We start from the raw sequence: 69,479 nt of genomic DNA, 5'->3' as shown, positions 1-69,479 counted from the left end.
TTGCACTCACTCCTCAGTAAGATCTTGCCTCTAATGCTTTAGGCGCGCCTTCGCTTCGCGCGCGCGCATTCTCGGACCTCCCGCTCACGCGCGCATCTCGCGCGCGTTATCTTCTCGCGCCTATTAGCGCCCGCCTAGCTCACAGAGTTTCCCTCCACTTTATTTCGAGGAACTTCTCTCAGTGGTTGTCCTTTGGGTCGAGTCGTTGTCTCGTATCCCGGTCTTGCTGTTGAGCACCCCTTTTGTTTTAAGTGTTTTCACGTATAGTCAAGATTCCTCATCTACAACTGGAGCCCACCGCGAGGGACACTTCTGAGATAGAAGGTCGGCGCCTCAGACCCAACAGTCGCCGCATAGCCAGAGAAGAAGCCATCGCCGCATTCGACAGAGCGGTAGAATCCATTATACCAGGACCCTTATTCATTCAACACACGCGCGGTCGTTCGCGCAATATATCAGAACCTCCGCGACCAGATCCAGCACTCTTCGCGCGCGTGCCTAGACAACTGATATCGCCAGTCACGCCCTCGCCTGAAGAATCCGTCAAGGAAGAGTCATCCGACGGCTTCGAAGCAATAGATAACCCAAGGAGCCAACTTCCCGGAGCATTCCTCCACACGCCCAATCAACCTCCTTTTAATACTTCTAACCTGTCAGCGCTAAGCGCGCTAACCGAGCTTGACGACTCTAGCGACACTCCACTTAACGCGCCAGTAGTTCCTGCGCGCGAGAACGCGCTTCCTACAACGGGAATACCTAAGATCAAGCAAGAAGCTTTAGACACCCCGCGCACGCCATTTTCAATCCCAGGCGGTACTGTTATATCAAACCTTCCTTTCGCGTACGCGCGCCAAGCACCTGTCAGTCACAAGATCCCCGCGCCTGCAATTTCCCAACCGCCCGTCATGTCCACAGTAAGAACCAGAATGCCTGTCCGTGGAACAACGGACGCGCTCAAATTTGATGGCACAACCGACAACCTCGCCGACTTTATCGACCTATACGAGCAGCTCGCTGACGACGTAGGTCTACAAGGTCTCGATCGCATTAAGGGTATCATCCGCTACCTTGAGCGCGATGACCGAGAATTATGGGGCGGAATGCCGGAGGCGCAAGTAAGCGATTACAATGCATTCATGAAAGAAGTCAAGGTAATGTATCCCGGATGGGATGGCAAAAGGCGCTATGCGCTTTCGGACCTACAAGCCATCGCGCACGAATACACGAACAAGACAATGCCCTTGTACCAGGAGTTAAGCAACTACCTTCGCGCGTTCAAGAAAGTCATGCAACCGCTATTGGCAGAAGATCGCATTGGTAAAGCCGAGCACGATCGCATATTCATGGAAGGGATTCCCAAGGATACTCAGGCGCTAATACGCACGCGCCTCATGATCAAATTTCCTGATCACTACCCGCAGGATCCATACCCGTTCATGGACGTCTTTACAGCTGGACCTTTCGTTCTGCCCGCGAATGCGCCTGCAGCAAGCGCGACGCCTAGCGCGCCTATGGCAGCGTCGTTCACTAACCTAGTCACAGCTACCACGTCAGCGCAATCGCCCGCGCAAGGCACAGTAACCAAGCGCGAATATAAGCGCGACGCGCCTACGTTCAATGACTGCGCCTTTTGCAGCAGTCTCGAACATTACTACCCTCGTTGCGCAGAGAAACAAAGGTATATTGACGCGGGTAAATGTAAGGTTAGCGAAGAGACGCGCAAGCTTGTCTTGCCAAATGGCGACTGGATTCCAGGTTGAGGATTACTCAAGGATCGTCTAGATCGACATCACGCAAGTCGCGCGACACCGGATACGACCACCAGTACAGGCGCGACAGCGGGACTATTGTATCGCGCGTCCGACGAGATCGACGCGGTAATTGAAGTAGGCTCATCTGCGTTCGTGCACACAGTCACGCAAACGGAACTCGATGAGGACAACGAGACGGTGGATCTCATGACAGAAGCGATAGCCTATGTAGCTGCAAGGCGCGACCAGAAGCGCAATGCCAAAGGTAAAAGTGTGCGCTTCGATGGTGTAGAAATACACAGCGAAACGCGCGCGCGTCCGAGACCTGCATCTAGGCAAGCCACGGTAGAGGAGGAGATAATCTCTCCCGAAATACAGGCTTCGTCTGACAAAGGTAAAGGAAAAGAGGTAGCGAAAGTAGCGCCATTAAGCGCGCCAATAAGCGCGCCAACAAGCGCCAAGGCGCCTCCTAAGGGCGCCTCGCCCGCATCGTCAACACCATCATCGTCCGCGCCAGTATCGTCATCGTCGACATCCCCATCTCAATCTTCAGTATTGCCACCATCGTCGTCATCAACACCAACCCAAGCACCAGCACAGTCATCATCATATCGTTATGCATTCGCGCTCGAAGACAAGGAGGCCGACAAACGGTTGTCGAGCGCCTTCTCGATTCCAATCTCAATATCCCAGTAAGGGAATTATTAGCTGTATCTCCCGACGTTCGCCAACATTTCCGCGAACTTACGACCAAGAAGCGCGTCACAGTAGGTGCAGTATCTGTGCACGAATTATCAGGGCACCCTGCAACCGACCAATGGCTAAAGCAATACGAGGATGTGCGCATGCGAAGCGACGACGGTAAAATCGTCGCGGATCACTTCGCGCCCCTGCGCTGTATTCGCGCCAAGACATTGGAAGGGCGCACTCTCACCTGCGTCTTAGATCATGGCGCGGAAGTAGTAGTCATGCCAAGGGAAGTATGGAAAGAGCTCGGCATACCGCTCAGGTCGGACCATAGCCTCAATATGGAATCGGTGAACACGTCACGCGATGCGACGCTAGGAGTCATAGAGAACATCCCGCTTGATTTTGGCGCAGGACCCTTATACTTCCAAGTCCAGGTTATCGAGCGCGCGACCTTTGAAGTTTTACTAGGGCGCCCATTCTTTAAGCTTACCTCGTGTCGCACATTTGATCTGCCCGACGGAGAGCAGGATCTCATACTAACTGATCCTAACGCGCGCAAAGAACTGCGCATTCCAACCCTACCTTGGGTCAAGCGACAGCTCGCAAGAGACGCGAAGTGCGCGAGTCACGCGCATTCGCACGCGCTCAAGGAGGAGGAACAGGGTTTTTAAGTATCGATGATCTGCAGCATTCGCGGGGAGAAGCCCTTAAGCATTCGCCTTCCCAAGTATTTTCCTTATCGCATCAAGTTTCGCATTCTCACATCACGCCTAACGCGCCGCGCACAGCGCGTCCCATTCTTCACTCTTAAGGAGCAACAACGCATTACCTTTAGTCTCTACGCATCAATTTCCTTCCTCTTCTATCCCGCAGTATTCGGCGCGTTACGCGCATCTAACATCCACGCAGACCGTTATAGATAAGGCGACTATCGACGCCTTCAATTCTTTTTATTATTATGATCCCGTACTTCACGCGCTGGTTTATAAACCAGTCGCGAAGAAAGTGCGTACGGTACCTACCACTATGCCCGCAGAGTATAGGGTAGTGCGCCAATTGCCAGATGACCCGTTAGCAGGATTACCTGACTTACCTACCCACCCCCCAGAATTCACGCCAGGCGCGCGCAGATAAACTAGACCTTGACCCAGCAAATTGGCTATGGCCAGAAGAACTCAAGTTAGTGCGCTGGCTTGTGCACGTACACGAACTCGCATTCGCATGGGACGCCTCAGAGCGCGGGCGCCTCAACGAGACCTACTTCCCGCCATACAAGATTCCTACGGTTCCGCACACGCCTTGGTCTCAGCGCAATATTCCAATTCCACCAGCCACTTTAGATGAAGTAGTGCGCATCATCAAGGAGAAGATCTCGTCCGGAGTATATGAACCATCAACGGCCGTGTATCGCTCGCGCTGGTTCTGCGTAGTAAAGAAAGATGGGAAATCCTTGCGCCTAGTTCACGACTTGCAGCCGCTTAATGCGGTAACAATTCGTGACGCGTCGCTTCCGCCTTTTGTTGAACTTCTCGCAGAAGTGTTTGCTGGATACGCGGTGTACGCAATATTGGACTTATATTCAGGTTATGACCAGCGCGCGCTTCACGTAGACTCGCGCGACTTGACAACCTTTGGAACGCCCTTGGGTCCTCATCGGCTAACCACTCTTCCTCAAGGACATGCTAATGCTGTACAGGTTTACCAAGGCGATACCGCGTTTATCCTGCAACACGAGATTCCAGAATTCACGTCGCCATTCGTGGATGATGTTCCGATCAAATCAGTGCGAACGCGCTATCAGCGCAAAGACGGTTCATACGAGACAATACCCGAAAACGCAGGAATCCGGCGCTTCATCTGGGAGCATTGCATCGTTGTCAATCGCATCCTACAGCGCCTAGAGAACGTAGGCGCAACCGTATCCGCATCAAAGTTTGTTCTAGCCGCGCCTAAGGCAATCATCGTTGGACACAAATGCACGTTTGAAGGGCGCATACCAGAAGAATCCAAGGTACAGAAGATTCGCGACTGGCCAGAACCCACCAATCAGTCGCAAGTGCGCGGATTTTTGGGAACTTGCGGCGTCCTGCGCATATTCATTCGCGATTTCTCGCGCATCGCGCGCCCGCTAGTTAACCTCACCAGGAAAGATGCGCCATTTATATTTGGCCCTGAACAGCGCGAAGCCATGCAGACTCTCAAGGACTCAATTCTAGAATCGCCCACACTAAGGCGCATCGACTATGATAGCGAGCGCGAAGTCATTCTAGCAGTCGATACTTCCAATATCGCTGTAGGATTTATCTTGCTGCAGATAGGCGAAGACGGAAAGCGCTATCCAAATCGATTTGGCTCAATCGCGCTAAACGACGTGGAAAGGTGCTACTCTCAAGCGAAGCTAGAACTCTTTGGACTCTTCCGCGCGGTGCGCGTATACATCTTCGGGGTAAAGAATCTGATGGTGGAGGTAGACGCGAAGTATATCAAAGGTATGATCAATAATCCGGACTTGCAGCCTAACACAACCATCAACCGATGGATCGTGGGTATCCTTTTATTTTCATTCAAACTCGTTCATGTATCTGCGCAAAAGCATAAAGGCGTTGATGGCCTCTCAAGGAGACCAGTCGCCGAGGAAGATCCCATAGAGGACGATAATCATGAGGATTGGATTGATCGCGCATACTCGTTCGCTATCGCGCTTCTGAACGATCGCACGCATTGTATAGCTGGTGGTTCGGGTGACATACGCCACGAAGCGCATCGCACATGTTTCATCTCGCAGAGCGTGCGCGTACCAGCGTTGCGCGTATATTTTGATGTTGCACAGACGGAAGAACCAGAACCAGATATTCCGCGCTCGGACGCGGCGCGCGCGCAAGACGCGCTGATGACCACTATAGAACAGTTTCTTACCACGCGCGAAAGACCCACTGACGTTTCAGATGAAGAATTCGAGAAGTTCGTGAACAACGTGGCGCGTTATTTCGTTCTGGAAGGCAACCTATGGCGCAGAGCATCGCACGGCAAACACCAACTTGTGTTACCTCCAAACAAGCGCTATCGCGTTCTCAAGGAGGCGCATGACGACTTAGGGCACAAGGGTATCTATACCGTCAGCGCGGGCCTACGGCTACGCTTTTGGTGGCCGCGCATCATCGAAGACATCAAATGGTATGGACAAACGTGTCACGAATGCCAAGTTCGCCAAACGAGGAGGCTGCATATTCCTCCAATCGTCCCCATACCAGGAGGTCTATTTCGCAAAGCGCACATCGACACGATGAAGATGCCCAGAGCGGGCAGATATGAATACCTCGTGCAAGCGCGATGCGCGCTAACGTCGTATCCGGAATGGCGCATGCTGCGCAAAGAAAATACTAACGCGCTAACCGCTTTTATTTTCGAGGAGCTCTTGTGTAGGTGGGGCCCGATCACAGAGATAGTGACGGACAATGCGCCCGCATATAGGCTCGCAGTAGACGAACTTGCGCGCAAATACGGGATTCACCCGATCCGCATCTCGCCATATAATTCTCAGGCAAACGGTATAGTCGAAAGACAACACCATGATGTCCGGGAGGCCATCATTAAAAGCTGCGACGGAGATGATTCTCGCTGGTATCAGGTAGTTCATTCAGTTTTCTGGGCCGAACACGTCACCATTCATAAAGCGACGGGTTTATCGCCCTATTTCATGATGCATGGCGTCGAGCCGATATTTCCCTTTGATCTTGCAGAAGCAATGTTCCTCGCGCCCTTACCAAGCCGAGGCACGTTCACCACTACTGATCTTATAGCATGGCGCGCACGCCAATTGCAGAAGCGCGTAGAAGATATTAACGCGATTAGGGATAAAGTTGTCGCGGCGCGCTACAAGTCCATACGCGATTTTGAGAGACGCTTCCGCGCGTCTATCAAATCGCACGACTTCGAACCCGGCGCCTTAGTATTGGTACGCAACTCGAAAGTCGAATACAAGCTGAGCAAGAAGACGAAGCCACGCTATTTGGGACCTATGATCGTAGTGCGTCGCACGAAGGGAGGCTCATATATGTTGGCCGAGTTGGACGGCGCGATCTCAAAACTTCGGTTCGCCGCATTTCGTGTCATTCCTTACTACCTGCGTAGCGAGGAGCGCGTATCGGTAACCCAAATGACTGGAGTAGACGACGAGAGCATCGACGAACTAGAAGCGTATGAAACCGTAGAACCTGACGAAGACGAGCCAGAGCGCGTGCAAGACGATTAGCGCGCGCGACCATATTCCACACGCCCGCACATCACTCAATCATATTCGCGCGAACGCGCACCCCTCAAAAACATAAAAACAAAAACACCAGATAATACGAAGAACACAAAAATATTCCATTAAGTACATACTCTCAGTGTTACCCCGGGTTTCGTCCGGTGATATCTCTCATATCATTTGTTCATATAACGCGCATTGCCTGCACATAAACCCCACAGACTCTAGAATATAACAAACGCACCAAGAAACACGCTAATACCCCGCAAGTACATACTGATCACTACCTTAATTGTATAGCGCGCGCATAATCACCTCATTAGACTTTCACTTTCTAACGCGCGCGCGGCGCCACGCACCTTTTTTTCTAACTTTCATTTAAGCGCGCGCGCGTTATCGCTTCGACGCGCGCGACGCAACACGGCAGGAATAGATGATGGAAGGCGCGCGAAGAAGACAAGACGGGCGCGCACCCCGCAGAAAATTCAGTAAAGTCCATTGCATTACCTTGATCTCGTTGCACGCTTGTCATTTACTTACATACTTATCATTCTAATTTCTTAAGCCCAGTGAATCAGATAAGGACATGGACATGGACAAGGCAACACAGGATACATTGTACAGGCGCATTGGCGCTCAAAAGGAGTACACAGGCGCATTGGCGCTTAAGAGACAAGGAAAACAAAAGAGAGGTACATCTACTTAAGAGAGTCATTGATCTGCCTCTCCAATTCAGCCCAAGCGTTGGACATGGCGAAAAACTTGTTGGAATAATTGAGGAGGTCCGCCTGTTGGGCACGCGCATACTGGCGCATCTGGAGAGTGGAAGTGCGCAAGTGTGCATTTTCCTCCTTCAAACGCGCGGCTTTGGCGCGCGCTTCCTTCAACTCCACCACTGGATCCTTGAACTTGTCCTTTCCCTTAGGCGCAGAACCAGACGCCAAAGGACCAACGGCACGCACTGGAATATCGTGCGAGGCGCGCACGACTTTCTCCTCCACAGAGCGCTCTCCAACAATCTCCACATCCATCTCAGACTCCTCAGATTCTTCTTCATCCTCAATAGCGATGGAGGAAGCGGTCTCCTTTGCAGACTCAGCAATAGGGCGCTTAGGCATCGGTTTGCGCGGGCGCGCCTTAGGCGCATCAGTAAGGTTGCGCTTAGCTAATCCACAGCAGTCAGCGGCGCGCGCCAATAAAAGACAAGAGGCGCGACTTACAGAAAGTGCAAGCGCGCTTGGACACATCACAAGGAGGGCACCGGCGACCAGGCGCACCTCCACAGTCAATGTCCTTGGCAATGCAGGCGCCACAGCGCCACGCTTTGTTCATAGACATGCGCCCGACGCGCGCCTAGCGCAACCAAACATGTTAATAGAGAGGCACGCCAACAGGAAACAGAAGGCGTACCTTCTTGCTGGCATCAGTACCAGACGCGTCAGTGGCGCGCGCCTCGAGTTCGGAGGCGCCAGTGGCGCGTGCAGCCTGCATGGGAGGCGCCTGAGGAACTGACGCAATCGCCTTCGCCTTCCAGTCCTTCACCACCACCTCAATCTCCTTACAACTCTTCCGCCCCTGCTTTAACAATTCCGTGCTCTTGTCATCCATCTCCAGCGCCACCACTAACACACCCGCGCGCGTAGAACAACCGTTCAAAGTAGCCTAGGAGTGTCAGTCCATAACCAAGTCCAATACATGTAAGCGCACTCACCAGCACAGAATACCACTCGCGCAACCACATCTCTTGATCCTCGAGGAGTTCCGCCTTGAGTTCAGGTGCGGACATCACGCATCCCTCCAGGGAGACTAAGATGGAGGCCCAAGCGGTGAAGAGGCGATCAGTATCGGATTCCGCGCTAGCGTCGCCCATAGGCGCGTCCTCAGGAAGCCCTTGCGCCACTGGAACAGGCTCAGGGGAAGGAGTGGCGTTCAGCATAGCAACATTGAAAGTAGGCATGGTGAGAGATTGATAAGAAAGAAGTTAAGAGATCGCGAGAACGCGTCCATCTTCTTATCAACATCTCCCCCGATTACATCATCGATGCTCGCGATCATCAATGGACAACCCTACTCTCGTGATCACCTGATCCCTGTCTATCACCACCTCTCTAAGTCCAAGATCCCGCGCTATAGCACTGAGTGGGGACACTCAGAATGTAAGTCCCCAGGAGATGTAGAGACTCGCGTGTCTCAATGACGAATATCCGGCCTTTAACCATACATTCCTATATGTTACAGCTCTACTCCTAAGGACCAGTCTCGCGCGAACTCGCGCGCACTTAGGCGCGCCTTACCTACGCACGTGCTATGCGCGCTTTGCGCGCGCGTTCGCGCGCCTCCTCATAGGTCTTCGCGCTATCGTCCGTCCATCCGTCCCATGTCCTTACTGATTCGCTGGTGCGTTATTTCTATCTTATCCATTGAACTAATAAAATCTTCGGTCTGACATCCGCGCTACTTATGGAAAGTTTATTTAAACTTAGTTATAATTAGAGTTGATATGGTTACTCGGTTCGGGAGCGCACTCGGAAGCGCGCCTTCTCCATTCTTAAATACAGAAGGGTTTCCTTTGGTTCTGGTATTTACTTTTCCCTTATCTTTGTGTACTGGAAAGTGAATAGATCACCTCCCCACTTGTTATCTGATCATATCCTCCTGTCAATCCTCCACCTTTGCACTCACTCCTCAGTAAGATCTTGCCTCTAATGCTTTAGGCGCGCCTTCGCTTCGCGCGCGCGCATTCTCGGACTTCCCGCTCACGCGCGCATCTCGCGCGCGTTATCTTCTCGCGCCTATTAGCGCCCGCCTAGCTCACAGAGTTTCCCTCCACTTTATTTCGAGGAACTTCTCTCAGTGGTTGTCCTTTGGGTCGAGTCGTTGTCTCGTATCCCGGTCTTGCTGTTGAGCACCCCTTTTGTTTTAAGTGTTTTCACGTATAGTCAAGATTCCTCATCTACACCGCACACTGGATTGGTATCTACTGGGCCCAAAATAACCAGTTGGCCCATCCACTAACCCTTCCCAGTATTGTGATGGGCCCAGGAATGACCAGTCGGCTCACTTGTGCCCTCTTCTGATACTGTCAATAACCAGCTGGGCTCATCCGTAAGCTATTCCGACATGAGCTGAGCCCATTCGCCAGCCATGCCTGATACTATTATGGGCTCAAAATTTTCCTGTTGGCTCTTCCGACATCAAATTTCCCCAAGAATAAGTAGCTAGGCCCATCTGTACCCCCCTTCCAAGATATATAACTGGGCCCATGTACCTTGTGGCCCATTACAATTGTCCCATTCATGCTATGACATCGACACTTGGCCCACCTGCTAGCATGGGCGCTATTCCACACTGTGGGCCCATCCGTGCATAAGTACACATGGGCCCACGTTGGATGGCCCGCCTAACTGGGTCAATTCTCAACCTTTGGCTGTCCGACTAAGTCGAAAATAAAGTACTGAATTATGTGCATGCCAGTACCTGCCCTCTACCCCAGGCTGGGGCTCTTATACTGAGCAGTATAAGAGCCCCGGCCTGGGGTAGAGGACAGGTACTGGCATGTATAAAGATGCTGGCTGGTCATGTAGAGAAGTACTGGTGCCCTATACTGCCCTATACCCCTGGCCAGGACTCTTATACTGTGCTGGCCAGTACTGTATAACAGCCCTGGCTGGGGGTATAGGGCAGGTACTGGCATGTATAAATGTGCTGGCCGGTCATGTAGTGCAAGTACTGGCCAGCACAGTATAAGAGTCCCGGCCGGGGGTATAGGGTAGGTACTGGCATGTATAAAGGTGCTGGCCGGTCATGTAGAGCAAGTACTGGCCAGTTCAGCCAGCCTCCTGCTTGTAGATGAGGTCTAAGGATCTTGAGTGGCCATGTCAACTATATACTGGCCACCTTATAATGTATATTACTTTGCCTAGTAATATCCACTAGATTTACGAATGAAAACAGCAACAATACAATGTGCTATGCTATGTCACTTGTGCATGGCCTTTTTGGACGGCTGTCTGGCTCTGCTGGATCAACGAATATTGTCAGTGGTAGCCTTTTTGGATGGTCTTCCAGATCCCCCAGACTTTCCTCTTTTCTTCCGTTTCTGCACTACCTCCTCCTCCTCCTCCTCAGCCTTCTCTGGCTCCTTACCCTCACTGTCCTTTTCGTTCACCACTTCCACCAGTTTCAACAGCTTCTGGTTCTCCTCCTCCAGCTTTCTCATGTCCTCCTGCAGCATTGCCATTTTCTTCTTCTGTTCCTCTGTCTCGCGAAGTTCCTCTTCAACCTTCCTTCTCATCTCATCTTCCTTCCTTTTTTTCTCGTCATCCACTTCCTCTTCCCTGGTCGAAATAGTCTGAGCGGCAGTATCGGTATCATGTTCTTCTCCACCAGCCTCAGTAATGGCAGCATGTTGTCCCTCCTTCGCCTTGACCATGCGGGTGACCCCACCTCTGGCTGTGTTTATTGCCTCTATAACGAGGTCGAGGGTCTTGATACCCAAAATAGAGGTGCCAAGGTAAGAGGGGGTGTTGGGAGTAGCATCGTCCGCCTCATACTCGATGACTCACTTACATTCTCTTAGCAGCATCCCGAGACCTAGGCCGACCTTCATGGCTGACGCCAAGCCAGATATCTTCGCAGACGAGACTATCTCAAAGAATGTGTCCAACTCACTAACCTCTGAGTGTACACTGTTTGGAAGGTGCGATCCCTCCCAAGACCATGTCGCCCATGCAGGCCATTCGGTTGCCTCAGAGCTTTGTTCCTGCATCGGGTGAGTGTCAAGTTTCACCAATCTAGGTAAAAATCACAAGCATACCTTTTTCAAGCCACCAATACTCGAAATGAAAAGCAGATACTCTCTGTTGCTGCTGAGGGATCATAAGAATGACATTCGATCTTTCATTGGCACAGTAGCTGGTGTGCGTATGCCTTCTTGAGCAACTGACGGTCGAGCGATGAGGCCTGCTGATGGAGCTAGATTATCATCAGAGCTGTCCTCGGAGCTGTCCTCGGCCAGCCGTCTTGTATGTTTCACAGGTGTAGGGGCAGCTGAGGCTCCTTCTTCATCGTCGACTTCTACGTACTTCTTTTTTGATTTCTTCTCGCCTACATAAACAGCATTTTTGAGCAGGGACTTGTTCATGTGGGCACTTGCAGCTCCGACAAAAATAATGAGTCTCTGCTTCGAAGCCTTCCGTGCTTCCCAATGGCCCCAAAGTTTGTTGATTTCCTTCACTCTCAAATGAGATGGGTCTTGCACGGAAAAACCATTGCAGATGGAGTCTGGATCCAGGTACAGCAAAGGCTCACCGGCGATTGAGAGCCAAGGTACTGGCTTCATGCTACCAGTGAAGACTTCTGAAAAACAGAAGGTGAGTCAAGTTAAAATCGACAAAGACGAAGTAATCAACAACTCGCTGTAAGATGCATGAAAAATTTGCTGAACCAGTTCTTGTTGCCCCTTGAGGCTCACTTCCTTATGAGAAGGGAGCTTTGTGTAACCATGGTTATCCAGGATGACTTCGGGCATTGCATCCTTTCCATCATTCATTTCTTCATTGGAGGAGTCATCATCATCATTGGTGGGGTCTGATACACGGTCATTGAGCAGTCTGAACCGATCCAAAAAAAATACAAACTCACAGAATTCAGCCTTTGACCACTTGGCATATTTTTCAAAACCTTCAGACGTCCATTCTTTGCTTCCTCGAGAACTCTGGCTAAATGATTTCTTCTGATTGACAGGCTGAGACTCATGACTGAATAACAATAACATTGTTAGTTTACACTGAGGAGAGTGTATAAATACTCACATCTTGACACTTAAAGTCTGATCGGCATTTTTCTTGTGACTGGCCAACATCATGAGTTGGTAACCCATAGTACGACGCATCTGTTCTGTAAAATCATCAAAAACTTTTTTGAGGTTTTTTATTTGATACCTGCCAATATAGTTAGAGTAGAAATTGAACAAAAAATGACAATTTACATTGCCTGTGATTCTGCTGGGGTGCCATCCCTATTCCACTTGTCCCTCGCCTCCTCAACCTCCTTCCGATGTGCAGAGCTCATGCTGTTGAACCATTCCCTCGCATGTCCAGTCCTATACTTAATAGAATGTTGTATGCCTTTCTTCTGTTGCTGCTCCTTATCGTAGTCGTCCATCTCCTGCTTAAAGAGTTTCTGTGCGACGTCCCAAGCATTAAGCTCCTTCTTGTAGAACCCTGCATCCTTAGGATGAGCCACCAACTCTCTGTCCTCAGGGGACATGCCAAGTTCTTCCTCCAGCTCTGAGTCATCTCCCAATATCTGTTGCTCATCACGCCGATCATCAGCATCTGTTAAGAACTGGAGGTAGTACCTCCGGATAGCATATATATCAAGTATGTCAGCACCATTGTATACTCAGAATGAACAGTACCTTTTTCAATTCCTTTGGTAAATCCTCGGGATCCTCTCTTGTGTGATGAATTGCGACAATTTCATTGCGGATCTGTCTCAGCAAATTGTGACGGAAATTCTTCCCATTTACAAACTGATCTTTGTGGAGAGTCAGTACTCCCTCCCAAGAAGCATACCATTCAGCCATTGATGACACATTGTATAAGTCAGGAGCTTTCGGCAAGGGTGGGTATGTGTTGCGTAAACTTAGACCAGGCCAAAAAGTTGAAATTTTGAAAGAGACGCGATCACGTGCATGCAAACCAAGACGCATCATTACCAAATCAACCGTGTGACAAAGTGATAACTCAATTCAAATTATGTACATACACTGTCAAGTAAATACCCAATTCACCTGCGCGCCTTCTTGGCAGTCCCAGTAGGCACCCCCTCATTCATGTGCTTGCCTTGGGTAGACACAGCTGAAGACTGAAGTACAAAATGAGTAGAAGGTGACTGGAACCAAGCGCAGTTCTTGGTCTTTGCGCTGTTGACAATTGACCCAGGAGGCTTGGTGACGGACAACTTGTAGGGAGGCAACTATTGCATGCTACCACAGTTGGAGTACTTGCATGTGTAGATGTATCAGCAAACAGAGACACAGTCTGGGGCGTCCTCGTCGTGACTCTTATCAGCAACCGTCACAGCGACCCTCTCGGCCCAGCTCTTGGTAGAGCCGCATTGGGGGCACTGTGCAGGAATATCCAGGCCCCAAGGTGAAGTCTCAGTGTGAGCGCGCGCAAATGTAGTCAGTTCCAGTTTGCAGCAACCTTCAATGTTGACTCGAGTCATCAGGATGATGCTGGTGTGCTGACCGAGGCAACCTGACATACTAAGGAGAGTGGGAAACACACTGCGGATGCTGAGTTGCTCAATCGTGACAAGTTCCATCATGGCAACCAAAAAATTTGTGGCAACAAGAGGTTGAAAGCGAGGTGCGGAAAGATGATTGCACCCACGAAGTCGAATTGAAGAATGGCCTCCTTGAGCTGAGTGTAGGGTGTCTCGTGCGCCACCACAGAGCCGCAGACCAGGAAGACGATGTGGGAGGACTTGAGGATCCTAGCATAGGGCTTTAACACTGTAGAGAGAACCTAGGATACATTAATTCATAACGTTAAAACGTCCAAAATTTCAAACTTACATGCTGAACTTTCATCGCAACATACTCTCCCTCACCTTGACCCTCCTTCCCTGCAAAGAGCCACCCACTGTCTTCTTCCGAATGGTTGGAGAGAAACGCAAAGACGCAACCGGTGGAATCAAGGTGACTGGTGAGCTCAGAAACTGTTCGGACCTGGTTGCAGGTGTAGTTGTCGATCTGCTGATATGAAGCAACGTCGAACAAGATCTCGATGTACAGAAACCCGCCGCTGGGGTAGAACTTGTCGAGGTAATGGGAGAGGAGTGGAACGGGTGTTGGGATTCTGTCCTTGCCACCAAGGATAAAATGGACGATGGCAAGGGGTGTGGCTGCCAAGATGGAGCTAGATGCCAGCTCGTACTTGCCCTTGAGCTGCAGGAAGCCTGGGAGTACAGGTGTTCCTCCTTGCTCTGGCAAAATGTTATGATAGAAGCCCTGAACAGTCAATCAATTTAAAATTTGAATAATAAAGAAAGACTCACAAAATATGGTGTGGGCTCCTTGATCGTCCGCAATGAGTGACAAGCAAGACATAAAAACATTATGTCCGTATGTCAGACATCATCGATATGGGCCTTGGGCACCTCAATGCATTTGCTGCACATGATGCAGGGGCACGCGTTGCATTCAAAAAGTACAATGTCACCTTCCATGCCATCGCGACAAATCAAACACCACTGACCCACAGTCAGTCAATGAAACACTTGAAGTAGGCAAAAAAACTTACTATACTGTGATCTTCAGTTGTCCTAGTGTCTTCCGGCTCCAAGGATGACATGGACGATTCAGTGTGTGATGCAGCGGGCACCAGAGGAGAGCTGACAGGTGCCAAAAGTTTCTTGGCAGAACCGCCACAGGACTTCTTTGCCGTGTTCTTCTTTCTAGGTGGCATAAAGACAACTGCAGCACAAAGGACTTTGAGAATTTTCAAATCAACCAGTCATGTGATCGTGTCCGTGGTTGCGCCAGCATTTTCCATGCCAAACAATGCAGTACAAAGGACTTTGCGAATTTTCAAACCAACCAGTCATGTGATCATGTCACACTGGCATTTTCCACGACAAACAACATCAAATATGTTGTAACATATAGCCAGGTGCAACAATTTCACACGGTTCAATTTCAAACCACATCTCTTCCATCCGCTCACCTTGTTAGCCACCTACATAGACTGCAGCTGTGTAAGTGGCTCACAACTCACTGAGCGCTCATTCTCTACCGCGCGGTATGTGTCTCTTAATTCCAATTCTATTTCTAATTTGGGTGCATAGGTTGATCTTCTTTGGTTCATCCAGTGAAAGGATACCTAAGGTATGCCTCTTTTCAACCATCTCTTCACTGAACACCTTCTTTCTAGCCAATTTCTATTCACTGAGGAGGCTATTGGTGCGCCTGCAGATCCAAGGTCTGTTTTTGTTCAACCGTCTCTTCACTAAACACCTTCTTTCTAGTCAATTTATATTCACTGGGGAGGCTATTGGGGCGCCTCCACATATAAGGTCTGTTTTTTTTTTCAACAATCTCTTCACTAAACACCTTCTTTCTAGAAAATCTATATATACTGGGGAGATCTATGTGTGCATTGGCACACTTCTCCTTTCTTTTATCATTGAGTACTGGGGGCTTGGCTTGGGGAGGAGATCTATGTGCACATTGGTGCACTTCTCCTCCCTTTGTTTACCATTGAGTACCGGGGGCTTGGCTTGGGGAGGAGATCTATGTGCGCATTGGCGCACTTCTCCTCCCTTTTTTACCATTGAGTACTGGGGGCTTGGCTTGGGGAGGATTTAGTGTCCACATTGGTGTGCCCCTCCTTTAACCATCATTGCGCTTGGGAGGTTTAAGTGTCCACATTGGTGCGCCTCCTCCCATCATTCTTGTATTGTATTTTCTCTGGAAGGATGACACCTGCTCCACCATAAGGTACTTCCCATCGCTCTCTCTTCTCAAAACAATGACCGCAGCTTACAGATATGTTTCTTTTGGCTTGCTCCGATACTCAAAGGTAACCTGTTTGATATTCTCTTTGCAAATACTGATTGCGCTGTTTGCAGATTATGTTATATAGTTAGCTATTCCTTTTTTTATCGTACTTTTTATTACTGTATTATGACAGTACTAGACTGTCGCAGAGAGGGCCCCTCTGCGGCAGCTTTGTATTGATTTTTGTGCTCTGTTATTTTTTCTTCAATTCAATGATGCCAAATGTAACTTAGTTTTTTTAATTTGCAACAAAATTGTGATGCCAGGTTCCTTGTTCATGCAAAAAGTCATGTGACCCCCAAATGCAGTAACTTAGAATGTCCACCAATTTTCACTGTGGCATATTGTTGAAATAGGGGTGAGCTTGAGAGTACCCTCAGTGCACTTGCCTTTAGTCTTGAACATGACAGAATAGATGCAGCTGTGGCTGGATTCAGTTAGCAGACAATCAGAGTAAGAGGTGAGACACAATTGATCTTCTCCTCAACTCAAGTGAAATACCTGAGATACATGCTATGGGTCTTGCCAAAGCCTCATCCGTTACTCTGATTGTCTTCTAACTGAATCCAGTCACAGCTGAAGATTTGATATTCAGTTAGAAGACAATCAGAGTAAGGGGTGAGGCACAATTGCTCTTCTCCTCAGCTCAGGTGAAATACCTAAGATACATCCATTACTCCAATTGCCTTCTAACTAAATCCAGCCTACATGCAGCTGGTATCTCAGGTATTTCACTTGAGCTGAGGAGAAGAGCAATTGTGTCTCATCTCTGACTCTGATTGTCTTTCTTTTAACTGAATCCAGCCGCAGCTGAAGATTTGGTATTCAGACAATCAGAGTAAGGGGTGACATGATTGCTCTTCTCCTCAACTCAGGTGAAATACCTGAGATACCAGCTGCATGTAGGCTGGATTCAGTTAGAAGGCAATCAGAGCAAGGGATGAGGCTTTTGGCAAGTAGCAATTGCGCCTCACCCCTTGCTCTGATTGTCTTCTAACTGAATATCAAATCTTCAGCTGTGGCTGGATTCAGTTAGAAGACAATCAGAGTAAGGGATGTATCTCAGGTATTTCACCTGAGCTGAGGAGAAGAGCAATTGTGCCTCACCCCTTACTCTGATTGTCTTCTAACTGAATCCAGTCGCAGCTGAAGATTTGATATTCAGTTAGAAGACGATGTTACGACGTGTGTCGCGTGCGGACTGGGATGATCTAACAGCGACGATCACGACAGTGATATCTCGTGCTGAGAGTCCGAGGTCGGCTTCCACAGAAGAGCAGAAGTTGCGTACGTTTGCGGAGGCGAACAATGATAGCGGTTTACAGGCAGAAGGGGTCTCAAGTCCTTCTGAAGGTACGGATCTGATGTCAAGCAGGTAGCTTTAGCAAGACAAGGAGTTCGAGGTAAAACCCAGTAGGATTAAAGTAAGGAACATCTACTTTAATCGTCGACCTTATATAAGGCTACTCTATCGTATCTAAGCTCAGCTTGAAGCTGGGTTCTAATCTGCTTATCTATCGAGTCAGAGATACCATGCATGAGGCAGGCTTCTATCTAGGATAAGGACCACGAGGCGTCCTTCTATCAGTACATGAGGCAACACGAGGCTTGCCTTCTATCTTGATAACATATATAGGTCTTCTAGACCTGTGTCGTCATATCATGTAAGCGATCCAGATCGCTTACCTAATCCGGCATCTTCCGGACTTCTCTTCTATTCGTCATTTATCATCAAGGCCTAAAGGCCTGGGTATCGTGTCGTTGCCGTGCAAGGTGGCAGAGGGCTAGTCGTGTAGCTGGGGGCTCACGTAGTGACTGTAACATTACCCCATTACTACGCACAAAGTCACCGGCTTTGTTTTTCTTTAAACGTCTTCTTCCATCGTAGCAGTAGGTGGTGCGGGAATTGCTGACGTGGAGATGGAAGGTGCTGAGGGAGGTTCAGAGGCAGGGGAAAGTTCAGTGGGATGCTGAAGTTCTAGATCCTCGAGTGCCTTGTGGTTATGCTCCCAATCTAAGAGAGCTTCGAAAAACTTCTCTTCATCGCTAAACTCTTGGAGTACAATGTGTCCGTTGAGTCGCGGGCAGTGGACCGACAGATGGTCAGGTCCTAGTTCATCGCAGATGCAACAAACATAATCTGGACATCTTCTGAACTGATGTCCATATCCTCCGCAGCGCTTGCAGAGCGTGGTGCGGGTTCGATCTATGGTAGCCGCCTTTTTTCTTCTTAGCGGGCGTACCGGGCGGGGTTCTTCTACAAGTGGTTTCACTTCAACTTTCTTTATCGCTAGGTCGGTGATATCGGAGAAGTCGAGGGGGAGTAAGTGAAGTGCGATGTTTCTGATCCGCCATTGCAGATGAAGTATAGCAAGTTTCCGAGTTGCTTCATCAAGGTCAACACGATTGGCTACATCTTCCAGCAGCTTCGTGGTTCGTATAATGCAGACGGTGAGGGAGGTGCTCGCTGCAGTTCTGGCGTCTTGTTCACCAAGGATTTCGTCGATCGCTTGGGAGTACGCGGGGGTCAGGATAGCGGCTTCATTGAACGCGCTATTTTCTGTCATTCTGAGGACGATCCCGTAGTCGGAGTCCTTCAGTGCAGTCTTGATAGAGTCGTTGTCGATGGAGTTTGTCATGATGATGATGGAGGTTTGTGGGAGAGATGTTCGAGGATCGAGAGGGTTTATAACCTTCTTCCAGATCAATCCAAGCTCCGATTCAATCTAAACTTGTTATCGTTATCGTTATCTCTTATCGTCTTATCTAGCCATGAGGCTAACTCGTGTTCGAGATTCTTCTTCGCTATCAGAGGGAGGGTGCCGTGATAGGTACTATCATCCTTTATCTTTGTTTGAAAGATCAGGTCGTCATCAGAGGGTGGTCGTCATTGCCATGATGGGTTCTAGAGGATTCCAAGGGCTTGCAGGAGTTTCCGTGGAGTTCGTCTCGTGATAGTTTAGCCTCATTCCGGAGGTCTAATCTTCTTATCTTTTATAGATCCATTTCTGGGTTCTTTATTAGATGTCGAAGGTGGGGGTCCGAGCGTGGGTGCCAAGGCTTTGTAGGAGTTTCTTGGGGTCGTCCAGCGGGGAGATCGTCTTCTATTACCCTTTGTTTATATATGGTCTACTCGGGTGGTCGAAGTGCAGTGATGTGAGGGGTCCCGAAGCTTGCAGGAGTTTTCCGGGGTTCGTCCTTTCATTGTCTAGTTTCAAGTCATTACGGACAATCGTAGTTTTAGAGTCTTTCCGGACTATATCTAGTTTAGGGTCATTACGGACCTTATCTAGTTTTAGGTCGTTCCGGACCTGTTAGAAGTTGGTTGAGTTCGGGATCGGTGATCAGTGTTCGGGGTGGAGTAGGCGTGGAAAAATAAGTAAAATGGAGGATTTCACCCCCTTACTAAGCCATTGGTCACCGACTAATCATATCCAATCAGAAGTCTAGGCCAGGGAGCGGGCCGTCGTCTTCGAAGTCGTTTCCTTCTGAATCTACCATTCGCAGATCATGCGAAGAGGGTGCATTCTTGTCTTCATCCTCATCATCCTCGGAGTTGTCCATGTCGATAAATCGGACAAAACTGGGCCCGGCGTCTTGTGCTTCCTTTTCTATTTCATTTCGACGATATGCTTCATGGATCAAAGCGATTCGTTCGATGAAAATATCCTGGGCTTCTTGTAACACAGGAGGGAGTTCGGTGTCTGAAGACAGCGTCATTGCTTCTTCGGAATTATGCGCGGGTGTCATGGAGAGGTTGAGGGAATTCGGTGGTTCATCAGCGGTTAAATACGCTGGTTCGGGGTCTTCCTCCATTGCGGACTCAGGACTTTCATAGAATCTGAGTTTCTTGGCGGTGGGAGGGTCTTCGATTCGGACTGCTCGTCCTTTTCCGAGAACGGATATCGGTTCTCCGGAAAATTCGAATCTCTGAGTTTTCTCTGGTTCAGGGGCCAGTCTGGGTGCCTTGGATACAGGCGGTTCTTCGTTCATTATCGCACGTCCCTTCCCAAGGACTTGTGCGGGCTCTGCCGAGAATTCATATCGGGCAGGTGCGGGATCTTCTTCAGTCGTCATCGGCTGAACAGCCGGTACAATCTTCTTCGTTCGTGGCGATTCGGGATAAATGTGGTCAGATATCAGCGCCGGTCTGGAAGTCTTCTTCTGAGTTGTCTCCGGATCAGTGGCCGGTATTTTCTGTTCATATCTTTTCGCTGCAAGGTCGATTCTTGGCAGCGAGTCTTTCTTCGTCACAGTTTTCGCGGGCTGTGGTGCGGTTTCTGAAGGTTCAACGGGGGTTCCGTTCTGCGGCTCTTCGTGGGCCGGTGCAATTCGTGTCGTTCGGGCTAATGGTACTGTGCCCGAAGAGAAGGTGCGGGGAGTAGTCGGGGATGCCGATCGTTTCCTCTTCAATGCTACCTTCTTTTCTTCTTTCAGGAAGAGGGGCGTCTTGCCGTTCTTCTTCCGATCAGAATCTATTTCTTTCTGCTTCTTTCGGGAATCTGCGGTACTTTTGAGGGTTACCGCGCCGGTTTTCCAATTGATCAGGGGGTTCTGGCTGGTAAGCCAAGGTCGTCCAAGCAGGAACTTGTCTTTCGGACCAAGTTCGGCTAGGTAAAACCGTTCGGAAATTACCCGTTCATCGATCTGGAAAGTAAGGTTGCAAAACCTTTCTATTGGCTTCTTTCCGAAGCAGGATCCGTCAGTGTTCGAGAGTGTCAGGGGGTTCTCTAGCTGGTGCGTCAAGATGTGGTGCTGCGTGATCATGTCCTGGTTGACGAAGGACTGACACGCCCCAGAATCTACGATCATAGATGTCGCGATGGGGTTACTTCTTGTTCTGGAAATCAGGGTGGCGTTCACCCGTATATCATCCTTAGCCCCGGCCACCTTGATAGTGCGCAGGCGGGGTTCTTCTTCGATCATCTTTCTCCGTGAGGTTCGGGTCCATTGAGGACAGCTCGCGGCTTTGTGTCCGATGTCGTGGCACACAAAACATTTCTTCTCTCGCAAACAGAGGCGAGTCTCCTTCCCGGTGAGGTGTGCGGCGGCGAAGGTGTTTCTGGTAGTTGCCATATTGGAGATGGTTTCTACGATCTTCGTGGTATCCTTTTCTTGGAGCTTTCCACAGTGACAGCGGTTCTTATATTCTTGCGACTGGTCAGGCCGGTACGATCAGGGTTCTAGATCAGGGATATGAAAATCCTTTCGGGATCTGGGTTCAGGGTTCTACGAGTGTCGGTAACGTTGACAACAAGTGCGATCAGTTATCTCGTAGCCTGTGATGGAGGCGTACGATAAGGAGACTTTAATCCTTTGTTACGACGTGTGTCGCGTGCGGACTGGGATGATCTAACAGCGACGATCACGACAGTGATATCTCGTGCTGAGAGTCCGAGGTCGGCTTCCACAGAAGAGCAGAAGTTGCGTACGTTTGCAGAGGCGAACAATGATAGCGGTTTACAGGCAGAAGGGGTCTCAAGTCCTTCTGAAGGTACGGATCTGATGTCAAGCAGGTAGCTTTAGCAAGACAAGGAGTTCGAGGTAAAACCCAGTAGGATTAAAGTAAGGAACATCTACTTTAATCGTCGACCTTATATAAGGCTACTCTATCGTATCTAAGCTCAGCTTGAAGCTGGGTTCTAATCTGCTTATCTATCGAGTCAGAGATACCATGCATGAGGCAGGCTTCTATCTAGGATAAGGACCACGAGGCGTCCTTCTATCAGTACATGAGGCAACACGAGGCTTGCCTTCTATCTTGATAACATATATAGGTCTTCTAGACCTGTGTCGTCATATCATGTAAGCGATCCAGATCGCTTACCTAATCCGGCATCTTCCGGACTTCTCTTCTATTCGTCATTTATCATCAAGGCCTAAAGGCCTGGGTATCGTGTCGTTGCCGTGCAAGGTGGCAGAGGGCTAGTCGTGTAGCTGGGGGCTCACGTAGTGACTGTAACAGACGATCAGAGCAGCATACTGGTTTATTACTTGCCGTCAGCATAAAGCTTGAATTTAAAAGACAAGATGTAACTTAAGTTGAGACTGCTGTTTCTCATCTGTTTCTTTCATAATACAGGCCTCTGCTTGGATGGTATGTTGCCACAAATCATATAGTATGGCCCTGTCCAGTTTAGAAGTTATCCTGATCTGGATCTTCCACTTTTGCTCCACATCGCATGTTGTAAATCAAAAACCTTAAAAACCATATATAGTCTACACCACTTGGTTAGAAATTTTCCCATTCTGCTATTTCAATTCTGTTCTCAATACTCCAACCACCAAGAAATGGAGGATCTTGGTGTATTCTGTCTGACAGCCTCACAGTGTAGGCATTGAATTTCACCCAAATTTAGAAGCTATCCCAATTTGGATCTTTCAAAGTCTTTTGATCCACATCACGACTTAAATTAAAAACCATTTATAGTCTAGATCGTCTGTGGTTGAAAAATTTATCATTCCGTCGTTTAATGTCTGTTTTTCCAAACTTCAACCACTGACAAATGGCAGATCCTGCTGTAACAATTCTGTCCAAGATCCTCCGTGGGCATGTAGATGACCTACTCTGTGATTCATTGCCATATGAGTTGCTGATAGGTGACAAAATGAATGACAATTTGCTTCAAAGAGCCAGGTAAGGGAGTCTCATGTCACTATCCGGCAAAACTGAACAGCTGGAATTTTAGGACCAGATTGTGGGCCAAGTGGCAGGACTTACTGTCCAGTACTGGTAGCGATGTCATGGCAAATGTCATTATGGAGATTGAACTTACCAGAGCTGCGGTCGTGATAGCCTATGCTGTAGTTAATCCCCGTGAGTGTTGATTTGATAGTTGGGGGGTCTGTCATTCATTTTGTTGCCATAGTGCGGGCAGATTTAGATGTAGATCAGTTTGCAGATAGTGCCAAGGTGTCCCACCCATCACATGCTGACAGCCAGAGACATAAGCTAGCAAAATATTTCCACTGTCCTTCGTTCGGTTCAATATCAGAGCCAGCAACATTTGTTGACAGGCACGGAAGGATTCTCGCTTGGTATTTGCCAGAAATCATGGTGCCTGATAGAATGGTACGAGTCTGATTATACAGTTTAAGTTCTTTTAATCAGTTATAATTAGGATCATGTCAACCAGTCCATCAAATTGCTGAGACCTGCCTTAGATCAGTCTTTGCCCAAGCCAACTCAGAAGGCAAAGCAGCCTTGGCGTTCTCAAGGATTTGTCATGCCTTCAGGTGGGGGAGAGTTTGGAGTAGGAAGGGTGACCTTATGCCCCAGAGGATTCATGCAACATCATGAGGTAACTTCATATTAATATACTTGCTGTGATACGGAACTAACTTAAATGGGCTAGTGGCTTCAGGATGACTTGTACCAATCAGGCACTCTTTCTTTACCTGTGGTCCAAGAGTGGTTGTCCGAAATAACAGTAGCTGAACATTTGTGGTCCGCTATCACCAGTGTTATTGCGCCAGATCAATATCAGGCTGGCGTGGAATCAGTTGCTAATATGAAGGATATGGTTTGTACTTCGGATCCCATTGTCTGGCCCTCAGAGTTTTCTGGATTGGAAGTTATCGTCAATCGAGAGACCCCAAGTGATCGAGACCCTGGAGCGTCGCCTTCATTTTATGACCTTTTGGTGAGCCTTGGCAAAGCTCACCATGCCATACTAGCTCTGCCAGATCTGGGTGCCGAGCTAGCATATCCCCCTGGCACTATGGTTTACATTTTAGGAAAGGTGCTGGAGCATGGGGTGCCGAAGTGGGGCGATGGGGAGAGAATTGTAATTGCCCACTTTGTCAAGGATAAAGTACACGATAGGCTTGGTGTACTGAGACCAAAGTATCCGGACCAGTGGGATTTTCTGAATAGAGTGGGGGCAGGTAAGAAGGGGGGTCTAAAAGCCATTCAGAGATCAAATAAGAGAATGAGAAGGGGAGTAATTTCCCAATAGTAGATGTCCAGATTAGACAAAGCTTGTGATATTAAATTGGTTGACTTCTCATATGGCAGAATCTTTCCTTGGTCTAAGCACTATGTCCTCAAAAAAACACCAGTGTCTCAAGGCTATTTCTTATTCTTTCCAAGATAGAGGAAAGTTATCACAAAAAAAGGATCTGGATGTTGATTATGTTACTCACCAACCTACAAGAGACAGAAAGGGAAAGCCCTCTTGGGTTGAGTCTTGTGCTGATGTGCTGTATGAAACTTTGCCAGAGCATACCACCAGCCCAAGGAAACGAGCTAGAGCAGTACATGCAGAATCACCAGACATCCCAGAAGATGATTTAAACCAAGAAATGTTTGGTGACTTTGCTATTGACGGAGAGGCTCTTGAGCAAGGGAGAAAAACAAAGGTATATCTAACAGGCCGTGGCTTACTAGTAATTGTTTCTCATAAATGACATAGACACAAAATGACTTCATAGCAGAGTATCTCACCCACCGCGACACATATCTAGATGTCATCTTGGACTCAGAGAAATTTGCCACCACAGGGATCTGTGAGACTTGCCAATGTGAAGATGCTGCCTTCCGTTGCACAACTTGCACTGGTGACCACAGCTGGTGTCAGCCTTGCCTCCTCAAATCACATCAGTCATTGCCTTTCCACAAAATCCAATTGTGGAATGGCAAGTGCTTGTATCTCCATCCCATATTCTGGGAATATCAATAGAATGCGAAAGTGTCTCTTCAGGACACCGAAAATTCATTCGATAACATTGCGTGCAGATGCATGACGAAGGTTAAAAAGCTCCTCTTTATTCTCCGGCCTGAAAAATCACTGTTAATTGCATATATATTTGAATAAAACTAAAGCTTACCTCACACTCGCACACCCCCACTCTGCAAGATGATAATGAACTCCACAATAAGGTATCAGGAGCTCTGGACAAGAAGGGAAGCCAGCATCAGCAAGAAAGTACTTGCCAGGCGCAAGTTTTAGGCCCCCCTTATGTGCCTCATCCCAAAGATGCACATCAGTAGCGGATCCTTCCCAACCAGTAAGCACATAGGTAAACTTCATATCGAAGTCACAACTAAAGAGACAGTTTTTGGATACAAATCCTTTGCGATTATGGTAGAGGTGGTGTTCAGATGCGGGAGGAAAGGCGTGTATATGGCTCCCATCTATCGCTCCGATGGCATCCTTGAAATAGGGCCACCACTTTGGGTTATTGCGGATTTAGGCGGAGACTGGCATGTCGGCAGTGGGAAGATGGACATGGGTAGTGTAGAATGGGTGGCTCGAGAAAATATTGAGCATCTTTCAAAAGTAGCTATGATAATGTCAGTATTGAGCATCAAAATCAAAATATATACAGGACTTACAGAGAAATTGTGCCATTTGACTGTTGGAATCGCTCCCCCACATGTCGTACTGTAAGTCCCATCATGCACGAGTATAGAAATATCACCAGTTGCTCCTCTAGAGAGACATAGCGTGAGTCCACATGACCAAGAGCGCGAAGCTCGATGATCAAATGCTCAAATACATGTACATGGACACTGAGCTCATAGTGAATCTGTTCTGGATGGCCGATAATAAGTTCAAGGACCCACTCTTGGCCAGATAAGGCTGATGTGTGGTAAGGTTCCGGTTCATCCGGTATCTCTAAGAAGAGTATCTGTGTGGTTAGAGCCAGAAGCATGCTGACAATCAATGTGACATGACAAAGGATACGCTGGCGGACTGCTGCATGTGCTGGCTGTCTTTGATCTAGTGGTTGGATTAGTTGCGGAGGTATCAGGCGATCCTGTGGGATCAACAGTGGTTGAGGAAACAGCGGCTGAAGACCTGGTACAGGTACTAGATTCATTGAGATAGATATGATATTTGATCTTATCATATGACAAACATTATGAGTTCACTTTCAGACTCCGTTTGAAATTTTACCGTCTTGCATCACTTTGAAATCATATTTTGGCTCAAATCACGGTTGCTGAACAGGCTCTAATTCTTGATAATTATGCAAAATTTACGAGGGGGTAAGAAAGTCCTTCCAAACTACATAATTTTCCTAATTTTCCTAAAGCTGCTAATTAGACATAATTATTGGACTTTATCAAAAATTATCGAAATTTTGGCCAGGAGGTTTTTCCTGATGCGATGATTGACACACTCACAACCTGCAAACAGTGGGCAATGACTGGGATCAGCATAGCTCTTGATCAAACAACAAACAACAGACTCACAAACTGCAAACGGTGGGAAATGACTTGGATCAGCATGGCTCAAGCTTGAACAACGATCGACACACTTACAGACTGCGAAAGGTGGAAAACAACTTGGATCAGCATAGCTCTTGATCAAATGATGAACAACAAACTCACAGACTGCGAATGGTGGGAAACAACTTGGATTAGCATGGCTCGAGCTTGAACGACGATTGACACACTTACAGACTGCAAAAGGTGGAAAACAACTTGGATCAGCATGACTCTTGCTCGAACGGCGATTGACACACTCACTTCCTGTGAACGGTGGACAATGAGGATCAGCATGGCTCCCACTCTAACGATGATCAACACACTCACAGACTGCAAAAGGTGGGAAACAACTTGCATCAGCATGGCTCTTGCTTGAATGACGATCGACACACTCACAGACTGCGGATGGTGGGAAATGACTTGGATCAGCATTGCTCTTGCCTGAATGATGATTGACCACTCACGACCTGCGAACAGTGGGCATTGACTTGGATCAGAATGGCTGTTACTCAAACAAGGATCAACACACTCACAGACTGCAACAGGTGGGCAACAACTTGGATCAACATGGCTCATGCTTGAATGACGATCTACAGACTCACTCTCTGCAAATGGTGAGACAACAATTTAGATCAGCATGGCTCTTGCTCGAACAATGATCGACACATGCACTGGCTGCAAATGGTGGGAAACAACTCAGATCAGCATGGCTCTTGCTTTAATGACAATCAACACAATCACTGTCTGCAAAAGGTGGGCATCAACTTGGATCAGCATGGCTCTTGCTCAAATGAAGATCAACACATGCACTGGCTGCAAACAGTGGGAAACGACTTGGATCAGCATGGCTCTTGCTCAAACGACGATCGACAGACTCACTAACTGCGAATGGTGGGCAACGAGGATCAGCATGGTTCTTGGTTGAATGACAATCAACTGACTCACCAACTGTGAACGGTAGGCAATGACTTGGATCAGCATGGCTCTTGCTCAAACAGTGTACAGTAACATGCTACATGAGCCCCCAGCTACCAGCCTACCCTCTGCCACCTTGCACGGCAACAACACAATACCCGGGCCTTTAGGCCTTGATGACAGATGATGATAGAAGAGAAGCCTGGAAGATGCTGGCTTAGATAAGCGGTCTGGATCGCTTAGACGACATATGACGACATAGGTCTAGAAGACCTATTTATGTTATCAAGATAGAAGGCAAGCCTCATGGTTGCCTCATGCACTGATAGAAGGACGCCTCGCAATCCTTATCTTAGATAGAAGCCTGCCTCATGCATGGTACCTCTGACTCAATAGATAAGCAGATTAGAACCCAGCTTCAAGCTGAGCTTAGATACAATGTAGAGACTTGTGCGTCTCATGGTCTGATATGACAGTTTTCACTAGGGAGTACATAGCATGAACTTGTAGTGTCACTCTGTGCGCTACCCACAGCTATCCCTATATGAGGCGCAGCTTTCCTGTGCAATGTGTGCCATGCACGCACCATTCCTATGCTTCACGATGTATATGTGCGCGCGCTTTCCCACGCTTGAGCGCCCTATAGCACCAGCCATCCAGCAGCATCCATCCACTGTCCACCAAGCCCTCTAGTGCGTATATTTCTGTTTCTCTCATTTGTATATTGTTCCACCTTATTTTTAACATGGACCCTTACTTATATATATCTCTACATACCTACTCGGTAGCGCTTCGGCTCCGCATGACAGCGCTTAGGCACTATATAAGTGCCAGCAGTACATACTATAGACGGAGGACCTTACCTTACTTCACCTCTCACTTTACCTACTACTTACTACCTAAAAAATCGCAGTAGAACTCTATCTGTTTACACCTCGCACTCTCATCTCTTATCTTGCATTATAACATCACTTAAGCTTAGTCTCTCTCATTTCTGCATATCTGCGCGCACTTTCCCGTGCTTCGCGCCTTCGTGCCTTATACACACCATCTGCGCTTTCTCGTGCTCCACTTCAGTGCATACTTCTAGATCCTCGCTGCACTCACTTCCCCTTTAGGGTCGAACGCACTTGTCATCTCAAGCATAGCAGAGTAGGCAATGCACGACCTACAACATTTACAGATACAGCCAGGAGCTTCATTTGTTCCTCACAGTATTGTTGTTTCTACAATGATAGAGTAGCCTTATATAAGGTCGACAATTAAAGTAGATGTTCCTTACTTTAATCTTACTGGGTTTTACCTTGAACCACTTGTCTTGCTGAAGCTACCTGCTCGACATTCGATCCGCACCTTCAGAAGGACTTGAGACCCCTTCTGCCTGTAACTGCTATCATCGCTCGCCTCCGCTAGTGTACGCAACTCCTGCTTGTCTGTAGGAGCCGACCTTGGACTCTCAGCACAAGGTATCACTGTCATGATCATCACTGTTAGATCATCCCAGTTCGCATGTGACTCACCGTCGTAACAAACAGTGGGTAATGACTTGAATCAGCATGGCTCGAGCTCAAACGGCGATTGAGAAACTCACATCCTGCGAATGGTGGGCAACAACTTGGATCAGCATGGCTCTTGCCCGATCGACGATCGACACACTCACTTGCTGCGAAAGGTGGGAAACGACTTGGATCAGCATGGCTCTTGCTCGAATGACGATCAACACACTCACTGTCTAGGAACGGTCGGTGACAACTTAGATCAGCATAGCTCGAGTTCGAATGAGAATCGACCAACACACATACTACCTGCAAATAAACACCCAACATATATGAGAGCCTTTGAACTTTATGATAATCTTACCAAAATGTGTGGAAACCAAGCACCCAATGACCTTATTACCCTCTCATAACCCTTGACAGATGTTGTTGTCTCTCCAGAGTCAAAATGTTTTGGAAGTGTTCTGTGCATATCAGTCGCTAACGCTTGTGGCAAGTGAATGAGTCCATGTGTAGTTACCTCTCAACTGCATATTTCATGCAGATCTCCAAGTTGCTCTGCTGAGTTGAGATGAATAATTGCTGGAGCACTTCATTATCCAGAGTTTCAGCCGTGCATTCGATAAGTGTCCCGCAATCTACATTGTCCTCATCCATGTCTTATTGATCAACAGTCATTATGTATCGCGACTGGACCATGAACTGGCTTACTAGAATGGCATACATGACATTTTGGAGGCTATTGGACCTCCTTGAAAAACTTCAGTTGTGGGCCATTTGCGAATGACTCCTTGGCGTGTGTCAGGGCCAGTTCCTTGGCTTCTTTCCGAGATTTTCCTACCTTCCTTAGCTTTGCGAATTCGACATCGTATAGAGCATCAAACTTTGTGAATAATACAATCACTGGTACTGAGGATTGTGATTCTGCGCATCAGTCGAACATCAATGAGGGTGGGATGCAAAAACTTACTGGTTCCTGTGTCGCACTGAGATAAAAACTTATTTTCACCTGCAGTGAAGGCCCTGCTTGCTTTGTCCATTGGAATACAGTACCTATGTTGAAATCATGAGATAGCACATGTTGCGATTGATCAGTTGCAATTACCAGATGGCATGTAGTTGCTTTGTTATTTTTGTTTCCTTTGAGCGGCTTGAGATGAATGCCTTGACCATCTCAAATTCAGATGTGCTGCCTGCCTCGAACCTGCTGTAGAGACTCATGCCTCTCATGGTGTGATATGGCACTTTTCACTAGAGAGTACATAGCACGAACTTGCAGCACCACTCTGTGTGCTATCCACAGTTATTCCTATATGAGGTGCAGCTTTCTCATGCAACACGTGCCATGCACACACCATTCCCGCACTTCGCGATGTATACGCGCGTGCGCGTTCCCGCGCTTGAGCGCCCTATAGCGCCAGCCATCCAGAAGCATCCATCCACTGTCCACCAAGCCCTCTAGTGCGTATATTTCAGGCTATACTGTCATATTGATGCATAATCATGGCTGGTAAGAGACACTATGGTTATGTATGGTTGACACTTACCCTCGACCATTGCTGCCTTTATGCATAACAGGTCCCATGATGCATAATGTTGTCGAGATCCTTGGGTGGCTTGTTTTGGTGGTTCTGATCATGGATCTAGCTTCTCGACCTGCAAATCTGGCCTTTTGGACCCTCATTTGGATGGAACCATCGGGCCTTCTCTCTTCTCCCGTCTTCTGGTTCTTCTCAACCCAAATTTGTCCATCCGCTGGTTCATACCATCATGTGCTGTTTTACTTGCTAGATTTTTCTAAGTCCATCTGTCAGAAATTTCAACGTGCAAAATTTCGGTCTTGTGGCTTCATTGGCGCGTTCAATCCGGGTGTCCCACTATGTATAAGGCTTAATCGTGATTCATTAAGATTTTTTCAATAGATACATGATGGTGCAATGACGAGTAATACTACTAGGTAAGATAGATATCAATAATGTACTTTGTAGAACTCAGCCAATCTACTTCAATCTCCTGCTTGAACACATGTTAGGCAAGCAAACACAGAAAAAGAAACTCGCACTTTTTTGGTGGCCCGCTTGCAATGACAGGTCCAGCAGCCCTCGCTCGCTTCATATGATTTTGGCCAATGTTGTTGGCCTGTGTGCGTCGTGTTGTTTCCGTGCGAATGCGCCCGGTCTTTCTGATTGCTGGAGGAACATCAGCAGCTGCATCAACTATTGCCACGACATGGGCAACACATCTACTCTTCTTGACCACTGGAGGAACCACCATGTCAGCAGTGACAATTGCTGGAGCAAGATCTGAATGGTCACTGCAATTTTCGGTGGTCAGCTCTCCATCAACCGGTGACTCGGCATCTGCCAAATGATGGTCAGTGGTTGGTGTTGTGTGCTGTAGGATATTGCAGGTTTCAACCGTCACTGCTGTATTGGCTGGAGATTCCATGCCAAATCGGTCAGTTGTAGGATGTGGGACTTCTAAAGAAGAGCTGGCTGGGACGGAAAGCAGTGGGAAGTTAAATTTTGGAGAGGCGATGAAAGGTGGCAAAGAGTAGTTCTGTCCATAATGTGCATCTTGATTCCACGATAACATTGGCGATAATGGTGAGCTGAGATAATCATCAAGACGCAAGGATGACATCAAGTCAGATGGATAGGATCCAGAGCTGGTTGAAGTTGAGGCGACTCTGTCTTCGCACATGTCAAAGGCTGGTAAGTGGACGTAATTGCTACCTCTGGATGAACTAGAGAAGCTCGATAACCCCATGTGATGGCTACTTCCACATGAACTGTCAAAGTCGTCTGTAGTGTTGAAAGATAGTAGCATGTCTGGCAGTAAGGCATCTGGGATAGATGTAGATGCCGGCTGTAACACTGCATTGTTGACAGAGAGATGACCAGGGTGAACGGAAGCTGGAGGTGATGGGAGCTGGATTCCTGGCTGAGCCAGTTGTTCGGCTGCAAGTGGCACTGTATCTTCTTGAGAGGATGTTGGGGGGACATAGCTGAGTGCACGTGTCTTCCTTGTGGATTCCACTTTGTTACTAATCAGTGTGCATCATTTATGGATGAGGGAAGTGCGCCTTACGAAAAAGATGCGAGATGAAGGCAGCAAATGGTTTAAGGTGTCGTTCATTGAAATCGGGAGTCGCTTGCATCCAGTTCTGACCGTGTTCATTGACTCCAGTATGGAAACTTGGAAAAAAGGGAAAGTCAGTATCTAACACGGCCGTACAATCCATGCCACGACTCACCTGGTGACATTGATGTTGCCGTTATAGCGAGGGTCAGGTCCTGCACCCATAATCGACCAATGGAATCCCATCATCTCATGGATTGCCTGCAGAAAATGTGCGATGGGACCCGTACACTCCTCAAGGGCCCTAAGTTATGATAAGTCAAATTTACGCTAGCTATCAAATATTAACAATCACTTACTTTGCTAGCTCTGTGTTTGTTCTTTCTTCTGGTGCACAGTTCAGCCTAAGCACAGTGTTTGCCTTCGCATCATGTTCTGCTTGCACTGCAGCAAGGCAAGACGCTTGGACCTCAGGGCTGGCAGCTGTGTAAGCTTCTAGAGCCAATTGTCTCGTGGTATTAAGTTTCTCCCCTTTGGTCGTGATGCTGCCGGTATCAATTGCATTTCGCAGCTTCTTCTGAACTTTGGCACCATGGTTTGATAGAAATATCTCCACAGGTGTGTGGACTCGGGTTCCTTTCGCCTTATTTCCAAACATCTTGTGTATAGATTTTGTCATTGCATTAACCGATGCACGGCCACTCCTTTGCGATCGGTAGTTGAACCACATCCTGAGTTGCTACACAGTGAGTTGTTAGCATCTATGATCTGTGAATTCTGGTCCCAAATTATGCCTACCTGATGTCTTTTTTTGACAGCTACTCCTAACGATTTTTTTTGCTCGTCCGTTAAGGACTCATGGTTTGGAACATCAGGGTAAATGACACTGATTTCAGGCCATTTTTCAAACCAACCACGATAAACCTCAGTCCAGAAGGCTGACAAGGTCGAGTGGAGCTGTGCGTTCAGGGATTTACTCTACAGTTCCTGGAGGAACGCCTTTTGTTCGGTTGTCACCCATTCTGTCCCTGCCATCTAGCCGTCGGCATTGCCTTGTGAGTAACATTAATTGAATACATGACACACAGCTTACAATTGAGTTTTTGAAATTGCTATATGGCATTGTACGTGATATTTCAATTTCAACAACCAGTCTCACTGCACTAACCGAAAAGAATCATAGCTTCTTGATGTTTGCGGACCAATCATCTCCCTGTACCTGAGTTCGGAGCTTGAACAGGAGCACCCGCTCCAACAGACTGGTTCAACTGTGTAAGTACTGAACATATGGGTAGCAGGTTGAAGTTTTAATAGGACAAACTGAGTGGGTAGTACTTCATGTTACAAGCATCTATTTTTTTTAATCAAGACCTGCCCATCTAGTCAAGAAATACGTGAATTTAGATATGGAGGCGCTTCTGATACATCAACTCCTTCATTGAGTGAGCGACCACCAACTCAGTCAACCCTTCAATGTCTACAAAAAACTGAATGTCATCTAGATAAGCAAGTGTGGTACTTAAGTATCAGGAGACCGAATCAGCGGCACAAGACTGATCTGACACATCACAGAAATCCTTGATCGAATCCACCACAGGAATTGTGCAGCGGAGTAGGGCTTCAACCTGAGCTTTTGCAGTTTTGACAATCGAGGTGTTGCCCTTGCCATGCGCATCATCTGGTAGGGTTTTGATGTACTGAAGGAGGACGCCCTCTGTGAAAGTGCAGGGTTCTTGGATTAATGCCAGCATCTCATCCTTGATGCTTTTGAGAGCGAGCAGGCACCCCGGGAGATCCGATCTGTAGGTTATTAATTATGTTTCATTTCATCTATTTATAAAACAAAATGTTGACATACAAGTTGACGTTCTTGTCATCGTCTGTCACCATGATCTCAGTATCCTCTTCATCTGAATAACCCAAGGCTTCGGCAAGGGCTTTTTGGATCTCCTGAATCTCTTGCGATGGCTTGGTGATGCGAAGTTCTCACCGCCTTTTCAGTATATTATCTTTGTTTCTTTACATTGTCAGGAACTACGGCCAGAGAGTTTATGGTGAGAAAACCTTACTTGGCATAATGCTGTCGGCGCCTTTCACGACCCGCTGCTTGTTTGGCCTCCTCTGTCTTGTAAATGGAAGGATGTGCCATGATGATGATGTTGGTTAAGAGGCTGGGGAGATTTGGTTGAAAAGAAGCACAAATAGTGTTTGAGTGTTTGAGTGTGGTCGGACAATAACTCGTACATTCATTGTAGGCTATTAACTTGAAGTTGCAATCAATTCCTTCATGGAAGGGTCTTAATCAGTGCTTGTATTGAGAATGTATCTACATCGCAAAACAGACTCAATATTTGTTTTATGGCTGAATGATTCAATGTGCTACTAGAGCACTGCTAAATCGAACAATAATCTTGCAATTGATCAGACGAAAACCTACTTACAGTCGGATGCTGACCTGCACCAAACCGGTTTGGTGCATGGACGACCAATACTCTCTCATGAGTCATATACCCTGAAATACCACTATGAAACCCTTTTCCCTTTTATCTGAAGTTGGACTGAGGCTAAGGGAATATTTTTTGCTTTTCTTTTTATTTTTCAAATCTGTATACCAGCAGCCTGAATATTTTAGTACATTTAATTCTGCGATGAGTTTTGCTTAGTCAGCCATGGTGATGACTCAGACAAAATCCCACATATGTCAGGTGACTGTGAAAAATATTTCCCACATATGTTGTCCTGGAAAAACATTAGTAAACCCCTAAATACTAGGCTCACATCATTCTCACCCTTCAAACAAAGCAAAGCAAAGACAGCCACACACAGGATTCATATCATGTGACACTTCTTACACTCCTTCTGGATTTGTCATCAGGGGTTGGACAGGTCACATGACTTAGCAAAATACCCAATGACTCACTATGACTCACCTTGCACATATGACTCATTATGACTCTTGATGACTCTTGAATACACTAGTAGCACAGCCACATTTATTGTGTATATAATGACTCCAGTTTTTGAAATAATAACAAGCGAACAGCAGCAGATAGTAGGGTGTTTTTCAGCCCATCCAACACTAAGTTGTGAGTAAGGTGTGATAAGTGTCAGTACCAGTGTCAAGAACTGTCTTAAGACTAAGAGGAACATTCTCAAGAGACAGTAATACTGCAAGCTCATCATACTGAACGACCAGCTGTGAGCTCACTGTGTGCAACAACCAGCAAGCAAGGTACAGCCACAGTTATATTCTGATTTCTATTATTCTTTTTCTTTTCTTTTACTTTCACCAACCTTTGGTGGTCTTTGTCCAGAAATATATTTCCAAAATATTTGTGTTGTCTCTACGTGCAGATGCACGCTTGGCTGCGGAAACAGGTGATAATCGATTTCTTCAACACAAACATCAATCACACACCATCAGAGGACCTAGTCGTCTGTCCACCTCAACAGACTATATCACCAGCATATCTGTACCTTCACAAGTGACTCCAAATGTGACGGATACTGGTTCAAACGATTTTCTTTCTTATTTTAACAACAACAAGGACGCAGCATACACCATCTATGATGAGCACATGGCCGAAACAATGACAGAGCCCAAAAAGCGCAAACAGACTGCCGCAGTATGTATTTACCTTGATTAAATCCCACTCACTTACTGGTGACACTCATTCAGGATAATCCTATTGGACTTTGGACCAAGGAATGCGAAACTTACCTCCTAGAACTTCTTCGGTTGGAAGGCCATGGTGACTATATGTTTGCTGAAGCCTGTCCTAGCACCAGTGAATGTGAGGGTTTCCCCGAGTATCGGTGTCAGGATTGTTTTGGTGTCACTCTCTACTGCAAGGCCTGCACAGTCACAAGGCACAAGGAAAATCCATTACACAGAATCCAGGTTCGTCATTCCTTTGAATCATCATGTATTATACACTCATTTAGCAATTATAAAGCACTGGGTCGATGGGCATTTTAAATGTACTAGCTTGAAAGACCTTGGTCTCCGAATACAACTTGGCCATCCAGTTTGGGGACAATGTTGCAACCCATCACCAGCGTTTCACGACGATTTCATTGTTCTGGATGTGAACAGCATTCACCAGGTTGCTGTTGACTTTTGCGCCTGTGAAATTGCTCAGTCTCCTACCACTCAGCTCCTTTGTGCCCGCTGGTTCCCCGCAACGACTATGGATCCCAAAACTGCCGCAACATTCCACCTACTTCACCATTTTCACATTCTCACGTTTGAATCAAAGGCATCTGCCTTCGAGGTCTGGCAAACACTTTCCAGGCTCACGGATAACACAGGTATTAGGACTCCAAAGGTAAGCAAATAATTCCCTCAGTATAATCTACTTTCCTTATCACAGATACAGTCAGGATCGCTACGAGGCACTCCTGCGAATGGTCAGGGAGTGGAGAAACATCAAACTTCTCAAGCGGTTTGGGCGAGGACATGATCCTGCAGGTATTGATGCTACTCTGCAAGGATCTTGCGCAGTTCTTTGTCCAGCATGTCCTCAACCTGGCAAAAACTTACCACAGGGTTGGGAAGATGCCCCTCAAGAAGTTCGGTGAGTGAAGTATCTTGTGATATGTATCCTAGTTACCAAGATTTGTACAGATGGCTCTATGGACTTTTTCTCGTGATTGATGCAAACTTTCAACTGGCGCGGAAGAACGTGTCATCAGACATGGCCGACCCTGGCCTTAGCAAGGGGTGGGCGTACTTTGTTGAGGAACACAAATACAAAATGTTCCTCCAGGGTGTTAGCAAGCAGCCGCAAGAGGTGCGCACTCTCAGCTCACAGACTTGCTATTCTCTAACGTCTTTTCAATTAGAAAAGCACCTGTGTAAGCCACAATGCCGTCAATCTAGCAGAGACCAAGAATTCCCGTGGCCTCGCAGCAACAGGAGCTGGGACTGTTGACTGCACACGTCATAATTTTAAACAACCATGTGCTGTTGGCGACCTTCAGAAAGGGGAAAAGTGCGTATTTTATTTTATTGTCGCTTCTCATCTTATAAGACCATCAGATATATCAATATGGACTATCTATTCTTCTCGACTATACAACACACCAAGAATCTTGTCACCTTAAACATATCATACAATATAGCCTGTCAATGGAACAAACACCTGTGGGACCACATGTCCCGGTATCCCACCCAGATGCACATTGAACATAGCAGCAAATTTGTGACATTTCTAGTTCCAAAATTTCACTTGCCTGCTCACATTTTTGCATGTCAAATCGCCTACTCGCACAATCTCGTGAAGGGCATGGGTCATACAGATGGCGAGGCTCCAGAGCGCGGATGGGCCAATATAAACCCTGTGGCTACCAGTACACGTGAAATGGGCCTGGGTTCCTGACGCGACACACTCGATGACCACTTTGGCGACTTCAACTGGAAAAAAGTGACTAATATTGGTAAGTGTGCAATTGTAATAGGTCAAATGTTGTTGTTCAATTGTGTGATCGACTAGGTATCAGTCTGCTGCGGAAGCTCAAGGCCGCTATACCAGAATGCAACCAACACCAGCGTGACTTCAATGAATTCAATGAGACACTCGTTACTAAGCGTACAGAGGAAGTAGCAATGTGGAAACAAGGAGTCAAAAAGTGGGAAGCGGACATGTCAGCAACAAATCCTTTCAGCCCGACGACAGCAAGTAGGTCATAAATATTCGTTTTAAAGCTCTACTAATGCTGTTTATTAGCTATAATGCAGGCATCTGTTAGGTTGACCCTCTCTCAGGAAGAAGCTCAAGAGCTCGAGCATGGCATCAACAACTCCCTCCACCATGAAATCTCGCCGGTGTCCTGCATGATATGGGAATCATGCAGAACACATACATGACACATGATCCCACATATCTATAGTCTGTTAGCTTTGTCCTCAGACTACACAAAAAATGTACTTTGAGTATAGACTCAAGTGCAACAGATAGCTTTGTGTGCTCCAATCACACAAAAAGTATAGTGTTTTGAAGAAAAGTCAAATATGATGGAGAAATCATATATTGACATAGTCCAAGTAATGGGTGTATAAAAGCTTAGGTTATTACCTAACATTTGGCTTATTCACTTTGACTACAAATAACCAAGGAGAAAAGTTAAAAGCTTACAAAAACCCTATCAAAAAAGGCCCGCATTTTGCTTTGTTTTCTTTTATGATTATTCCTACCTTATTTTCTCTATGTTTTTCTTTCATCTCTTTACCTATATGATTCACTGACATCTCAGATGCATCATAAAACGTACCTGCAAGGTATGATGTCATGATGATGTCATATGGCTCCACAGATAGTTCTGGCCTATTCTGTTGGTTTCTCTGATGTCATAGTGATGTCATTGGATGCTAGAATGTTCTGCTCCACCTAGCTCCACAAATGCTCCACAAATGCTCCACAATGAGGTCATTTATGATGTGATTCTGATGTCATTCCTCTTTTCAATCTTATTTCTTGGTACTATACAGTTTCTCCCATCTCATGTATAAAGGAGAGCCAATCTCCACCCAAAAATATAAGAATCTATTTTTCTTTCAAATATCAGAAGGAAATCCCCCTCACATTCTCTGACATTGACACTCTTTGTGTTAGCCAGAAAGTGCAGACCAAGTAATTAGACTTGCTCTGAGATCATTTTATCCTTTTCTTGACTGTACCTGTACTGCTTAGTGTGCATCTGACATACATTTCAGAGGACTAGGAGTATTAAGTCAAGCCATTTTATCTGTGCCTGCAGATTCCTTTGTTGGACTATCTGCATACATATTTTCAAGTCGTATAACTTGTAGTTGTACACATCCATTGTATTATTGTAGTTGTATAACACACGGTTGGTTATACACTATCATCCTATTATTTTGGATACATCCTTTGTGCCTTACTTCAAAGGAGTCCACACCAGCATCTTTGATTTGTATCATACATTCATACAAATCTCTCCATTTCCCATCAACAAGTCCTTACATATTTAGGTGGGGGAAATTCTAGCAATATCTGCTGCATCCAGTTGCAACCAGTTGCACAACACATTTTTCCATCTAGTCATAGGAAAGGCTAGATATTTCTCTGCAAGGTCTATATTATCTGTCTTGTCAGATAAAGTTAGATTTCTCTTGTAGAACATCTACTGTTCTAGATAGAATCACACCACCGGGCTGTATAGCAGGTAACCTCCCACAAACGACGCGTTATCTACCATGAAAGAAGAAAAGTCATAGACCGCGAACTTGAGGTTGTTTGGTAGCATCTAGTCTTATCAAAAGTGTAATTGTGGTGTCATTGCCTTTTGACCACTTTTATATAAGACACCTCAAGTAAGAAGACACCGGCTGTCCTTATCTCATCAGGCATTGGGATTGAAGAGGAACAGTAAGTTTTGTATTTGCCATCCTTGGTTGATTGCTAACAGATAACTCCCCAGACATCGACTTCTATGAGATCTCTCAGTGCTTGGTGACCATGCGACTGATCTTCAGCGTTCAAAGTTGCAAGATCGCATGAATGTGCTGCAGCGCAAGATTGAGCAGTGGTGTCAAGTACAAGTCTTGTACATGCCCTCCGTGGCCCCCATCAGAACTTCCCGAAGCTCCAGCAGCAACACATTGAAAGAGGAGAAGGCATACGAAATCTGTCTATGGCTCCCTTCGCAGCTCAAGGATCATGCACCATACGCTATCTGTGATGAACAACTTTGCCGATTTGAATGGGATCGGCGCCATGCATAGGCATCTGACTCACTGAATGGCCTCCGCCGGCATCTCCTTCTTCGTACTCACCTATATAAATTCAAGGATATTAACATTCAGGGTCAGCGAGCCAACACATGCGCTGCTGCTGTCATCAGGAAGGTCGAGTATAATGTTATGGAGGCTGGCAAAAGCTACCGCCACACATGGACCGCGCTTAGGAGGCTATGCGGAACACTTGGAGAGGATGACTGGCAGAGTATCTTTCCTGTGCTCGAGCCAGCTAATGTGCGTGGAATGTCAGAGGGTGAGGCAGGTCAATCTGAAGGCAACCGGACACTCTCTTGGATCTGGAAGATGCAGGGTGTCTCAGCAGCTGGGGAGGTTCTTGCAGACAGTTAGCAGCTCCAATTTTCTTACCGATATGGTTTTTTCAATCCTGTCATCAGCACTGCGCATTGAGTGGTGCAAAGCCAGAGCACGCGCGAACCGCTGGACGGAGGAAGTCCAGCTTTTACTGGAGGAGATGTGGCGTGTCAGAGCATTCCTTTCATGACATGCTGCATGGTGGGATGAGCAGGCAGGGCGACGAACGGGTCTACCTGATGCTGAGACTGAGGGCATCAAAGGCTATGCCAAATGCCAGGCGTCTCTTCGGAGAAACTTACAGATAGCCTTCGATGACATGTGGGTCATGATAGAGTCCTCGGCAACTGCAGAGGCACAAATGTAGGTTCATGTAGGTTCGGCATCCCCTGCTGTTAGCACGCCAGTACTGTAGTTCCATGTATGGATATGTCAGTTTGAATTCGGTGTTTCTCCTAGATTCAGAAATCACATCAGAAGATTCAGATATTGAGATCAGATCTAACTCAGATTCAGAAACATCAGAAGACTTAGATAATCCTTGAAGACATGATGCATACTGGCGGCCTGGAGGGCATTATGCATCATGACGAGGGACGAGCATCAACCATACATAACAGCTTGTGTCTAATCAGCCATTATTATGCATAACCCTGCCACGAACAGGTGTATATTTCTATTTCTCTCATTTGCATATTGTTCCGTCTTTATTTTTATCATGGACTCTCACTCATATATATCTTTACATACCTACTCAGTAGTGCTTTGGCTCCGCATGACCGCGCTTAGGCGCACTATATAAGCACCAGCAGTACATACTACTACTCACTTACCTTTTTTACCTTACCTCACTTTACTTTACTTTCCACCCACTACTATCTATCTAGAAGAACATAGTAGAAATCTATTCCTCTACACTTTGCATCTCTCTTCACTTATCTTGCATTATATTACCACTTAAGCTTAGTCTCTCTATTGTTTCTGCATGCGCACGCACTTTCCCGCGCTTCGCGCCAATATGCGCGTGTGTTCCCACGCCTCGCGCACACCTGTGCTTTCTCACACCTCACTTCAGCGCGTACCTCTAGATCTTCGCTGCACTCACTTCCCCTTTAGGGTCAAACACACTTGTCTCCTCAAGTAACACAGACCAGGCAATGCGCAACCTTACAAACATTTTTTAGATACAGTCAGGAGCATCATTTGTTCCTCTCAGTATTGTTGTTTCTACACCGCATGAGTCGTGGAACACGAATCCCAGGTTGCTTTGAAAAACCATTTCATTCTCGATGTTGTGCTCTCCACGCTGAGAGTACATATGTCAGTTCATGTCCCGAAGTAAGACCACACATTGATACCTCTTTAGATGCCTTTAAAACTGCAGCATCGATCTGATGTCGATGAATCAGTACCATCCTCCTACTAGCAATGTGATGCCCACCTTTTCCCTGGCACTATTGTATATTTCAGAGTTGTCCCACATGTTGCAAACTCTCTCGAGGATGGTAGTTTTCCCTGTGTTCACTCTTCCTATAACAAGGATTTGAAAGCGACCGATTTTCTCTCTTATCCTTGAGGGATCCATGGGGGAAGTGGTAGTAAATGTGAGTCACAGAGAAGTGTTGGTGTTGCCTTATAATCATTGCAGGGTGTGAACCCGGCAAATACCAACTTCGGCAGTTGGGCAATGGGCAATATTGTCAATGATAGGAGAGCTGTGTACCATGAGGCATACACTTCGTGTCCGAGTCACAGTTGGAATTTTGAAATTACGAAGTCACGGTTGACTGTCGCAAGTGTGCCATCAAGTCTCCCACAGTCAGGCCTTGCAACTAGAAGACAGTCAGTTCCTTCATTTATGGCATGTCAGTCCATGTCGATCTCAGTGGTTCTCCACTCAAGAGCTATATCACATACCATTCTTGTGACACCCATGTTTTCTATTTGATAATTACTTAACGACTGCAAGGTGTTAGCCAGGAGCTCAATGGGCGATATTTATCTTGATATGGGTGTGTACCATGAAGCCTAGGCGACCTTGAGGCAACCATGTTCGATAGTAGGCTGAGGCGTACACGACAAGTCCTTGCACATCATATTCATATTTGAAATTAGCCGAGGGATGTAGTGTTCAACTTACTTCGTGCAGCGGCTGTGCAGCACGTGAAGTCTGCCGCCTTTCGGATTTTCTTTTGTTCCACAAACTCCAGTGAGCTCCAATGGCCCAGATCCTTGTGTGTATCCACACGCAAATGAAAGCAAGTCCGGCGGGGAAGCCGGCCACGCGTAGAGAGCACTTGAACTTGAAGGTGCTATGGCACATTGAATTTCCAAGCTTGCTCGCGTGAGTACTACCGTCCTTACCAACACCTTCTCCCGTGCGCATGTGGATTCTCGCACTCTCGTGGACGCGGATGCCTGTATTGACGCAGACACTTACACCGACGCGAACTTCTGCATTGAGGCAGATGCCCGTACCGACATGGATCTCCACATTAACGCAGATGTCTGCACTGACGGGGATGCCCGTATTGACGCAGATGGGCCTGTATTGACACAGATACCAGCACTCATGCTGGCGCGGATGCCTTTTCACTACTTTTTCTACTAACCGTCTTCTCATGTAGCCTCCCCTCGATGGATCCCCTTGCGGCTCCTACAATTTAGGGATTCGAGATTCAAGGTTCACTTCTGTGCGTCGCATTCACTCCTGCTAATGTGGGAATGTCAGCTCACCTTGGCTCACTCTTGCACAGGTCGGGGTCACTATGGTGGCCCTACTTGGAATAAAGCAGACATTTTTCTCGTTCGCACTACTTGCACAACTGCTTTAGAGCAGCCACAAAGTCTGTATCTAAGTACTCCATTCATACATCACGCGCACGGCTCGATGAATGCTAGCAAGTCAGCATGTCCGAAGAAGATGAAGCAGAAAATTTGAGGCGAATTTCTCCTTCCATCCTTCAATCTCACCGCCAACACCTGTGAAGACATAGGTAAAGCAGAAGTACGAGGTTTTTGCTCTCGGTTTCGAACGCAAGTGACGACCTGGAACAGGATAGCGATATTGGCGCTATAAAGTTTGAACAGGGTGTCATCGATGTCAGTGATGAAGACGATTTTCCACGCCGACCCAGAACTGGATGACTCCAGTGGCACGCATTATTTTGTCTTTGCATATTTTCACGATCACGGCTACAAATATTGACCAGGCACAACGATATGTAGCGGTTTGTGTGTTAATATCTTTTCTAGACTGAACATCGAGAAGAGATGGAAGACGTGGAGCTCGGATTCGAGGAAAAATTTTCATGCTGCAGTTCATTATAGGCGTGAGCAACGGATGTTTTCGGCTGACAATTCTTCTATCGCGACCAACAGCAGTCTTACCTCTCCATTTTCCTCCTGCATTCACCATCAAGTTACCTTTCGTTCTGTCGTGGAAAGATGATGACCCCGATGCATTACATCTTGCCTATCTTGGGCGTTATGGTATGCGTTCATGTCAACTTGACAATTTACCTAGCTTGACACTAGAACAAATCTCAATTCACTACATTATGAGCTTTCAGTATGAGGAATACGGAAAGGCGACATCCATCTCAAATATCGCAGACCAATGGACTGGTCCGAAGTCAAACCCTCTCTACAAAACACCCGTGCCCGACGAGTACTGCAAGCCCGATTCGTCAATGCACTCACAAGATCGCAGAGCGAATGCCTCGATCGTCGTACTTGTACGAAACTCTGAGCTTTGGGAGATCATGAGCAGTATGAAGCAACTCGAGGATAGGTTCAACAGGAAGTTCCGGTATCCTTATGTCTTCCTCAACGACGAGCCCTTTACGCAGAGCCTCAAGCAGTGCGCCCTTTTACGCTCGAATTCCTGAAACTGCTGACAGGCTATAAAGTCACATACGGGCCTTAACCAGTGCCACGGTCGAATTCGGTCTCATCCCATCCGACCATTGGCGTCAAGCATCGTGGATCGATGAAGAACGAGCAAGCAAGTCTCGCGATGACATGGTTAGGAACGATGTGATTTACGGAGGTAGGTTATCTTACAGTTCTAAGCGTACGTGTAGCGTGACAATTTTCCAGGTAGCGTTTCGTGCGTGCGCTAAGTCACCATCGCTGCTTCTAGATACCGGAATATGTGTCGCTTCAATTCTGGCGTACGGGATCGTAATGCGTCTTGGCGAAGTTGTCTCACTAGTCCCTAGTTCTTCTATCAACACGAGCTCTTGCAGAAGTACCGGTACTATTGGAGAGTCGAGTGAGTGGACGCAGCCGAAGGAGATGCGATGTAGCTTATGTTCCCCAATCAGGCCAGACATCCAGCTTTTCTGCGACGTGGACTGTGATCCCTTTCTCATGATGCAAGACCAAAAGGTGTATGGTAAATCAAATGATGCTTTCAATTATATACTAGTCTCAAACGTCGACAGGCTTTACCATAGCAATATCAGAAATCCCAGCTACCATCCCAACGCTATGGAACGTTGTGAAGTGTAAGCATATTCGGCATTTACTATGATTTCAATCTCACCTTCCTGTAGCTTTCATTGGTGCTAATCCCGACTTGGTAACTCCTGGAAATGCGATGGAATTTCTCTCTGATGATGGCGGAGAGTCCTACAGTCTGTGTCACTGTAGGTTATTGCACATCGCGACGTTTTACCGTGCTAATGAAAACACGTGGCAGTCTGGAGCAACTTTGAAATCGCAGATCTTGACTTCTGGCGAAGCGAGGCATATTCGAAATCTCTTGATGAGAAGGGTGGATTTTATTATGAGGTGAGTCTTGTGTTTGCACGCTTTGCGACATGGTTTCATTTGGGATAGCGCTGGGGAGATGCACCAGTTCATAGCATCGGAGCTGCACTGTTCGCAAAGAAGGAACGAATTCACTTCTTCAATGACATCGGGTATCAACATGACTACTTCGAGCACTGTCCACAGGGAGATGTGCACACGAAAGGAAAATGTTGGTGCAACCCTGATAAGAGTGTCGGCAACTATCTCTCTATACAAATGTTGAACGACCACTGAAACTGTGTTCAGGTATATTCATGCCTTTACCAATATGATAAGCTATTATTGTAGACCGAAACATCAGCGCTGTCACGATGTTCTTAGCAGTGAGAAATGTGTCCCTATATGACATTAGATGCCGCACTCCACGATCTGGAGTGTCTACCTCTGAGAGGCGTATTCACGATGGACTGTACTATACCTAGTCAATGATGTGGTTGACTTATAGAATTGATTGCGATGCCATGATTGCTCTGCTTTTTACTCACGGAAACTTCTAGTTGTATGACGTGCACGCTCATTAGCATGGTCAGTGACATCCAGTAGGACTTCCGTACATCGCCAGCTGTCTAATTCGTCCAACTTGAAGACAATTTGGCTTCCTGTTTCTGAACTCTGAACGCGTTACTAGCTTCGCCCAGGTGCCGCCATATAATCAAGAAACACATCTCTCAGCTGTTCATCCTCATCGCGTTTGACTTGTCATGACTGCAACTTCGTCGTCTTCTGCTTCGTTATCGTTGTTCGCTTCCTCTTGTTTCGCCGGTCAGGAGCTTCCTAAATATGGCGTACCGCACAGTGGCTGTGCAGCATGTGGGTTCTCTTCTCCGCCAACCCCACTGCGCCCATTGGCAGGCTACACTCTAGCAAGCTCCGGTGCCCTAGGTCTGCACCCTGCCTTCTTTCGGATTTTCTTTTCCGCTACAAACTCCGGTAAGCTACAACGGCCTGGGTCGTTGTGTGCAACGAAGGCAAGTCTGATGTGGAAGCCGGCCACGAGTAGAGAGCAAATACTTTTCCAGGCTCGTCCCAGAACAGGCCGAAGGGCCAGGAACTCATCAAGAGCAAAGCAGATGACGAGTTAACGGAAATTTGCAGAGCCGGACGTCCCACATGTCACAGTCTCCAGTGTGTATCACTACAGCAATAAGCCTTGCTTTTTTTTTATCTGAAAATTCAGGCAGTGTTGGCGTTGGAAAGAGAAGTCTGTTCTGATCGTATCGTGACTGATTTAACTTGAAATTGAATAATGAGAGAAGGGATCAGGATGCACGGTTAGCTAGCGCTCGTACAAAGCCACTATGCTTTAGAGACCAGCTATTAGTAGGTACTGCTACCCTTTTATGTATGGACCCTGTGATTTGATCGAACTTGAAGCCACATGTAATGTCATCGAAGTGGACGACAACACTGACAGTCAATCGGACAGCAGTAACGTGGATGAACGTATGAGATTAAGGGGGGGTATCGTACGATAAGCACTTTAGTACGTATAGTAGGCTGTATATATAGGGATATATGTTCCAGGAGGTGTCCAATCAGATAGAAGTGCACAGGACGGACATCTGACGTCATAGATAAGTTGCGTCATGTAAGCGTCATGCTTACACCCTTTCCCTCCATCATTCAGACCTCTCCTTCTCCCAAGTGTCGAGTGCTTCGCAGTCCTCCAAGTCGCGTCGCGGCAACCATTCATCGTCCTCTTCGCCGAAACCAACCCACCGCACGAGATACTTCTTCCCTCTTCCGACCTTTCTCTCGTCCAAGATTTTGTCGATGAAATTTTCAAGCTGGCCGTCCTCAGTCACCACTGGTCCAGGCTTAGGATGTTCTCACGAGGGGAAGAGAGCTGGATCGTTCGGTGTGAATGCTCGCAGCTGACTAACATGGAATGTCGGGAAGATGTTGGGAGAATTTGGCAGATCGAGGGTATATGTAGAGGTTTCTGGATGAGCTTCGACGATTGTGTAAGGTCCGTCATATCTAGGCATGAATTTTGCTACGTGTTTGTCGCCCTTTTGGATGTAGTCTCGACGACGATGTTTCGTGGCTAACATGACGCGATCTCCTTGTTGCAGGATAAGGTGTGCGGCACATTTCTTGTTCACGGCGTTTGCTTGAGCAGCTTTGCTAGCTATCAAGGTGTCTTGAGCCTCCATCAGGTCGAAGTTGAGCTTCGACAGTAGCGACTGCGCGCATTTCTCTTCTGGTTCTTCCGACCTCGACGTTTGTTCCACGAGAGGAGGTAGCATTCTTGGTAGGCGCCCCAGATGCAATTGGAAGGGGGCGACACCAGTACTTGCATTGACCGTGCTCATGATTTGAAAATGTACCTGAGGAAGCACCTGTACCCAGTTCTTCTGGTTTCGATCTACATAATATCGCAAGCATTGTGTGACTGTTTTATTCGAGCGTTCGCTCGAGCCATCTGTTTCCGGATGATACGCTGATGACATTTTGACCTTAACGCCCGTCAGTTTATGCAATGTTCGCCAGAATTTCGACATGAAAAGCTTATCGCGATCTGAAATTATCTCCCTGGGCAGTCCATTTTCACAGAACCAGTGGTCGAAAAAGAGCGTCGCGAAGCTTTTGGCCGAGATGTTGTCTCTGCATGGTACCAGCCGGATGTCTGAATTCAACCTGTCTGTCATAGTAATCAGCATGTTAAACCCACGATCTTCGGGCCTCTGCCCAATGAAATAAATCGCCACAGAGTCACCACGCTCCTCAGGAACTGGTAGAGGGTGCAATGGACCCGTGGTTGCGGTTGTTTTCGATTTGTTACGCATGCACGATGCGCAGGAAGGTATGTACGATTCGGTCAAGTCCTGCCTCATGTTTGGCCAATAATAAGAGCCTCACAGTAAGCCATAGCTCTTGTCAGCGCCAAAGTGTCCACTTGCATCATGCGCCGTGTGAAACAGGTGTTCCTGAAGGTTGTCAACTCGAGGGATGATAAGCCGACCTGCAATGTAAAAGAAGCCATGCTCGTCCCGTGTAAGTCCTGGCAATGATCCCAGAAGGCTGTCGAGCTTTTTGCACCAGTCATCCTCTCCGTATCCTTTCAGAATGCGGTCCCGAAGTTTGGAATCGCTATGTATTGTCAGTACAGCCGCACTGATATCCTCACTTGTAGTATCCGTCCGCCTCGATAATGCATCCGCTGCGCAGTTTTCGTCGCCTCGTATGTAGTTGATAGTGATGTCGTATTGCGACATATACTCGGCCCAACGAGCTTGTCGTCTCGATAGGTCCCGTTGCCGCTCGAAGTTCTGTAGTGTGCAATGATCAGTGTAAACATTTATATGCATACCTAACAGATCCAGTCGCCACTTCTTCAGCACGCGAATGATTGCGAGGAGTTCTTTTTCGTGCACTGGGTAGTTACGTTGTGCAGAGTTTAGTTGCGTCGAGTCGAAGGCGACAGGTCGCGAAGACTCTCGTGTCATTCCCCATGAAAGCACTGCCCCGGTTGCATAGTCTGACGCATCGCAAACCAGAAACACTTTGTTTTCACCTGGCATATCATGGTCAATAGTCGTCAGACAATGCGGGCTTACCACGAGCTCTTTGATTCCTTTGAAGGCCCTTTCATGTTCACTCATCCATTTAGGGAAAGCTTTGTCTGCGGCCTTGGTGGTTAAGGGCGTAAGCGCAAGCATGTGTTTAGCCACTGATGGTAGGTGGTCCGCGAGGTACCTGACGATTCCGAGGAATCCTCGAACGTCGGTGGCCCGACGTGGCTGTGGCCAATCCAAGATCCGTGCGATCTTGGATTTGTCCGCCTCGATGCCTCGTTCCGAGACATGGTGCCCTAAGAAGTCAATTTCAGTGTTAAACAATGACGTCTTCTTTGTCGAGCAATACAGATGCGCTGCACGAAGAGCCTCAAGGACCAGTCGAACATTAGCTTCATGTTCCTCAAGGGTTTGCGACCAGATGATAATGTCATCTAAATAGACATGGCAGACACGACCGATGAGGTGTCGAAGAGCGGCCATCATCCGCCGTTGGTGTACTGCAGGTGCGTTATGTACGCCCATTGGCATCACGGTCCACTCATACTTACCCCAAGGCGTGTGCACAGCTAAGTACTTCATGTCGTCAGGATGAACCTTTGTTTGAAAGAAAGCATTAGTCATGTCAATCTTTCCAAAAAACTTCCCTTTGGCACAATCTTTGAGTATCTCGTCGATATGCGGCAAGGGGTGGTTGTCCGGCACGGTGTTCAAGTTCAGAAGCCGGAAGTCGTTCACCCATCTCGGCAAGACCGTTGGGTCTGCCTTCGGGATGATGAAAGCCGGCGATGAAAACTCACTTTCCGAGTGCCTCAATTGGCCGCTCTCAACATGGGAGTCGAGCAGAACCTTCCAGGCCGCCCTATATTTCTTTGGGCAATCGTAAGAGCGTTTCTGCACAATTTCATTAGCGTCCTTAAGTTGTACGCGGAAGAGAACGTCGTCAGGAAGTAAGTCGTTGTGTGGGATGTCCATTGGAAAACGATCGCGGTACTCCTCTTTGACAGCTGCGTCTCTAGCTGCCAGTGCTCCTTGTTGCTGGAGGATGTCAATTCGCGCTTGTATTGCTCCAACGACATCCACACCATGAACCTCTTCACATTCATTGTCAACGATCGTCTTCAGTTCCGGAAGAACATCTTTCAGTTCATTTACCACACTTCATTTTGTCCAAAACAAGTCTGGTCCCCATGACAACACCGCTCTTTTCATCTGAGACACATCCTGTGGGTTAAGTAAGTCGTAGTCAGCATCCTTTGCGACACAAGTCCGAAGCTCATGATCTATAACAATTTGATTATGTTGCAAAAATGGTCCTCCCAGTAACAGAGGAGTACAGAGGTTCGGAGCCAAAATTGCACGAACGGAGCGCGAAATATAAGCCTGATCAGGCGAACAACAAGAAAGTTTGACATATTGTGACAGAACGAAGGTTTGTTTTTGCTTTTGTGAAAGTGCGAGTGTTATCGGGAGCGGTTTGGGCAGCTGTCGCACGCGTAACCCAAGTTTATGCACGAGGGTGTCATCAATCAGAACTAAAGAGGAACCATGGTCAATAAGCGCAGAAATACGGATAGGAGAAGAAACGGCAGGCCCAGTCACAAGACAATCCCAACGAAAGTGAGGAGTCTGCAAAGGAGCCACGCACTCCTCAGAGTCTGTTCCGTCGCCCAATACCGCGGAGGGCATCACGACCGCGGCAGTATTCTCATCCTCGACGTTTACAGACGCGACGACACCATTGTTCTTCTTTGGCTTTCACGAGGTGATTGTAGCTGCCGTTAACATTTTGTAGGTGCTGCCGTCAGGAAAACCTTTTGGACAGTTGCTGGAGGTGTGTCCTGCGAATGCCTCCCGACATTTGAAACAACCGTCATTGTCCCGTAGAAGTTGGCGTTCGTTGTCAGTTAGTGCAGGCAGACATGTGAAGGGTTTCGAAGAGGAGGTGCTCGAAGCCGTCGTAGCTTGCCCTTGTTTTGTGTTGAAACGCGTCCCCGCGGTGAGCTTCTTCTCCCCACCAGCTCAGGCGCGTTCTGTGCATAAGGCAGTCTCAACGGCCTCTCGTTGCCTCACCAGGTATTGCAAGCGTTTTTCATCAAGCAACCGAACCTTCTCAATCCATTTTCGGAGATCGGGTTCGGAGATCTGTTCAGCGTGGTAGTCCGCCGCTAATTCTGGGTTCATGTGCGCCTCCAGGTGATACAAGATGTTAGCATCCGCAAGGTGAGAGGTAGTACCTTGTAGCAAGGTGTTTCGTCCCTGGAAGTCCACCGCCCACTCATGAAAGGGTCTTTGGCCCTGTGTAGACGCCAGCATTTTGCGACGAACCATGTCTGCCCAGCCTGAAGGGAGCCAGTAGTCCCGGAATTCGGTCATGTAATCTTTGAATGTCAGAGCATCCAGCCTCGCTTGGTTATTACTATACCAGTCTTGTATCACCGGCTCTTGCATGCCCCACGCAACCTTCTTCACCATCTCTACGTCCTTGACTTCCTTGTGCAGGAAGAATTGCGTGCATCCCATCTCCCAGGCTCGAAGTGCTTCCGGAGTCAGCTCACCCGCCGTGAGGAACGGTGGCTTGCTTGCCGAGCTTTGTTCGGCGTGAGCCACCTTGGAGTTGGTTGACATAGAGGGCGTATCGATGGTGGAGCCTGTAGAGTCAGATGCACTAGTTGTATGCGTGTGAGTTCGTGGACGTGCGAGTGATGAGCCAAGCGAGGTAAGTGATGACGGTGTAGAAGATACGTTTGTGGTGTTTACGGTGGGAGTTGCAGTCTGCGCAATTGTTAACTGTTTTGCTTTGCTGCGAGTCGTTGCCGACAGCGGAATGGAAGCGCGTGAACGTCGGTAAGGCAGCTTGTTTTCTTTCTAGACGGTGATGGGCCGACCGAAGATGGTCAGTTTCCAACGGTATCGGTTACGGTAGAGTGTTCGGTGATACGTTCAGTGAACATTAAAAAAAAGTGTAATGTCGTCGAAGTGGATGACAACACTGACAGTCAATCGGACAGCAGTAACGTGGATGAACGTATGAGATTAAGGGGGGGGTATCGTACGATAAGCACTTTAGTACATATAGTAGGCTGTATATATAGGGATATACGTTCCAGGAGGTGTCCAATCAGATAGAAGTGCACAGGACGGACATCTGACGTCATAGATAAGTTGCGTCATGTAAGCGTCATGCTTACACCACATCGACGTCTTCGAAATCCTCGTTTATACATTACAACATTGTCTGTATAACTACAAGGTATGGGACTGCTGAGCATGACGGCGAAGCAGGGAGACAGGACGGCAGCAATTAATACAGTCTGTACATGGGATATAGGCGTGCACAACTTGAAGCTGCATCATAAAGCAGAAAAATAGAAAGTCTAACTACAGTAGCGCACTAGCATATCACGATCGTGTTCTTCTAGTATAGGCCCTAATCCTTGCGCCCCCTTCGGCCACTTAATAACGGGAGAGATGGATACAGGGTATTTGACCTCGCCTTTGCGTCCAGCCCAATCGAAATCGATCAGTTGCACTTTGCCGTCCTTCGTGATCATGATGTTCGGCTTCCGAAGATCGCCAAACACAAAACCCTTCCCGTGGCAGTACTTTATCGCATCCTCGAGCTCTTGGTGAAAGCTGGGAGGCAGTCGCAGTGAACTACAGGCCGTCGTTCCGTCCACATATTCCATTACTACCATCCGCAGCCCGCCATACGATGGCATCCCCTTCACGACATCAATCTTTCCGTAATACAAAAGCTTCGGCGCGAACCCAGCTTCTGCCATCGCCATGTGAACGTCCTCGCCGTACCTGGTGACGAACTTTACAACGACATTGATCGGGTTGTCCTCCTGCGTCTTCGCCAGGTAAGTCACACACGAAGCATCGCGTTCCAGGGGCCACTCATATTTGAATTGTACGGGAATCTCGTTGCGCAGATAAGTATTTGGGGTTGGGTAAAAGCGAGAGTGTACAGTAGGACGTGATGCATCGTACGGCGGCTCGCCACATTCCAAGACATTGTCATACCAGTCTCTGAGCTGTGCGACTGATTCCCTAAGTGCATACAGGACGCGCCCAATTCGAAGAATCTGGTCGTCGTCGAGTGCAGAGCGGGCTGGGATCCAGTTGAAGTCCGTAAGCCGTTGGACTATATACTTGTCCGTGAAGACGGCGCCCAGAACTGCTAGCCAAGGTCCAGCGTGAGCAACCAAGAAGGTAGGACAATTACACTTTGAACGAAGTTCCGTGTACTGTGTGACGAGCATCAATGAGAAGAGTAACACGCATTAGAGTGCCGAAACATTGTACCTGTGAGTCACGAGTTAGATGTACAAAGGAGAATGATGCCTGGACCGAAGGGTCTGAACCTCCATCCCCAACCTCGTTCTTCTCCTCAACTACCACAAGGTGTATCGGAATATGGCCATGAACATGGACGGCTACAGCATCGTGAATATAGCCGCCTTGACGACTCTTCGTGTGCAAAAAAGTTTGTTGGATCACCTTTTCCAGCAGAGGAGTAATATTTACTTTGCGGTCCTTCTCGCTGGGATGAATTGCCGCAAATGTAGGCATGAGGTTTTGGACATCACGCAGCACCTCATCGGGTACGACGTATTCAGGATCGAATGCTTTGCTTGAGAAGTAGGCGAATGCCGGGTTGAACAACTCTATTGGTGGTGCAGTCGTATCGGCTGGTGTGTCATAAGCATAACGACCGTCGCATAATCTCCTGGGTCCGCTCTGTATATTGAAATATTCTTTGGATTTAGCAGCTGCTGACGGGGAAGGATAGTAGAAGTGAAGAGCGTTCTTGAACTCTTCGTGTGGAATACATATTGAGCGGCTGAGTCAAATAACCAGGCGGTGTAGCCTCACCTTCGTCGAGCTTCGTGGTACAATTGGTTTTGACTTCGCCTTGTTCAGCTGCATATTCTTGTACGATGATATGAATGCATCCGGGCTCTACTCCATCCACAAACGCTTCAGACAGTTTGGTTAACGACTTCAACGCCACGCCTTGGTCTTCGATCGCGTCGAGTAAGTATAGGTCGTTCGGTTTGATCTTGACCTTCCAAATTATCAGGTCATCAACATCCAATCGTAGGCATCAGATTACTCACCTGCCAAACCTTGAGATGGCAAGCGACAACATGGTCAAATTGTGGCTTCCTCGCGTCCTTGATAGCATTTTGGAGGGCGCTAACACTCTCTGTCGGTGCAATCTTGATCTCAAATGCATAGTCAGGATCATCGATGACAACGCAGTTTAAATTGAGGTGGAGCGGTCTGATAACAATATGCAGATGCTCAGGGTCAGGAGCATTGGGAAAAACCCTCTTCATTGGAGCCACAGGTAATAGGTATTTCTTTGTGTCAAGCATCCAAAATATCAGATCATTAACATCCAATCGTAGGCATCAGATTACTCACCTGCTCAACACGTTGCCTCTTCACAGTATTCTCCTCAGATGTTTTATATAGGGGTGTCTTTGTGTCAAGCTTGAGACTGCTAAGATTGTGCTCGATCGTTTCGTCGATAGGCAGGTCGACCTTCCACAGTATCAGGTCGTCAACATCAGATGGTAGGTATCAGCTCACTCACCTGCCATAGCTTGATATCCCCAGCGACAACATGGTCAAATTCTGGCTTCCTCGCGTTCTTGATGATGATGACCTCTCTGAGGTCATCAACAGTCTGCGTCTCCGCAACGTTGACTGAGAAAATACAGGTTGAGTCATAGCCCAAGACAATACAGTTGAGTTTGTACATCTGACGTTGAGAACAAGAGTCGAGCGCACCTGGGCAACACCATATATGGTGCATATTAGTAACGATTATGACATACCATACTTAGGGGCGAAATCGCACTCAGCAGGACTTGGTAGAACTACAGAGGGACCGGTACCATAGATAATAATAGATATGATTATTCCTTTTAGACTCTGCGCAATCAACGCCGCCGCAGTCAGCCTAAATATAGTTGACGAGGCTACACCTCAGACTGACCGTCTAGATTCAAATTTCAAGCCACGTCGCATTTCATGATTTAAGAAATGAGACGGTACCCTTAATTTTGACAAATCACCTCACCTTCTTCAGGGCTCTGGTAGCTCAGCGCCAGGCGCGCATATACACCCAACGATACTATGCTTATATCTTTGATTTCACGCATGCCGTTCTTTGCCAACATTGACCATAATCGCAGAGCGGATTCCAACCTGGTTCTAGGAAAAAACGGGCAACCGTCAATCGTGAATTCATATCCTCCAGCAGGACCTGGAGATGCTTCATACGACCTCGAAGGCAACCGCAGGACGGAATATGCACCACAGCCGGCCACTCAGACCAGTCCAGACCTTGTCAGTGCAACTGGAATGCAGACAGGAGGCCAGTTGACACAGTCCCAGGCGTCGATGACTACTGTCCCTGCCTTGGCAATGTCCTCAGCTACGGCAACTGACACAATATCCTCATCGCTCAGCAGCGAGACGCCAAGTTCCTCGTTCTCATCACAGACACCCACCACCACTAGCATTCCATCCAACCCCTCAAGCAGCACCAGCACACCCGCTCGTCCGACAGCACTCGTCTCCCCCGCTTCCATGCACACGTCCAAACCCGAGCTCTCCGCCCCGTTCTACGTTGCGATCATCCTGGGCACCGTCTGTGTTCTCGCTTGTTGCCTGGCATTTCTCGCATGGTGGCTGCGTTCGCGCGCATCAGCGCGAAAGACGCAAGACGACGATGAACTTTGGACGGCGAGGGATACACTCGAGGACGGCCCCGAGCCGAGCCTGCAGGTACACACCCCGCACGAAGAGTCTGAGTTTTACCTCCCTGCATCTCTCGTCCGGAGAAATACTGGTGATCCTTTTGCCAGCCCCATAAACACGCTGACAGCTGCGAATTTCTACAAAGCCTATGATCGGGCACCAGGGTACAATCCCTCAAGAACGGTCGCTGGCGACGTCTACCCGCCCGTGGAGCAACGACGACCTGTACTCGCGAATTCCGCAAGCGCGTACAGCGTACAGGAAAGCCCGCGCACGCTTGGTCGGCTGCAGGTAGCAAATATTGCCCCTGGCGACCTGACGTCCGGTGACGAGTCAAGCCATGGTGGCCCAGCGTTTTACAGCACAAGGGTAGCCGAGTTGGGTCCACCAAGGAGCGGTGTCCATTATCCTACGCACAGTTTCCTGCCGCCGGAGGGAAATGGTCTACCGCATTTTCTCCCCTCGCCTGGCCATGCCCAGCGCACGCCTAGAGAGAGGCTACAACCAGTGATGGAGAACACACCAAGCATCGGCCCTGGAGACTGGCACGACATACCGCTCCCTGACAAGGCTGAACCCAGGCCTCACAACCCAACAATAAACGAACACCGGCCCCCGGAGGGTTGGGCCTCCGCCCTCAAGTCCAACTTCATGACCGCCTTCGGCACTGTTGCTGGCAACAGCGTGCAACGCCCGTCCACATATGAAGAAAGCGACATTCCACCGGGGTCTGCCAAAAACCATTGGCTACAACAATTTCCAGATTCCGAATACGGCGTACCTCTCAACGGTCACGATCCACCGTCATACTCTGCAGAACCCCAGCTGAACGACGACGACGTAAACGGACTGCGTATTCGTGGACTGGGTGGCCATCCTCGAGACCGAGTTTCGTCCCCAGACGTATCACAGTCGAACCTGGCTCCCAGCGATAGCCAGGTAACACTTCGCCCGGGTGCCATGGCACCCGTGTGGACACAAGAGTCCCGCTTGAAACACAACGCAGCTCCTATAGATATGAACAAGAGTCATGCCTCGCACGTCAGTTCCAGTAGCGTTTACACCTCTGAGTCTATGGCTGTGGCCTCAGCGAACCTGAAGAACTACGGGTATGGGTTTACACAGTCGCATCAGGCGCTTGCTTCTAGTGACGCTCCGAAATCGCGCACGAACACGATGTACTCTGAACAATCCAAAATATCGTCGCGGAAGAGGGGTGGGCAGCGGAGACGTTCAAGGCCTAAACCAGTTCGCCATGAATCATCGTCCGCGTCTTCGATGATATCCTTTGGTTCAGACTTGTTACGCCCACCTCAACCTGGTCATCTATCCGGGAGAGAGAGTATGGCAAGAAAAGCGTTGCTGGAAAGAAGACGGAAGATGATGATGTACGAACCTTTGGACGAGTAACCTCCAGAATCGAAATGTTTTAGGATTTGTCATCCGTGTTATTACAAAGATATATAAACAAGCTGTCGAAACTATGATGTGAATGATCAAGGAAATAAGTATCGGAAAGCGAGGAATAGCTGAACATGGAGTCTACTGTGTAACATAGCACATGCTCCTTCCATCTATATCACTATTTACTGCTTGGCCTTGGCAGCCATCTATATCGACAAGGTCAGAACGTGAACCTACTGCATACAAATCGAGAATTGAACACACCAGGTTAAGAGCAGAGCCTGCTTTGAACCACTCAATTTGACCCTCATTGAAGGAGTGAGCAAGAGAAATTTCCTGCAGGATCATCCCGTCAGCACCACAAAATGTCATTACAAGAGCCAGCAACTCACATCCTTGCTACCATCCGCATGCTTGGCAACAAGAGTCAAGTTCTTTCCTGGGGCGAAAGTTTCCAAGCCCAGAATGTCAACTTTGTCGCTGGGCTGGATCTTGTCGTAGTCCTCAGGGTTGGCGAAGGTGAGAGCAAGCATGCCTTGCTTCTTCAAGTTCGTCTCATGGATACGAGCAAAAGACCGAGTAATAATGGCAAGACCACCAAGGTAACGGGGCTCGAGGGCAGCGTGCTCGCGAGATGAACCTTCACCGTAGTTGGAGTCACCGATGACGACCCACTTGATGCCCTTGTCGCGGTAGTAAGCAGCAGTCTGGGGAACTGGACCATATTCGCCGGTGATCTGGTTCTTGACCTTGTTTGCCTCGCCGTTCTCCGAGTTGATTGCACCGATCAAACAGTTTTCTATCCCAGGGTGAGATGAAAAAGTCTAAGAATTATCAGGCAAGACGACTTACGCGAAATGTTTTCGAGGTGACCACGGTATTTAAGCCAGGGACCACCAGCCGAGATGTGGTCGGTCGCTAGACACCATAATGAGGCGCAGTGGGAGGACTCAAGAATGAACTTCACTTACTGCACTTGCCCTTCACCTTGATCAGAACGGGGAGGTCAGACGGTGTTTCGCCATTCCAAGCCGTGAATGGATGAAGGAGTTGAAGACGGTCACTCTTAGGGTCAACTGCGACTGAAACGCTAGCACGGTCTCCAGGAGGGGGCTGGAAGGTGTTTTGACCGGGGTCGTAGCCGCGAGGAGGAAGCTCATTACCAGTAGGGTCCGAAAACTTGAAAGGCTTGCCATCAGAACCAATGAGGGTGTCCAAAACCGGGTTGAAAGTGAGGTCACCAGCGAAGGCCATTGCAGTTACAATATCCGGGGAGGCGACGAAAGCGTGGGTGGCAGGGTTAGCATCGTTACGGCCGGTGAAGTTACGGTTGTAGGAGGTAATAACTAAAAACCATTAGTTAGAAAATGTAATATAATGAGACGAAAAACGCACTTGAGTTAACCTCGCCCTTCTTAACATCCTTCCTGTCCCATTGACCAATGCAAGGACCGCATGCGTTAGCCAGGACGAGACCGCCGACCTCTTCGAAAGCACCAATTTGACCGTCACGTTCAATGGTAGCACGGACTTGCTCAGAACCAGGAGTGATCGTGAACTTGCTCTTGACACTGAGGCCATGCTCGGTAGCTTCGCGGGCAATGGAAGCAGAACGTGACATGTCCTCATATGAAGAGTTAGTGCAGGAACCAATGAGAGCGACCTTAAGTTCTTGGGGCCAGTTGTTCTTCTTGACCTCCTCTGCAAACTTCGAGAGCGGGGTAGCAAGATCAGGAGTGAAGGGACCGTTGATGTGAGGCTCGAGTTCTGACAGGTTCTGGGCACAAAATATCAGTCCGGATGACGAGGACATTAACAGCATCACAAACAATTTCGATGTTCTGGTCGTACTCGCAGCCCTCATCAGCCTTAAGGTTGTGTGAAAAGCGCTGTGCGTATTGAGCAATCTCGGAACGCTTGGTAGCGTTGAGATAGTCGACCATGCGACGGTTGAAGGGGAAGAGTGAGGTAGTTGCGCCGATTTCAGCACCCATGTTACAGATAGTGGCCATACCCGTGCAAGACAATGACTCAACACCAGGACCGTGGTACTCAACGATGGCACCAGTTCCACCCTTGACAGTGAGAATGCCAGCGACCTTCAGGATGACGTCTGCGAAGGGTTAACTATGCAAGAGAATCAATTCAAGGACACGCGCACCCTTAGGCGTAGTCCAGCCTCCAATTTTGCCAGTAAGGTTCACACCGATGACGTTAGGGCACTTCAATTCCCAAGGAATATCCGCCATGACGTCAACAGCATCGGCACCCCCAACACCACAGGCAACCATACCCAAACCTCCCGCATTAGGTGTGTGAGAGTCAGTCCCGATCATGAGTCCACCAGGGAATGCGTAGTTTTCCAAGATAATTTGGTGAATGATACCAGAACCCGGCTTCCAAAATCCAAGACCATACTGCAAACTAATGAGCAAATACAAAAATCCTAAATCGCAAACAACCAACTTTTGCGGTGGCGGTGGCCAAGAAATCGTACACCTCTTTGTTGAGATCAACAGCACGCGCCAAATCCTTAGCACCACCAACTTGAGCTTCAATCAAGTGGTCACAGTGAACTGTAGTTGGAACGGCTGCTGTGTCCATGCCTGCAGACATGAATTGCAACAAAGCCATCTACAATTATGTCAGCGAGGGGACATAGTAGTGACGTTATGGGCGGACCTGGGCGGTAGCGTCCTGACAAGCTACCCGCTGTTGATAAGGATATAATGGTTCAATGGTTACCCGGAGCAGAATGTAAACGTCTGACATACGTCAGGACGGAGCTTGAGGTAGCTTGTGCCTCGGACAATGTCTTGGTTGTGAGGATCGTCCAAGTGTCCATACACTATCTTTTCCGACAAGGTAAGAGGGCGCTGAAGCCTGCGGAACAGTTAGTGCATCAGAATCCAGACTATAAGTCAAGTAAATGGTTGCAATCACCTGTCACGGACGACGGCGAGGTTATCCTCAATACGCTGGTAGTTTATGTATGCACCCTTCTCCAGAAGGGACATTGGTACTTTGGTGTCACCAATTCTCGGAACAGCGGTGGCCATCCCCGCGGCCAGCCGCTGCAGCGAGCGCATCGCATCGCGCGTTGAGGAAGAGAGGATAGGCATCGTCGAAAAGACCGACGAGCAGTTGTGTGCGACGACAAGCAAGTTTGAAGAAAAGCGTGAGCTCGGCAATTCGCGTTCCGATATTTACCAATTTATGCTTGTGATTCATGGGAGCTTGACGGCCAATCATAGTTATTCATTTGTCAGAGTACGGAACTACTTACCGCTTTTGATCGTCTTTGCCGTCATTTTTTACCCAAAAGCCGCTCTTCCGCCGGCTGGCCAGGAACTTGCCCCAGGCATGTTCCCCGGACCAACCCTGATCAACCCCGGACCATCCGATGAGGCACAGGTTTCAGACACATATATATCCTTCCACAGGACCACAGCATTCAATATCGCCGACACACCGACGATTAACTTAGTTGACGACGGAGGCCCGTCGCACGATATGCCCCCTCTGGGTCAACCGTCGCTGCGTGCTGTGGGAGCTAACTACGAGGTCCTATAGCGTGTCGGCAGTTATGGCTGCCGCGCTCACATCGGCCCTTCCACGCCAATAACCGTGGTACTAGTACACGTTGACACTGGTAATGCGCTGACCGACATATCCGATGAACACCGATTCTTCAGTCAAGCGCGTTCAACGTAATGTCGAATTAGCGAACCAGTAGCAACACTGCCCACATCAAATGTTAACAGAAGCGTATCCAAAGCTAGTGCCTTCCAGGCCCCGGGCGACAAGTGTAAACTGCTGTGCTGCTTCCCTCGTTTTCTTCGGCGATCGAGACCTACTCGCAATCAGTACAGGATTCAGCTCGTATGATCAGCATTGACAAACCCAATGATAGTTTTTACGAAAGTTCGCTTCGCCTCCGGGCTTGCCTTTGACTGGACAAAGTCATCCTACATCCATGTCAGACTTCCTCACAGACCAATAATCAAGGCATACCGCAAACAAGATATCAGTCATCCAGGTTCTCGTCTCTGCGGGGAATTTAGACGCTACTATGGATAACAATTCGATCAGATTCTGCGTCGCGGATCTTGGCGCCACACCCGCGAAGCCACATAAGATGGCTCGTAGGATCGGCCGACCATGCCCTTGAATTAGTATCGTACTTGCATCTCCAAGATCATCACTACTGGCTGTTCGCCTTATGAGCGTTTCCTGACATCAACGAGTGAGAAGTGGTGAGCATCAGTACAAAACTACAAGTACCAGAAAAGTGCATGTTGCAACAAGCGAATATCGTTCTTGCAACGACAATGAAGTCACAGCGCATTGCATCAACGCATCGAGGGCGCCGGGTGGCAGTCGATAGAATCCTACGAGGAAATGCTTTGCAATCTAATTGATTTCAATTAGCTTTGAATTGGGTCTCTAATCCCGCACTCACGGTGTCCATGCATCCGAAAAAGGCCTGCACGATGTCAGGATTCTATAACAAGAAGCCATCAGAAGTCGTTTAAAAATAGCGCAAGGTACACTCACAGCCTCCATCGCCCCAGGCTGTCCCAGTACTCCTAGCGATGCTTCCAGCAGGATTGGCAATAGAGTCGATATCACCCCCAGAGCCTCAGGACTCGGTGTGGATTTGAGCGTTGAGGTTGAAAACAACGTCGGTGGATCAAGCTGTATGACGAGCATGTTTGCCAAGGACAGCCATACAGCCGTAAGCTGCCTCTGGCATGCAAGACATACGATCTCAAAAATCGGAGCTGCAGGAAGCGAAAGCAGGGTGATATCCGAGGGCAAAGAAGTTATCGAACGGAAAAAGTCACTCAATGCCTTGTTCAACGTCAGCCGAATAATGCATAAAAATACACCGGAACATACATCCGAGACACCAGCATCCATGGACCAGTACCTTGCTATATTTCTTATCGTGTTGAACAGGTCTTCACGAACTTTCACCATCGTGTAGTCGTCACGTGCTCGTTGTAGACGCTCAGCCTCAGCTCTCTCTTCGGGCGATTCGTCAAGGATAAGCAACGAGTCTTGCGTGCGCGTGAGACCTTTGGCTACCCCCGACAATGTCTGAAGCTGGGAAATGATAATGAAACGAGTTTCGTCCACAAGCTGCAGAAGACAAAACAATTTAGCTTGAAGGAAACCATGTCTAACTCAATACGAACCTGTGAAGGACCGTGCAGGGCTTGTGCAAGTTTTTCGATTACTGGGATAACAATCGCCTGGATGGGTGGAATCTCCTCTTCAGGTGGCAATGCTTGTATTACGCTCGCGATTGATTGAAGAACCTTGCTCTTTTCCGTGTCCTGGGCATGTTTGCATGATGTTAGTGAAGATACAGACCATGCATGAATCTCACGGACCGGGATACCACTCAATCCGGCATGCAGCTCCGCGAACGCTCCAATATGGGGTGCAAGCGCAACACGATTAGCATCGCACAGATCACGAAGGGCATTTGCAGCCGGCAGGCATAATGCAGGCTCTGGTAGAGCAGCGACGACATAAGAAATGGCGTTCATCAAAAGAGATGGAGTTGAGGTGGGTGTCGGTGCATTGGTTTGAGTTGTGAACCATGTCGAGTACACCGCTGAACACAGAAGGTCAGGAAGACGATCATGAGTCGGGTGTGCAATGCTCCTACCAATCAAGCCAAGCATAGTCCTACGTATTCGATCCTGACCTGAAGTGGGCAAACGACCAAGCACATCAGGTTCAAACAGCCGAGCAAGGAAGAGGTTGTCTTCCAGTGGTACTGCTTCTTGAATCGACATGATACAGTGCAACGTGGCTTCAATTTCCTGGTAGTATGTATTAAATGAGTATCATATAAACCAAAAGAAGTGCTCACCTCCCATCCTTGTAATCCATTCGGTTGTGCAAAGCGCTTTTGCATGTCCTCAAGGAAGTAGCCCAACATGTCATTTCGCAGGATGTAATATCTGGGGATGGATCAACATAAAATACAGGCATGCCGATCATCTTATTCACGCATTGATTAGGGTATCACCGACATCCCTCCGATATCTGCAAACTGTCAACGCCATGTAAGTTGACGAACGTTGCTCTCACTCACACTTGAAACCTGTCGACTTCATCTACAAAGGATTTCGTTTCAACACAAGACAGGCAAACGTGACATAAATATATCACCTTTTGCCCAGTAACTGAGAGTACGCTGGTCTGGCCACATCACTTTCCTTCTCAGAATCTCTACAAGTTGAACGTATACCGCATTCACGACGGTCCACTGTTCCTTTTCCTTGACATCAAGAAGTGAAGGTATGCCGTCCTGATCCTCAGCTTGGTCTTCGTACTCCACGCTCCACAACGATTCCTGAAAGAGGTACCAAAAGCCAAGAGTCATCTCGCTCTCCTCCTCGTCGACGCCGTAATAACCCGATAGTCCGGTATATTTCAAAAGAAGGTGCAAAAACTTTTGCACAAAGTAGGCGCGCCGGTAGGGTGTTCCGGGTATGGGTTTTAACGATGTGATGTTGGAGGCGAAATACATGGTGGAGTGGTCTCCCAGGGCGACCAGCAACTTACAAAGTGAATGAGACACACCATCGATTGAACCAGCTGGATATCGGATAATGTTGAGTAGTCACATCAAGTGAAGATACGCAACAACCGAGGCTCACCGCGATCTCCATGGGCATTAAGCCACACAAGAAGCGGCTCTGTCAACGTGCTTGTTCCCGCGCCTCCAGCCAACGAAGACCTCGTCATGATCTCCTGTAAAACATCAGAAGCCACTGAGAAAGTCGACTCGTCAAATCCGGAATCTGGCGCGGGCGTCATTATCGTGATCAACAGTGGTATAATAGGTGTAATGTCACTTGTGCGACGCGTTAAGTTGAAAACTGAGCAAAGCGTATGAAAGAACATTACTTGGCCCGCAAGGTGTATATCCATGCTTGGAAGCACTTGAGTGCGGATTGTAGTTCGGGCAATATGAGAGTCGGTCGAGTGATAGATGTTATTACAGCTTGGATGACCATCGGAGAAGCATCCAGAAGAGACTGGTGCATTTGCATCCTAGAACAGAATTAATGATAACGCAGAGTGATTCGATTCGCTGCACTCACTTACTAGACCCCAGAAGGTCGGCTGTTTCGACCTCTTCAGCGACTATGGTAAGGAAGGCAAGGAGTTGGTCTGGAGGCATGCCAGAAGAAGAGAGAGAATTGACTGCCGACACTATCCAGTCTGGCCACCTTGAGGGTGAACCCGGCGCGATGCGGAGCGCAAGCGATGTGATCTGCAAACGATTACTAGACAGACTTCAATCTAGAACTTGTACTTACCGCAACAAATAGTTTGCGGCATACTACCTTGCCCTTGCCGGTTAATATCGAGTGCGAGGTCAGCTTGAGCAGTAATTCTCGTAGATGTTCGGCGTTTTCCTCAGGAAATGAATCCCTGCAGTGGCAACAGCAGCTGATCAGTACCATTGTAAAGAGGAAAAGGTAGAGCACATACCAATCACGCATAATCTTAACCTGCGCGGTGTGTGCGCCAAAGAATTGCACATTCGGGTCTGGATGTTCGAGGAAAGGTACAACTAACCCCCATGCCTCGGGTCGTCTCTGAATCTCGACTAGCTCTTGCTGAATTCGCCGTTGATCCACCTGGGCGTGTGCACTCGAATACGCTTGTTGTATCAACTGTGGAAGTGTCGTAAGAAATCTTCTCAAAGTGCAGACTTGAAGTACGTACTTGAGCTGCTTGTTGCACATCGGGAGGAGACAGATCTGGGAGGAAATTTCCGGACGACATTGCATACGAAACACGCAAAGATTTCAAGTGAAGAAGCTGTCAAGTTGCAACCTGTACAACTGCCTACGGGATAGACTTCACTAGCAGAAGATCTCTAAATTGATGGAAGAGAAGGGTGGCGGCACGTCTATCCTAAGGCCAAAGGACTCGATCGGGTGTCACTGAGACAAGCATGTTCTTATCAATCAACCAGCGGGCGTCTCTCATCAATTTGCCATTCTCATGATTATATTCTAGGACTTTATGATGCAACTTCGCGGTTCAAATCACGGCCAGAGATTTGTATGGTATGAACGACATGCAATGCGCAGATTACAAGTTGGATAGAAGTTCTCCTGGCCTGAGGACACCTTTCGATCTCGGGCTGAAATTCGACGCGGTGCGGGTGGCCTATGCATGTCAACATGCGATTCTATGACCGACGTTGTGACTCACGGACTCGCCACGGAAATTTTTCACTGAGCGCTTGTTCGTGTCCGTGCTGTCTGTGCTGTGTGCTCTGGGACTATCGGGATCCGGACAACCCCCTTGGACAGCAATAACACAATTTCAAGACTGAATCTTAAAGCTCGAACTTCCTTATTGCTGCGCCCACCTTGACAAACACCATCCTCCGAAGCCATGTCATGTTGGCTACGCATCTGCTCTCTGAAATTAGAAGAAAAAACACCATTACATTCCGTGGACCATTCGCAGCGCTTCATCAATGTTCTCAATTGTCATTTGAATTTTGAATAAATTCAGAATGTCGAATTGACGCTGTGAATATTGACATCAACCGTACAGTGGGATCATTGTCAAAGTGGCATACATCCCTTTAACTACTGAATATTGAATGAATGTGCGCTCTGCTGATGTAGTGGATACAGAAACTGTTGCTCGTATGATCGTATCGTCCTCTATATACTCCCTTCCATCAACAACATCTACCACAACCCAATGTATCCCTCCATCAGTGAATTGATGAGTCCTCGATATTGTAGCCGTGGGAAGTATAGCACGATGTAATTCTGCTGCCGCCAAATATTAGCTTATATACTGCGAGCAATTTGAGTTGCACATATATACTCATGTATGCTTGTAAATCCAGCTTAACATGAATGATTTATAACAATCCTGGGACATTCCGCCTTTGCAGCCAATGAGTAGTGGTAGTATACCTGAGCCAATTGTTTTGAGCTTCGACATCTTACCTGATCTTGTTTTTTAATTACAATGTTATTTAAGGCCTTTTGATGGAAAGAGCCTCGGGCATTTGTCGACAAATATAAAATACCATTAGATTTAGTCACAGAGCTATGACATTCCTCCTTTTCAGATAATGAGGGGTGGTAGTAGACTTATCCCAATTATTTCGTGCATTGTCGTTTGGCCCTATTTATTTATCCCATTACAATGCTATTCAAGCCCTTCTCGTGAGAAGATACCTTTAGCGGACAACTTTTGAAACTGGCTGTACCGCTTCCAGCGGCCTCCGCTTTCAATAAGACTACATTAAGTATTTTCAAAACAATGCTTTACATGTTTCTGATTGCTGCTTATTGCAAATGTGAAAGTACAGCGGCGCTCTACAAGGCATCAGCGGGATCAATTGTGCTACAGCGCTGGAAATATCCTAAGTCCAACATTTGTATATGTTTGTTCATGTGATGGTGCGCTCACGAAAGTTCAACTTGAACTTTTCTTCCCGCTCTCACTCGCTCTCACTCATCGCTACTCTCACTTGCCACTTTGGCCGACGATGATGGTGCGATGACAACGACGATGACCCGACAGCAACAACCCAACAACATCAACACGACGACAACGATACGACGACAATGACGACAACGATACGACGACAACGACGACAATGACGACGACACGACGACGACAATGACGATATGACGACGACGATGCGACGCAATGCGACGACGACGACACAATGCGACGACAATGCGATGCGACGACAACGACGACGCGATGCGACAATGACGAGACGACAACGACAACGCGATGCGACGAGATGACGATGACACGACGATGACGCGACGACATGATGCGATGCGACGACGCGACGAGACGACGATGATGATGACACAACAACACAACGACGACGACACAACGATGATGACGACGGATACAATGATGACACGACGACGACAATACAACGACGACACAACAACATATCTCTCACTCGCTCTCATCTATAATAGATAGATAGATGTTCGCTGTTTATGTCAGATTTAAAATTTAATGGAATTTGCTTGATATCATTTAATTGAATTGGAAAAGCTGCCTGAAAATAATGTGCTAGTATTGTCGTGAATTGAGATCCTATTTACGAAAATTTGAAAGGGATTAAAATAATTGGACGGATTGCCAAATCGTCAAATTCTTGCAGATTTGTGCAAGTTGGATCGCATTTCATCCAATTTGAGAAGGAGGTTTTTCCTGAGTAGCTTTGACATCGGAAGCAGATATAAGAAAATGAAAAACGCTTCTTTCCTCTACAAGGTCAAACATGATAATGTAATGACCGATGGCAGAATTATGCTGATGTGTGCGATTGTGTACTATATATTGTGATATATGGCTTTCTACTTTCTTCACCGGTTCACTGATGTCAGTGGACGAGACAGCTGGCAAAAGCCTAAAACATCTGCAGCTGATCTTCAGGCAAGGCCAAGCTTGTGGGTCATTATATAAATTGACGTGTTCAAGATGTGTAACTAGGCGTAAAAATGTAGTGTATGAAATCTAACTGACAAGTTTTGCACAGACGGACAGATCCTACGTATACGGACCCGGGCCGCATGCATGGTGTGAACCTTACATCTGGTGATACTTTTGTTCGCTCGCGAGTTCAAACCCAGTGAAAATCGACAAGAATGAGGTAGATAGGTAGCAATAGACGTCTAAGTACAGAATGAGATAGATAGAAATCTAAGAAATTCGAGACGGTAAAACTCTAATTTTGTGCAAAATGCAAAGAACCTTTGCAAAGGTAAAAAAGCAAGCATGTCAAACTTTGTTTGCACACTTTGTAACGAACTTTTGACAAACTTTGCATATGCATGCAATATTGCACATGCACATACATATTGTAGGTGCATAACTTCTTGCATTTGCACATATGTTAACTTTATCATATCCGAGTGACCGAGTCAGTGCAGTTGAACCACATGCATCTTCTCCTCCGCCCACCATGTCATTCATCCCCGCCGCGACCCCTGCTCAACACAATCACTCCCTTGTGTTTCTAGCACAACTCGACAACCACGAGCCTGAGATTTCTCTACTTTGCTTGAACTAATCTCGTCCCCTGCGCTTCCCAATAGCATAGCGCCCCGAAAACCTCTTTGTCTTCGTCAAACTAATGTACAGCAGCCTTCTGATCTCTGTACTGCAGGTGCGTTCTACAAATTCATTAATATTCTTCAACTACTTATCTTCATCAAGCACATCATTGGCACTACACCTGACCACAAGCCAACCCCTCCACCACAAATGGACAATGGCAAAGAGAAGGAAGTTGTTGCTGTCGAGGTGAGTCTCTCGTTGTAGTACATGTTGTGCCTGGCACTAATTTCACGCGTCTGATCTTACAGGTTAAAAACCCTCTGTAAGTCATCAATTCTATTGATGCGCTACACTGATGCGATCAATTCATTTAGCTCTAATCTTGTCCTCAAACCTCGGCCCAGACCTGTTTCACAGAAACCCCCTCCACCTTCTATTGTTTCCTCAAGTTTAGGATCCAACCCTGCTGTAGTGCCGCCCTCCACCAACATCATGCCAATCTCCAGGCCAGAGATCTCATCAATTTCTGATTCAGCTTCCCTTGCTGTAAAAATGGAACTCATTGGAGTGACCCATGCCGAACAAATGAAACCCATGATCGACTCGAAGCCTGATGCCATCAAGAAGCAACAGCCGAGTACCAAGCCGATGCACGTGAGCCCCAAGATCACGGCGCGGTGAGTTCTATATATTATTTTCATAGCAAGATTAACTCTATCATTCTAGGAATCTTTGCGCCCTCGAAGTGGCAATCGAACGGCAATCAAAAGGAACCAGTGAGCGTCTTCGCGACTTACTGGAATGGGTTGTCTACTGCTGACAAAGAGGTGCGTCATTTTTTTCTTATGTTAACATCTATTTAATTCTGTCTACAATTGTTCTAGTTATACAAGCGCAAAGTATCTGTTCAGGTGAGTTCTGTTGCCTGCATTCTATCACATGTACTGACCAAGTGTCCTATAGGTGGCTTCCTCGGGACTGGTTCAAGTGGACGACAACCACGATGACTAGAGGGCATATGGTGGGATGGTGGGATGGCGGGATGGCGGACGAGGCGCGCAGCGAGCAGCAATACCCTACTCACCTAATGATAGCGATACTTATAGATAATGTCATTTGCTCTCATTAGATTTGTTTTTGGATCAAATTGAGTGATATTTCATATGTACATGTGTATTGGTAGGTCTAAACAGATCGAGAATCGTATCTAAACATCTAAATTGTTTCTCGATGTCATTCTTTTTCCGTCTCGAAAAGTCTCATTTGTCTAAATACATCGAAATACATCGATAGATTTCATGGGCCTTTATTTTTTAGATATCTATATATGTATATCTACCCGATTCTTGTTGATTTTCACTGGGGTTCAAACCGAACCCGACCGTTCTGGGAATTCGAATTGCTAGCATTCCCGGGCTGGATGGCGACAGAACAATTTCGATATCTACCGGTCAACTTACTATCAATGTGTTTGTGTTCGCTCATGGGCATCAAGAATGTCTAGCTCATCACGAATATTGCAACAACACGTATACCTTGATGGCCAACACCCGTGGATGAATACCATCAAACTGTCTTGAGTCACTGATTCAATGCCAGCAGTCCGACCATATCCAACATACGACTTTACATCAGTATAAAACAGACAGTACCAACATTCAAGTAGCCAACAACCTCTCTACAAGTAAAATACACTGGTCATCATGTTTATCCGCCCCTCTACTGTTCTCATTATGCTCCTCAGCCTGACGGCCCTTGTCAGCGCTGGAGCTCCACTGGTGAACCTCGCCTCGCTTTAGATTGGATCATACTCTCATAA

At 47.6% G+C, this 69,479-nt stretch overlaps 13 protein-coding genes across 13 annotated transcripts; 4 read left to right on the top strand and 9 right to left on the bottom strand.

Moving 5' to 3' along the window:
* Positions 1–10,714: 10,714 nt before the first annotated feature.
* Positions 10,715–15,167, bottom strand: F5891DRAFT_981575 (uncharacterized protein; the record flags this gene model as incomplete). The annotated part of the gene is made up of 17 exons (XM_041377126.1): positions 10,715–11,242; positions 11,294–11,334; positions 11,362–11,452; positions 11,507–11,555; positions 11,637–11,973; positions 12,001–12,048; positions 12,193–12,279; positions 12,334–12,449; positions 12,504–12,632; positions 12,680–13,051; positions 13,487–13,671; positions 13,726–13,901; positions 13,965–14,001; positions 14,091–14,225; positions 14,276–14,710; positions 14,758–14,775; positions 15,003–15,167. The coding sequence occupies 17 exons, from the start codon at positions 15,165–15,167 to the stop codon at positions 10,715–10,717; spliced, it is 2,949 nt and encodes a 982-aa protein (XP_041224498.1).
* A 2,956-nt stretch (positions 15,168–18,123) lies between these two features.
* F5891DRAFT_1190427 (uncharacterized protein) lies at positions 18,124–18,897 on the bottom strand (the record flags this gene model as incomplete). Its single annotated transcript, XM_041367296.1, has 1 exon — positions 18,124–18,897. The coding sequence occupies one exon, from the start codon at positions 18,895–18,897 to the stop codon at positions 18,124–18,126; it is 774 nt and encodes a 257-aa protein (XP_041224497.1).
* A 10,859-nt stretch (positions 18,898–29,756) lies between these two features.
* On the bottom strand, positions 29,757–30,088 carry F5891DRAFT_928507 (uncharacterized protein; the record flags this gene model as incomplete). The annotated part of the gene is made up of 3 exons (XM_041373915.1): positions 29,757–29,794; positions 29,856–29,938; positions 29,991–30,088. Coding segments are annotated over 3 exons (219 nt in total), but the record flags the coding sequence as incomplete, so codon positions are not given.
* An 825-nt stretch (positions 30,089–30,913) lies between these two features.
* On the bottom strand, positions 30,914–32,624 carry F5891DRAFT_1190421 (uncharacterized protein; the record flags this gene model as incomplete). The annotated part of the gene is made up of 4 exons (XM_041367295.1): positions 30,914–31,923; positions 31,976–32,082; positions 32,142–32,270; positions 32,326–32,624. 4 exons carry the CDS (start codon positions 32,622–32,624, stop codon positions 30,914–30,916), a joined length of 1,545 nt encoding a protein of 514 aa, XP_041224495.1.
* Positions 32,625–33,492: 868 nt separating this feature from the next.
* On the bottom strand, positions 33,493–34,445 carry F5891DRAFT_981571 (uncharacterized protein; the record flags this gene model as incomplete). Its single annotated transcript, XM_041377125.1, has 4 exons — positions 33,493–33,766; positions 33,825–33,951; positions 34,036–34,091; positions 34,408–34,445. The coding sequence occupies 4 exons, from the start codon at positions 34,443–34,445 to the stop codon at positions 33,493–33,495; spliced, it is 495 nt and encodes a 164-aa protein (XP_041224494.1).
* A 1,099-nt stretch (positions 34,446–35,544) lies between these two features.
* F5891DRAFT_1129322 (uncharacterized protein) lies at positions 35,545–37,347 on the top strand (the record flags this gene model as incomplete). The annotated part of the gene is made up of 8 exons (XM_041364381.1): positions 35,545–35,592; positions 35,646–35,867; positions 35,923–36,294; positions 36,350–36,543; positions 36,594–36,759; positions 36,812–36,960; positions 37,008–37,130; positions 37,164–37,347. 8 exons carry the CDS (start codon positions 35,545–35,547, stop codon positions 37,345–37,347), a joined length of 1,458 nt encoding a protein of 485 aa, XP_041224493.1.
* Positions 37,348–41,220: 3,873 nt separating this feature from the next.
* Positions 41,221–41,711, bottom strand: F5891DRAFT_1236141 (uncharacterized protein; the record flags this gene model as incomplete). The annotated part of the gene is made up of 3 exons (XM_041369639.1): positions 41,482–41,711; positions 41,399–41,431; positions 41,221–41,346 (listed from the first exon to the last, which is right to left on the bottom strand). Exons 1-3 carry the CDS (start codon positions 41,623–41,625, stop codon positions 41,221–41,223), a joined length of 303 nt encoding a protein of 100 aa, XP_041224492.1. The 5' UTR covers positions 41,626–41,711.
* Positions 41,712–43,487: 1,776 nt separating this feature from the next.
* On the top strand, positions 43,488–45,146 carry F5891DRAFT_1129321 (glycosyltransferase family 15 protein; the record flags this gene model as incomplete). Its single annotated transcript, XM_041364380.1, has 11 exons — positions 43,488–43,532; positions 43,613–43,902; positions 43,952–44,095; positions 44,185–44,215; positions 44,264–44,316; positions 44,369–44,439; positions 44,489–44,551; positions 44,600–44,692; positions 44,746–44,837; positions 44,886–45,050; positions 45,105–45,146. 11 exons carry the CDS (start codon positions 43,488–43,490, stop codon positions 45,144–45,146), a joined length of 1,089 nt encoding a protein of 362 aa, XP_041224491.1.
* A 6,607-nt stretch (positions 45,147–51,753) lies between these two features.
* On the bottom strand, positions 51,754–54,172 carry F5891DRAFT_1147904 (uncharacterized protein; the record flags this gene model as incomplete). The annotated part of the gene is made up of 6 exons (XM_041365052.1): positions 53,985–54,172; positions 53,813–53,932; positions 53,503–53,748; positions 53,258–53,450; positions 52,688–53,199; positions 51,754–52,629 (listed from the first exon to the last, which is right to left on the bottom strand). The coding sequence occupies exons 1-6, from the start codon at positions 54,150–54,152 to the stop codon at positions 51,754–51,756; spliced, it is 2,115 nt and encodes a 704-aa protein (XP_041224490.1). The 5' UTR covers positions 54,153–54,172.
* Positions 54,173–54,378: 206 nt separating this feature from the next.
* F5891DRAFT_1041892 (uncharacterized protein) lies at positions 54,379–56,567 on the top strand (the record flags this gene model as incomplete). Its single annotated transcript, XM_041362079.1, has 1 exon — positions 54,379–56,567. Exon 1 carries the CDS (start codon positions 54,530–54,532, stop codon positions 56,564–56,566), a length of 2,037 nt encoding a protein of 678 aa, XP_041224489.1. The 5' UTR covers positions 54,379–54,529.
* Positions 56,568–59,768, bottom strand: F5891DRAFT_1041885 (aconitase family-domain-containing protein). The gene is made up of 12 exons (XM_041362078.1): positions 59,504–59,768; positions 59,335–59,443; positions 59,243–59,272; positions 59,027–59,194; positions 58,722–58,977; positions 58,390–58,673; positions 57,956–58,337; positions 57,532–57,906; positions 57,413–57,478; positions 56,953–57,359; positions 56,825–56,896; positions 56,568–56,766 (listed from the first exon to the last, which is right to left on the bottom strand). Exons 1-12 carry the CDS (start codon positions 59,680–59,682, stop codon positions 56,743–56,745), a joined length of 2,352 nt encoding a protein of 783 aa, XP_041224488.1. The 5' UTR covers positions 59,683–59,768; the 3' UTR covers positions 56,568–56,742.
* Positions 59,769–60,310: 542 nt separating this feature from the next.
* F5891DRAFT_954886 (armadillo-type protein) lies at positions 60,311–64,378 on the bottom strand (the record flags this gene model as incomplete). The annotated part of the gene is made up of 20 exons (XM_041375286.1): positions 60,311–60,413; positions 60,464–60,528; positions 60,575–60,793; positions 60,845–60,973; positions 61,023–61,064; positions 61,118–61,414; positions 61,463–61,705; positions 61,762–61,902; positions 61,960–62,186; positions 62,241–62,397; positions 62,448–62,538; positions 62,588–62,623; positions 62,673–62,694; positions 62,750–63,178; positions 63,223–63,437; positions 63,491–63,637; positions 63,688–63,860; positions 63,907–64,021; positions 64,082–64,266; positions 64,319–64,378. 20 exons carry the CDS (start codon positions 64,376–64,378, stop codon positions 60,311–60,313), a joined length of 3,096 nt encoding a protein of 1,031 aa, XP_041224487.1.
* A 3,358-nt stretch (positions 64,379–67,736) lies between these two features.
* Positions 67,737–68,671, top strand: F5891DRAFT_981564 (uncharacterized protein; the record flags this gene model as incomplete). The annotated part of the gene is made up of 7 exons (XM_041377124.1): positions 67,737–67,769; positions 67,820–67,906; positions 67,969–67,982; positions 68,035–68,337; positions 68,364–68,487; positions 68,545–68,571; positions 68,624–68,671. The coding sequence occupies 7 exons, from the start codon at positions 67,737–67,739 to the stop codon at positions 68,669–68,671; spliced, it is 636 nt and encodes a 211-aa protein (XP_041224486.1).
* Positions 68,672–69,479: the final 808 nt, after the last annotated feature.

The sequence above is a fragment of the Suillus fuscotomentosus genome (assembly GCF_016647785.1).
Source record: "Suillus fuscotomentosus strain FC203 chromosome Unknown F5891scaffold_36, whole genome shotgun sequence".
NCBI classification, from domain to species: Eukaryota; Fungi; Basidiomycota; class Agaricomycetes; order Boletales; family Suillaceae; genus Suillus; species Suillus fuscotomentosus.
Note: the sequence above shows the minus strand (reverse complement) of the source record. Positions and strands in the feature narration are given on the sequence as shown.

Bases quoted from the DNA above. Each gene is read 5' to 3' on its own strand.
- F5891DRAFT_1041885 (XM_041362078.1), bottom strand. From the start codon at position 59,682: ATGCCTATCCTCTCTTCCTCAACGCGCGATGCGATGCGCTCGCTGCAG. The intron at 57,479-57,531 runs GTAAGTGAAGTT...TATGGTGTCTAG, and splicing joins CAAGGTGAAGGGCAAGTGCA to CGACCGACCACATCTCGGCT. The intron at 56,897-56,952 runs GTGAGTTGCTGG...ATGATCCTGCAG, and splicing joins ATGCGGATGGTAGCAAGGAT to GAAATTTCTCTTGCTCACTC.